The sequence below is a fragment of the Lampetra planeri genome, chromosome 17 (assembly GCF_965212315.1).
Source record: "Lampetra planeri chromosome 17, kcLamPlan1.2.h2, whole genome shotgun sequence".
NCBI lineage: Eukaryota > Metazoa > Chordata > Hyperoartia > Petromyzontiformes > Petromyzontidae > Lampetra > Lampetra planeri.
This window is the reverse complement of record NC_136123.1, coordinates 12333418-12405506: the sequence shown is the minus strand read 5'-3', so window position 1 is coordinate 12405506 and position 72089 is coordinate 12333418. Positions and strand designations below refer to the sequence as shown.

The 72089-nt window shown below is 48.9% G+C and overlaps 2 protein-coding genes across 2 annotated transcripts; both read left to right on the top strand.

The window, feature by feature from the left end:
* Positions 1 to 76: 76 nt before the first annotated feature.
* Positions 77 to 3499, top strand: LOC144723378 (chymotrypsin B-like). The gene is made up of 7 exons (XM_078602119.1): positions 77 to 237; positions 1494 to 1597; positions 1770 to 1849; positions 1969 to 2050; positions 2209 to 2389; positions 2579 to 2718; positions 3204 to 3499. Exons 1-7 carry the CDS (start codon positions 186 to 188, stop codon positions 3363 to 3365), a joined length of 801 nt encoding a protein of 266 aa, XP_078458245.1. The 5' UTR covers positions 77 to 185; the 3' UTR covers positions 3366 to 3499.
* A 25099-nt stretch (positions 3500 to 28598) lies between these two features.
* Positions 28599 to 43895, top strand: LOC144723377 (chymotrypsin B-like). The gene is made up of 7 exons (XM_078602118.1): positions 28599 to 28746; positions 41879 to 41982; positions 42155 to 42234; positions 42354 to 42435; positions 42603 to 42783; positions 42972 to 43111; positions 43600 to 43895. The coding sequence occupies exons 1-7, from the start codon at positions 28695 to 28697 to the stop codon at positions 43759 to 43761; spliced, it is 801 nt and encodes a 266-aa protein (XP_078458244.1). The 5' UTR covers positions 28599 to 28694; the 3' UTR covers positions 43762 to 43895.
* The last annotated feature ends 28194 nt before the right edge of the window (positions 43896 to 72089 follow it).

Below are 72089 nucleotides of genomic sequence, written 5' to 3'. Positions count from 1 at the left end.
TGGGAAGATATAGATTAGTGGCATGTGGCACCAGTACTCCAATGCTTATCCAAGGGCAAGGCCAACCGCTAGAATTCTAAATAAAGTTTAACAATAAAGGTTTAAACTCGCTGCCACGCGACAGATTTTCTGTATAAAAGGGGCTTCCCAACAGCAGGAGGCCAGCACCGTCTACCACAGTAGCAATGTCTCTCTTCTGGCTCGTCTCCTGCTTCGCCTTCATCGGCGCCGCCTTCGGTAAGGACTCTACTGCCATTGCACACCTGTTGAACTCAAACACTCACAACGTAAAATGGGAGTCGCACGCAGCGTGGTAGGATAGGAAATCTACGCGTTAAGGCTTAAATTGAATTCCTGTATAAGGCCTTTATAAGAAAACTAATTATAGAGGCTCTTAAAGATACGCCAGCTATTTTTTTATTCATAAATCATCATGCGAGAGAACCATTTGAACATCTACGCCATAGTGAGGGATTCACTGAACCCTGGGTCATTTTTTGTCGATAAACCAAGACATGGTGTACTCATAATTTACCACAATACTTTAACGAAATACATGAATAAATCTCCCAATTGATATGACAGCTGGGGAAGATGTACATACATTTTGCCTTGGGATGAAACTCAAAAGATCTGTACTTTTAAACTATCAAGATTGTGTAGACAAGCAGTACCAGGGTTACAGAAGGGTTAGGTTCCTGAGAAACATCCGTAACCCGAATTTGTTACGTCGGAAACTAAACAATTTCCCCCTCAAATCAACGATAAAATCCAATATCTGGAAAAGTTGTGCCTCCCCTACCGTTTTCTCTGAGTATTGTACGGTATAACGCTGTCATCCATTTTCTATCGCTACCTGTATCGTATCGCTGTACATACGCTCTACACTTCCTATGATGTTTTCATTTGATCTAATATCTACCGTAACACTGCCCATAATTAAACGAATGGAACATACACTGGACTGTGTCTAATTGTTTACGAATACCACGAAGCATTGAAAACAAACAATTACGTAATGCTACAAAGGAAAAGAGACTATGTGACGGGTAGTCTACTCAGGGTACCAATATAACAGCGTAACTCAAAACTTTACCCCTCACCCTCTGTATTCATCCGCAACCTCACCACGCTGCACCATTTGCGCTTACATAACTAATGCAAACATTTATGCATACAGTATTAAATTTTTTTTACGTAAAGTCGGATTTCGGAAGTCGGGTCTTCCATAACAAGGGGACCGCCTGCACTATAGTTTTTATACACATAGCTCAAACTGCTGTCTAACTATAATTATTTTATATTGTATGTATGTAATCATGGGCAATGATCTATCCACTGGTGGATTAATTCCCCACCAAACTGTTGACTTCTCTCATAGTCTAATGCTGCAACGATATTTACATAGCTCCATCACACTAGCTTTGTAGGTAAATCATTCAAGGAGCCTCTGTAATGTTACGATCAATGACCGTGTTCTTTATACATCACAGGGTGCGGTGTCCCGGCCATCAAGCCGGTCATCACCGGCTACTCTCGCATCGTCAACGGCGAGAATGCGGTGTCGGGCTCCTGGCCCTGGCAGGTGTCCCTGCAAGTGAGTGCTCAATGTTAGTATATCATGAGTCCACATTGACATGAACCGTATCGCGGTGTCCACGACACAAGTGAAAGTCGGCCTGTACGAACTGCTGTTTGGTATGTGAGGTGTGCTACGCGTGTCCCAGAGTGCGACACGACACCAATTCTGTCGTGTCTTGCCACTACAGGATTCCACCACATGGCACTATTGCGGTGGCTCCCTCATCGACCCCTCGTGGGTGGTGACTGCTGCCCACTGCGAGTTCAAGTAAGCGCATGCAGGAGTCACTGCACCAGCATAGCACCGCTCATTGTTGACGACTTTAAAACGAGGAAGAATATCTTTATTAATCAGTAAATGTTCGGTTTTCTTAAATGCGTCCGCAGCCCGTCCCGTGACCGCGTCGTCCTGGGCGAGCACGACAGGAACTCCAACGCCGAGAACATCCAGTCTCTTGTCGTCTCTAAGGTAAACTTGCGAGCCATGAATTGACCCCATGAACATTCCCTGCAACTTCCTAGACATTGCAATGGATGAAGTTCAACTGAGAGCAATTGTGTTGATCAGACCCTGAATTTAACAAATGTTTAAGGTATTATAATATCTCGTTCTGTTTGCACACACAGGCCATCACTCACCAGCAGTGGGACTCCTACAACATCAACAACGACATCATGTTGCTGAAGTTGGCTCAGCCCGCTCAGATCGTGGACCGTGTCTCTCCCATCTGCCTGCCCGCCGCCTCGGATGTCTTCGCTGATAATATGATGTGTGTCACCTCTGGCTGGGGCAAGGTCCGCTCTTCTGGTGAGCATCAAAGACCAATAATTAACACAATTTACTTTGTGCAGGGTATTCATTCAGACTTCCTACAGCTAGTAGGCCTATACAACGTTGACAGTAATTCGTGCCAAATAGTTATTAAGAAATATTATTAAAGAGATGATCTAATCATTATTATGTTATTTTGCCATTCTTCTATGTGTGCGTTCACAGCCTTCAACACGCCTCCCATCCTGCAGCAGACCGCTCTGCCCATTGTGCCTACCCCCACCTGCCAGCAGAAGTGGGGCACCGTGAACGTCATCACCAGTGTCATGATCTGCGCTGGTGGTGCTGGAGCCAGCTCCTGCATGGTAAACGTTAACGGCCTTCCATTACGTAGCTAAAGTGGTATCTGAAGTCAGCGTTTTAATGCCTACACCAGAAGGTAGGCGATTATCATTTGAGGGATGAGGGATGGTGGGGTTTATGGGACTATCTTGTAAAAATGTAACATGTTTGAAAGTAAACCATTGATGAAAGTAGTTGTTGACAATTTAATAGGATTGAACTTCGATATATACCTCAATACTTAATTTTAAGTGGCAATATATTTAACATTTCATCATCTAATGTAAATTGATGACAGCTCATTATTACCATGCACAATGCACATACATTATGAAAAAAAAGTGTAATGATTGCAGACCTGCACCACCATATAAGTGAAGTGTATTTCAACACAACAAAATTGTCATCAAATATGGGAAGGATGGTTTTATTTTACTTTATTCTGTCTCGAAATCGAAGTTCTTTCTAATATGCTTGTGGTTATGCACCTTGCGTGTCTTCTCTCCAGGGCGACTCTGGCGGCCCCCTGGTGTGCGAGAAGAACGGCGTGTGGAACCTCGTGGGGATCGTGTCGTGGGGCAGCAGCTCGTGCTCTACCAGCATGCCGGCCGTGTACGCGCGCGTCACCGCCCTGCGAAGCTGGATGGACCAGACCATGGCTGCCAACTAGACACACCGATGGGCAACGATTCAGTAATTGCTTTCAATTGGTCGCATTGGATTCGTGATTGTGAAGACCTTGGATATTGTACGAATCAATTTGTTGATGACATGTTGTATCATTAATAAAATTGTTGACCAATATTTTTTCCCAAAAAGTTTGATCTATTTCATCCTTGACTTGTTTTGGTTTAACACGTAGGCTTTCGCGACCAATATCTTCCATAATACAGGTTTTTTTGGGTGAGATCGCGTATTCCATTTGTAGGCAGTTTAAGGAATACGAGTTAAAAAAATAGGAAATGTAATCTAAACATATCATATAATATAAACCGCAGATTTTTTTTACAACAGTAACATAGCTAATATTCCAACAAGCTAGTCGACCTTCCCAATTGCAATTCTAAATTTATACTCATGTATATTATTCATTCATTTATACATTGCTTTACGTGCACATCTGAAGTTTTTTTTAAAAGAGGATGACGTCGTCATGATTGGACTAGAGTTTGGAAACCCATGGAGTATGTTACATGTAATAAACTCTGTCATATCACTGCAATTAAACTCTAATCGTAACGTGAACAAAACTTCAAAATTTCAACTTCAAGATTAGCTTAACACCGAGTACAATCATACAGGCAGACATCGTCGAACGCAGGGGTAAAGTTCTTGGAAAATGCCATATTTGGAAAAACCACGTTCGACAATAAAGTTCATGGAAGTTGCATTTCTGTCTGAAATGATCAACACCTTCCTCTTTAACTAAATATACATGATTTCCACCCTTGTTATTATGCTAAAGGATGCTGAGTTACTCTCCATTTCTTGTGTTTGTGTGTACACTCTTGATTTTTCAATTTCACCTCTTTTTACACCCCCATCTCCATTCATTTTTCGCATTGCGACACTCATGCCCATAACTCGCCCCCGACATGTAATTGCCAGCGCGGAGCTGGCCCCTAACAAAGTCACTTGAACGTGAATGGTTTGCCATTTAGGCGTCCATATGAACTGACACATTTCCTGCGTGTTCTGACTCGTAAGGATTTTTATAATTTCTTCATTTTTGTAAAAAAATATCCAGGACAAAGAGTGCTTGGACGTATTAGCGTTGTACGGGGTCGCGCTTAGCGAGATCTGCCTGTATGTATTACCAGGCAGATCTCGCTAAGCGCGACCCCATCGAACGCTAATTCATTACAGCACTTTGTTACTATAACATATAGCAAGGCCGGCCGGGCTGCAAGGACACAGCACCTATGGTCGCGGCAGTGAGGCTGGTACAACATAAAGGGGAGCCCTTCTGATGCCAGCAGGGTGTGCGGCAACAGGGCGAAAGCCCAGAGCAGCGGGATGATGACTGCCCGTCATCCCACAAACACCCACGCACACAGTGAAATAGTGCTCACCACCAAACCTCTCCACATGGGTTTTTAACCTGGCAACCTTGAAAGTTATTTTTCCATTAGTTTTTCACATGAGAGGCGAGTAGGGGACATTGGGGGTGATAGAAAACCAATGTGTGTATGATTGAAAAAGGGTGAACCCCAAATAACAATTATAGTTACGTTCTAAAATGAGAGGGCAGCCTGTCCTACAGATGCGTTATATTCTCCATCGGCTCAGTCGTCTTCTCTCAACTATTCTCTGCTATTGACTCCATCTCTCCTCTGTTGGGCACTCTCACCCACCGGACACTACTCACCTGATGTTCGCTGCTCACATCAGGATTTTCACTGGTCAATGATTCTATCAGCTTCGACAATTGCGCACCATCCATCGTGCATTGATTAAAGAAATAGCGAGGATGCTTCTCCATGCATTCATCATCAGTCGCATGGACGATTGCAACAGCATATTTTGCTGTTCTAGCACTGTGCATCTACGTTCACTCTGGCAAGTGTTCAATGCTACGGCTCACCAGATAGTTCGGACGCGGAAATTTTAATATGATAACGACCTCGATATGAGACGACTTAGAGTGGCTATAAAATATAGAATTTATAAACAAAAATAAACGTTGCTTACTATTTTACAAGATGCTGCACCAATCCGCTCTGTCTTATCTCACTGAGCAATGTATTCTCGCCTCAATGGACCCCAGACGATGCACTCTACAATTCACAGCTCATGGTGATCTACTGTACCCACGCACACACATTGTGCTGTTTTGGGGTCTTTGGTCCAAAGACCGGTTACTTGCATATGTTCTGGATCCATCCTTGAGTCTGAGTCAGCTTGCGACAGACTTAAAAGAGTAAAACTTAGTATGGAAGATCAGGGCGCATTTACATCGTACATAGCTAACCGTGCTAATCGGAGGTGCGGGATGCTCACCTGACATCTAACGCTCACGAAACACCCCCAATACTCCCATGACACCATTCACCAGTCATCCACTTGACCCTCACCATATACAACTGACACCTAACTACTTGGTAGACACTACACTACTCTGCTGACATTTAGACACTCTAAACTCCTGAATTCAGTAGACATCACCCACCACTCACCTGCCACCAGCCTCATCGTTAATACATACTCATCAGACCAATTGACTTGATAATTACACCACTAAACTACACCCTCAACTCAGGGGCGGTTTCTTCATTAGGGCGATTGGGCGACGCACCACCAATGTCATTCAACCACAGAGTCACGCTAGCCGTCACTGTGCCTCTGGATATAGTCCAATCAGCGTCATGCTACGTTCTGTGGAGTACCGCCTCTTTTTGGGCGATTTCCCTCCAGCTGAGAACCGCCCCGAGTGGTCCCATAGACTTACATTCAAAGATGTTTTTTTTTCGAACGGGGGCGCTGCAATGTATTCTCTATTGCTTCCGGGAGGGCTCGCCCTAACGTACTTACGTCATCATAGGTGCCTACGTCATCACACGTAAGCACGTTTCATCCAACAATATAATTTGTTGCCACCTAGTGGAATCTTTAATAAAAGAAACTTGAGTGGTTTGTTTTAATAGTGAGTATAGAAACAAACAAGATGTATTGTATTCTTAGGTTTTTTCTGTAAAGTCACGTAGGTAAAACATCAAAATTAATGAAAATAAAATAAAATAAAACAAAAAACACGACGTTTCGGAGGCAACACAAGTCTCCATCATCAGGTGGGACCGTCACAGCCAAATTAGCTGCATCAAGTGAGGCAATGATTCAAGATGTAATCCCTTATAAGCAAGTTGAGGGGGGGAGGAGAGGGGGGGGGAGCTCATCAAAATGTGGTAGCCAATGAATGGAACGTATCGGGAGGGAGGGGGGGCGGGGCTCAAAGACAGCACGGAGTGCTAAGTACAACGCATCGGGAGGGGGAGGGGGGTGGCGGGGCCAAAAAAAAAAGAACGACGGCTTAACACAAAAAATGTCACCTTCTGATTGGAACCACGTTGATAACATGACTTCTGCTTCTGCTGACTCAATGTCAGCCAAATGCAAAGCTAACCTGATTTCTAAATTCAACCTCCTATCTAAGAAGAAACCAGAGCCACACATCGCAAAGCTGGATGTTAACAAAACCGTGATTAATCACAGTAACATCCCAATTTCTGACACTCTAAAAACGGTACTGGCCAAAGGACTAAATTTCGCCGTCACCCCTAAATATATACCAGTAGAGGATATGATTTCTCAGATTGATGTAGCCCTCAGAGGCATAGGACACATCCATGCGGATGTAGCACGAGCTGAAATAGCTACTATTCTTAAGAATGCTAAGAAACCCACTAGTAACATCAGCAAAAACGAACGCTCTGAACTCGCAGACCTAAAAAAGAGAGATGATATAGTCATCCTCTCGGCAGACAAGGGCAATGCCACGGTCATCATGGATAAAGATTCATACAACAACAAAATCCTGGACCTTCTTAATGATGGGAGTTACTCCAAAATTAAAAACGATCCCACTAAAAGCCTAACGACGAAAACCAACAGTATCATCACGAGTTCGACTTCCCTAATCGAACCAAGCAAACGTCCCTCTCTAAAACCATCGGCGGCAAGACCTCCCAGACTCTATGGTCTTCCCAAAATCCATAAGGTAGGCACCCCGCTACGACCCATTGTGTCGACGATAAACTCTCCTACGTACAAACTAGCCCGTTTTCTATCAGATACTCTGCTCCCTTTCACAGGCAAGACCTCTTCAGCAGTACTCAACTCAACCCAATTAGTCTCTATGGTTAAAGACATGGTACTATCTCCTGATGACATCCTCGTCAGCTTTGATGTAGTATCTTTGTTTACCAAAGTCCCAGTACCGGACACCCTAACAATAATTGAGGACTTAGTCCAACATGGATTGAATTCTGATGCACCTGCGCTGGTTAGGCATTGCCTCACCAACACCTATTTTACCTGGAATGGCACCTTCTACAAACAGAATGAGGGTACCCCTATGGGCTCCCCTTTGTCACCAGTTATAGCCAACATGTTCATGGAAAAGTTTGAATCAGACGCCATCCAGACATCCACCCTGCGTCCTTCCCTGTGGAAGAGGTATGTGGATGACACTTTCGTCATCTGGCCACATGGCCTCCCAGCATTGAACCACTTCTTGGACCACATCAATTCTAGACACCCATCCATCAGATTCACCATGGAAGTGGAGAAAGACGGTAAACTACCATTCTTGGATATTCTGTTTGAGAGGAGGCCTGACGGATCCTTGGGACATTCTGTCTACAGGAAAGCCACCCACACAGATTCCTACTTGAAACCGGATTCCCACCACCACCCATCTCAAAAGAATTCTCTCATCAAAACGCTATACCACAGAGCCCATGGCATTTCTGACAAACACCACCTGACCGGTGAATTAAGACATGTACATCGGGCCCTCAGGATGAACGGATACTCTGACCGTACTATCCGCCAAGCTGTCTCTCCCACCACACAGAAACAGCCACATGAAACTCTGACCAAAACCATCACGTTACCATACACAGCAGGCGTGACCAAAAAGATCTCCAAAATTCTAAACAAATGTAATAACAGCTATCGTGGGTTCACGTGGGGGATTGGCTTGCCGGTCCTGCTTGTAGCCAATAAGGGTTGAGATAGGGAGTGTGGGGCCGGCGTGATCACGGCATGTCAGCAGGAGTGATTGGCCCAGCCAATTGGGGCCCCAGCCAATGGGGATCCGGGTAAGAGGCGTGGTCCCGGGATTGACAGGGAACCATCGAGAACGGTCGAGATTGTCCATGAAGGATTGGCTGGGAGGACCACGTGACGAAGGGATTAAGAGGGAGAGAGAGGAAGGATCGGGAGAGAGTCTGGGAACTGAACGGGGGCGAGAGCCACGCGCGTACGGGGCTCCGGGTGCCACGTGCGCGGTGGGAGCTGGTGGGAGTCCGCTGCCGCTACGTTGCCTGCCAGCAACGGAGCGTGTGGGAGCAAGTGTACCGTCAAGTGAAAATAAAGAGGACCGATTCCGAATCCGTCTCCGGAGAATTATTACATTGGTGTCAGAAGTACTTCTGCGACTGTTTGGACGATCGTCAAGATGTCCAAGCACCCCAGAAAAAAGAACCTGCCTGTGCCTCTATCGGAGGAGGAAGTCGAGACGGATGAAGATGAGCTGTTGGGAGCTACAGCCCCTATGCCGCCTGTTGAAGATGTACCTCTCGACGTCTCTCAGCGTCGACCGAGGGCAGATGCAACCGCTGCAGGAACAAAAGACGAGTGGCGGCTGATGGCGGAGCAGATCGAATCATTACGCGCCATTCTGCTTAGTCTGGTGACCGCCGTGGCATCCTCACCAGCCGCGGGCCGCCAGATTGCCGATCAACTGGACGCCGTGGGAAGGAGTCCGGTGAAGTAACCTGCGTCCGCCATTCCTTCTGCTACGCGGGAGGACGCCGTCATTCTGGGTGGAGCAGCTGCGCCGGAGCCGTCAGCCGCCATTTTGGGCGCGCCTACCGCCACGCGGCCACCGGCCGCCATTTTGTCTGATACGGGTGGAGAGCGGGAACGCCAGTCGGAGACGCCCGCGGCGCGCGCTTGCCACCGCAGACATCGCCTTCCACAAATCAAAGAATTCATCGCCGGAGGTGATTGGAGTGCTTTCACATGGCGCTTTGAATCAGCTTTTAGATCCGTCAATTGGACGGAGGATGAAGCACTGGAAGCGCTACCTACACTGCTCGACGATGTTTCTCTGGGGGTCTTCCGTTCCATTCCGGCGGCCAAGAAGAAGACACTGCGGGACGCGTTCGTGGAGATGGCGGAATTCTATGACCCACCGACGTCAGCCACCAGAAAATTTATGTTACGTCGCCGAGCATCGGAGGAATCGCCGTTGGCCTATCGTGGGGCATTGATGGCGCTGGCCATGGCTGCCTACCCCGACGCGACGGCCGACCATTTGGATCCTCTCATCCTCTCCCGTATGCTGGAGTTGGCTCAGGAACTCAAGATTTGGCTGCCAGTGTGCGGCCACGAACCACTTACATCGCGATGGGTGGCGCGCTGCCTGGACGCAAAATTTAATATCAGGCGTTGGGACCAGATGGCGGCGTGGACGGGGAAACCGGAGATCGACGGGCCACCTTTGGGGTGGTCTCCACGACTAGTGGTCCATTGCTCCGACGACTCGGGCGACGACGACATGCTGGCTGCTGCTGTTTCGCACGAGAGTCCGGGACGGCGGCTGCGCGACCAGCGTGGCAACTACATTGGCCGTCCGCGTGCAAGGGCCGGGTCGTCCGACCGCCGGCCGACGTCGGCGGATTGCTTCAAGTGCGGCAGACGGGGCCATTTCGCCCGTGACTGCCGCTGTCGGCCTCTGCTGTCGCCTCCTCTGACAAGGGGACCTCCATCTCCTCCACCTGCCGCGGAGCCGCAACAACCTCGGGCGAGTCGGCACACATCGGACACCCGGCAGGTCCTGTCACATCACCCATCCATTCGCACTCATTCTCACACTCCTTGAGAAAAATTTACTTCCCCCGCTACAGTTACGCGCTCTGCTACGCAGTGGAAAAAATTGGCTCGCAGGGTGGTAGCTGCGGCTTCGGGCTCGTCGACGGTACGAGGTACCATCGACGGCGTTGACGTGCGCATCTTGGTGGACACGGGCGCGTCGGCCACCATCATTTCTGATGTTATTTTCCATCTGTTGTCCATCCCTGCGTCGCAGATACGTAGGGTTAATGATGCGTGTGTCGCCGCGAATGGGGGAAGCATGGGTATCTGTGGCCAGGTGGATGTGAGCATCGCTATCGGTAATATTACCGCCGCAGGACCTGTGTTAATCTCTCGCTCGCTAGCTGTTCCATGCTTACTCGGTACTGATTTCCTGCGTCGGATGCCGCTGAAAATACGAGTCGACCAGGACTGTTTAGAAATGCCGGGGGGTCGTCGTATGGCGTTCCTGCCTTCCTTGTTGGACAGCGCGCCTACAGGTAATGCAGTCACTGCCGTTGTTGCTGCTACGGTAGAAGTACCGCCGGGAGCACAGATGTTGATACCGTTGCGTTACCGTAAACCCCTTCGAATGGGGAAGGGTGCAGAAGGCGTGCTGCTATCCCCATCTAATTCGGCATCTAAATCATTTTCTTTAGCGGCGGCGCAAACGATCGTGCGACCGGGTCAAGCACCTTTTATACAGGTGTTAAATGGGGGACCTGACCGCGTTATTGTTCCAGAGGGGTCGGTGTTGGCTCACGCCACTACCGACTTCGCCTCTTGCGACGCAGCGCCGCACACGAATGCCCGCTGGTAGGCCCCCACACGATCGCTCTCAAGAACGTTGGATCGCAGATTTGTGCGGAGAAAATTCGTCCTTGTCGAACGAACAAAGGAACGCCCTGCGTTCATTATTGATACAGTACACTGATGTTTTCAGTAAAAATGATTTGGACCTCGGCCGCACGTCGCTTTTGTCGCACCATATTGACACCGGTGCGACGCCTCCCATCTCTATGCACCCTCATCGCATGAGCCCGGCGGAAAGGGATCACGTGCGCGGAGCGGTAAATGAATTGTTGGCGGCGGACATCATTTCGCCGTCCAACAGCCCCTGGGCCGCGCCCGTCGTTCTGGTAAAGAAGAAAGATGGCGGTACAAGATTTTGTGTTGATTTCCGCCGGTTAAACAAAATTTCGGTGGCGGATGCATACCCCTTACCGAGGATGGATGATTCGTTGGACGCTTTATCGGGTGCTAAGTTTTTTTCTACCCTTGACTTGTCCTCGGGGTTCTGGCAGCTTCCCCTCGACGATGTGTCGAAAGCAAAAACGGCATTCCGCACGCCGCAAGGTCTCTTTGAATTTAATCGGTTGCCTATGGGCTTGAATGCGGCACCGGCGACGTTTCAGCGGCTCATGGAATTGGTGCTGACTGGACTGCAGTGGGAAACGTGCCTCATATATCTTGACGATATAATTGTTTTCAGCCGCACGTTCGAAGAACACCTCCAACGTCTAGAGGCGGTTTTTCAAAGAATGCGTACGGCTGACCTTAAATTTAAACCTAAAAAATGCCACCTTCTGCAACACTCTGTCCGCTACTTGGGTCATATCGTCAGTTCGGACGGCGTATCCACTGACCCTCTGAAAACGAAATGCGTACGAGAGTGGCCCACACCCACTTCGGTGGGAGATGTTCGGCGGTTTATTGGCTTCGCTTCCTATTATCGCCGCTTCGTTAAAAATTTTGCGACGTTGGCAAAGCCATTACATGTTCTGACTGGCAAAAATCAAAGGTTTCAATGGGGAGCGGAAGAGGAAAAATCTTTTATGGCACTTCGGAACCACCTCGCCACGGCGCCAACGCTGGATTACCTAGATTTCTCACAGCCGTTCATCCTCGATACGGACGCTAGTGATATCGGCATTGGGGCCGTTTTGTCGCAACGTAAGGACGGGGTAGAGCGAGTAGTGGCGTACGGCAGCCGGGTTTTGTCCCCTGCGGAAACACGCTATTGTGTGACAAGACGGGAACTTTTGGCAATTGTTCACTTTGTCCGTTTGTACCGGCCGTACCTGTATGGACGGAAATTCCTAGTTCGCTCAGATCATGCGGCTTTACAATACTCCTTGAAATTAGATCAACCGTCAGGCCAATTGGCCAGGTGGCTGGAATCGTTACAAGAATTTTCCTTTGATATTACATACAGAAAGGGGGCCCGTCATGCGAACGCTGACGCGCTCTCAAGGCTGCCGCTCCTTCCTCCGTGCGCTTGCCTGATGGGCACGCGCCGCTGTGCGGCACCGGCCGCTTCGCCTTGTCCGGTTATGGGGGCGATAGCGGATGACGATGCAGGGGCGGAAGCGAAGGAGGACGACCAGCAAGGGTCGGTGGACACGGATGATATCTTGCGGTTACCGCACGCGGTTTGGCTACGTGAGCAGGAGGCTGATGCCTCGCTGTCTCCACTACGGAAATTAATAGGGAAACAAAAATCTCGATTGGCGGGTTGGAAATGGCAGATGATCCGAGGCAAGTCGGGATTGTTAATGTGTACTGACGGGTTGTCTGATCGACCACGCTTGGTCGTGCCTACTTCACTTCGCTACGACCTGCTTCGTGCTCTGCACGCTGATAAATTGATGCACCTCGGCGTCCAAAAGACTTTGGCCGCACTGCAGAAGGATTTCTTTTGGGCCGGTATGACAACAGACGTCAATGACTTTATTCGCTCATGCCAGGACTGTGCAAAGAGGAAGCCGCCTCGTAACCCCTATGTACCACCGTTACGTTCCATTGAGGTGTCCCGCATTAACGAATTGGTCGCGCTCGATATTCTGGGCCCGTTTCCCCCGTCGGCGAGGGGCAATAAATACCTTCTCGTCGGGGTGGAATATTTTTCTCGATGGCCGATGGCCTGGCCCCTACCCGACCAGACGGCAGCATCCATTACTGACGCTTTCTTGAACGGGTATGTCATGGATAAGGGGGCACCTGAAAGGCTGCTCACAGATCAGGGGCGGAATTTCTCTTCCAAATTGCTTAAGGAAGTTTGTGACGCGTTGGGTACGAAGAAAATTCGCACTTCTCCTTACCACCCACAAACAGATGGTATGGTGGAACGATTTAACCGCACCCTCTCGGCTATGCTTTGTCACACGGTCAGTGAAAAGCAAACCGATTGGGACCTGCACATACCAGGCGTCTTAGCGGCTTACCGCATGGTTCCGCACACATCCACGGGATACTCACCATTCTTTTTGATGTATGGCCGTGAAAATGTTCCACCCATCGACGTGCAATTGGGTGAGCCAAGCAAACGGCCGTTCCGTTCCTTGCCTGACCACGTGCGTGACTCGCTTGAATGAGTGACGGAGGCGCGAGAGGCTGCCCGGTGTGCGACAGCCCGTGCTCAGGCGAGGAACGAACGTTATGCGCGTCGATCGCATACGCACATGTCTTGGTCAGTGGGGGACCGGGCGTGGCTCCACTGCCCCCAGGTACCGGCGGGCACATCCCCCAAACTGCACAGGCCGTGGCGGGGGCCTGTAACACTAATAGATGTTCGGAACTTGCAGAGTATCCGTGTTCAGTATGAAAATCGCCGGTGGTACGTCCACTCCTCACGGCTCAAACCCTATGCTGACGCGCGTGTCGGCCCTTCATCCCCATTAGTTGACCTGCCGGGTTCCGTCGAGCCGACCACGCCGCTTGCCACACCCATTGATCCCAAGGGGGACTGTGTTGTGCCTCCTACAGATGAACAGGTTCTGAGGGCTGAGGTGGCCCCAGCCGCCCCCCCTCCAAGGAGACCTGACCTGGACGTGACCAAGCATCCACAACCTACTTCTTCTTCAAGCCTACCACCTCCTGTCCATCCGGAAGCAAAGGGATCAGGCGCTGGGAGCGGAGGGGGTCCCGCATCGCGTACGCGGTCGAAATCTTTCCCGTTTCGTTAACGTTTGATCATTCGTTTAATTCCCTGTTGTTACTGCGCTGCAGGGGCGCCCTAATGTATGTCGTGATTTTGTTGTATGGGTGACTTTTTATATGTTGTAGGCGCAGGGACGCCGGTTCACCCTTATATCGTTAAACGCACCTGGGTGCCCTAATAATATGTTTCGGAATTGGTTTATCACCCTTTCCCAGCCGAGACGGCTATTTTTTTCACCGGGGGGGGGGGGGGGGGTGATGTAATAACAGCTATCGTGGGTTCACGTGGGGGATTGGCTTGCCGGTCCTGCTTGTAGCCAATAAGGGTTGAGATAGGGAATGTGGGGCCGGCGTGATCACGGCATGTCAGCAGGAGTGATTGGCCCAGCCAATTGGGGCCCCAGCCAATGGGGATCCGGGTAAGAGGCGTGGTCCCGGGATTGACAGGGAACCATCGAGAACGGTCGAGATTGTCCATGAAGGATTGGCTGGGAGGACCACGTGACGAAGGGATTAAGAGGGAGAGAGAGGAAGGATCGGGAGAGAGTCTGGGAACTGAACGGGGGCGAGAGCCACGCGCGTACGGGGCTCCGGGTGCCACGTGCGCGGTGGGAGCTGGTGGGAGTCCGCTGCCGCTACGTTGCCTGCCAGCAACGGAGCGTGTGGGAGCAAGTGTACCGTCAAGTGAAAATAAAGAGGACCGATTCCGAATCCGTCTCCGGAGAATTATTACACAAACATAAGATCCAAGTCCGATTCAGTACAGTGCATAAAATCCGTGATCTGATTCCATCTGTGAAGGATGTCGTTCCTGACTTACAGTATCCTGGAGTCTACAAATTGAGTTGCATTTGTGGTGATTGCTACATTGGAGAAACGAAACGTCATGTTTCTGATCGTGTCCGCGAGCACAAGTCAGATCTGAAACACGGCAGCACTGATTCTTCTGCCGTTGCCGATCATTGCTACAATTCGGTGGGCTCTCATGAAATTGTCTTTTCCGAGACCAAGGTTCTCTGCAAACCTCCCGGCTACCATCAAAGGTTTGTACACGAAGCCATACAAATATACAAACACAGACATAATTTCAACCGTGATGATGGGTACAAACTTAGTAATCATTGGAAATATGTTATCAACCACGCAAAAAAGACTTAATTACACTTTTTTGGACCATCTTATCTGACAGGCACTGTTTTACTTTACTTTACCGAGTGTTAACATCCCCAGTTGTTTAACAGTACTCTCTTCATTGTTCAGACAGCATTGGTATAAACATGGGCATTTTCGTTCTTTTGTCTATCATGTGTATCAGGCCTCCCCTCCCCCTCTCTGTCCATTGTGTTGGCGTGTGTAGCAGCAACCGCGTCCAAGCCGTCGTTCTTCTTTTTTGGCCCCCTCCCCCTCCCGATACGTTGTACTTAGCACTCCGTGCTGTCTTTGAGCCCCGCCCCCCCCTCCCTCCCGATAAGTTCCATTCATTGGCTACCACATTCTGATGAGCCCCCCCCCTCTCCTCCCCCCTTCAACTTGCTTATATGGGATTACATCTTGAATCATTGCCTCACTTGATGCAGCTAATTCGGCTGTGACGGTCCCACCTGATGACGGAGACTTGTGTTGCCTCCGAAACGTCGTGTTTTTTGTTTCATTTTATTTTATTTTCATTAATTTTGATGTTTTACCTACGTGACTTTACCGAAAAAACCTAAGAATATGATTCCTTGCAGTCACGAAAGCTTCAAACCAAGATGTATTGTAAGAGTCACTTTATTTTTCATTAATATTAAAGAAGTGAAGTTGCCTTTACATGCTTAAGCTGATAATTTATCCATTGCATGGGTGGACCTTATCCTTATCAATCATCCAGACATTTGCCCCCCCTGAGAGATTTTGCAGGAGCCGCCACTGCCTCAACTCCAACTACACCAAACTGTACTCCAACAAGGCACTGCACAACGTCACAATTGTAGACTACACCACATCACTCTTAGTGCGCAATTCCTCAGCACAGGTCAACCGAAATGAAGAACCGACTTTTACCAATAAAACTTGAACAAAACAAAACACAACTAAACAATCACAATAACCAACCCACTAGCAACTCTCCCAAACAGACACCCAACCGCACAATTGGGTCTTGACTCTGGAAATTCTTCCGGGCCTCACGTCGGAGCAGCTTACAGTCTCAGTCAAGACTTCTGGGCTCAGGAACAACTTGCAGTCTCAGACCGCTGAGTTAGATTTAGTGAAGACAGGTGCATCTGTTCATTGTGGGACTTTAAGAAGCATTGTCTGTAAGGTCGTAAGTATATTTATAATACTGGGAATGCTGTTATAATGTTAGGATTGCTATTATAATGCTGTAAATGCCTTTATAATGCTGTAAATTGTTATGATAAATAAGAGGCCTAGTTAACAACGAAGCCTGCCACTTGCATTATCGTAAATGTTATTTGTAGTTGGATAAGTCGTGCCAGACTTGTGCCCATGTAACTTTAATGCAATCTTGAGAGCAAGGATGAAGAAGTATCTCATCCACAGTTAAGTGTTATATGCAGCACTGTACATTTAGGCTGCAGTATGGTGATTACACAAATTTACCTTATTTAACACAGTCGCTTATTCTGTTGCTGTAGAGTTATGCAGTGCTAATGTAGGTGCCTGGTCCAACGAGGACCTATTGTTGAGATTCATGTTATCTAAGACAATGTTATGATTCTGCAGTGTTCATTCATTGTGTTGATATTGTAATTATTAACAGATGCTGTATTTTGTGCTGTGTTTTAATCCATCAGTTTTACTTCGCTCTATTCATTAAATACGTTGGAGTCGGATTTTCACCCTGGCTCTGAAAATGTATTGAATGCCAGGTAAACTACTTGGTGCAACGCAGCGCACATCGAGGCCGTGACAGTAAAAATTACATTCTTCTTGGAGCTGTCAACCAGCCAGCTCCTCAGGCTTAGAACTCTCAAGCAGCCAGCTCTGCAGTGAGTCTACATTAAGCCACAGTTCAGCAGGGAGAGATGCTGATACAAGTGATTTAACCAATCCAGGACCTCCAATCCTGCCTCAAAAGAATCAAGGGAGTTCAAGGCCCCAAAGAGAAGTCAGGCTGACACAACGGGCCTTGGAAAGCTATGATGCTGAGAAGCAAGACTTTGATGCCAGGATACAAAGGGCATGGGACCAGGTTGAAGCAGGTATAACTGAAGTTCACAACGCCTCAGACACAGTGGCCTCAATTCAGCAGGCCATACATCGAGTGAAGGTCGGCAGTTCAAGCTACAAGCTGCTGGCAAATAAATACATCTCCCACCTGAAGAAGGTGAAGACAGACGAGGGCATCGATGGAGTGCGCATTCAAGAGCACTTCTTTGAACTGCTCGATGATAATGTGAAGGCAGTGATACAAGACACAATGGACCATGTGGAGGGCTTAAGAGAGACACAATCTCAGCAGTCTGTCTCATACAAATCCATCACAAGATCTAAAGGCTCAGCGCACTCACAATTATCATCTGCCAGGATGGCAGCAGCTCAGGCACGTGCAGTAGCAGAAGCAGCAAACGGCCCGTATCTCCTACATGGCTGAAGAGGAAGCCATGATAATTGAAAAGGCCCGCATTCATGACCAAGAGTACATTGGTGGCTACTGCCACACGGAAGAAAGCAGAGCTGGATGCTAGTTAAGCACCCTTCAACTCAAAAAAGAAGCAGCTGCTGCAAAGGTCCAGGCAGAGGTGCTCAAATCAGCAGCCAATCTGGATAAGGAAGAGAATTGGAGTGAGTTTGGCACTCAGATACCTGTCAAGGACCGTGATCAACTTACCAGAAAAAATATTTTGGACTGGTCTGAACAACCCACCAATGCTCTACCACCAACCAATACTTAGCAAAAGGCGGATGTTGAGGCATCACCACCTCCATGCCGAGTGAACATGAATGATGTCCACGGGAATGGTGAAAATGCATACCCTGCCCTGGCAGTTAATCACCAAATCAGCATCTTACACGTGGGGTCAGACAAGGATGCATTAAGTCAGACCCACATTACATAGTCACATAAAGAGATAAAACCAACGTGATCAAAACCTTTTGGGCCCATAATCCAATGCCATCGCGAATGATGGCATGCAAGGCAATACAGCCAATAATAGCACCTCACAAGCGCCAGTATGGACCCATCCTGGATTAGCAGGCATAGGGGACTTTGCTAGGTACTTGGCTCACCGCGAACTAATCACCACAGGACTCGTAAAGTTTGATGACCACTCTGATAACTATCGAGCCTGGAGATCTACCTTCAGGAACGCAATCACGAATGCAGATATCTCAGCAAGTGAAGGACTCAACCTGTTGGTGAAGTGGTTAAGAAACAAATCTGCAGAGTATGCAAAATGGATCTGGTCGGTAAACATGGACGACCCTGCCTCAAGCCTGCATGCAGTGTGGGAGAGGCTTGAGGAGTGCTATGGTAGCCCAGAAATAATTGAGAAGGCTCTCTTTAAGAAGTTGCAGAACTTTTCAAAAATCTCTGGTCGAGACAATCAAAGGTTACATGAGCTTGGATATCTTCTGAGGGAACTTCAATCAGCCCAGGCTGACCCCTACTTACCAGGTCTCATGTTCCTGAATACCTACCATTGAGTGAACACCATTGTAGAGAAATTGGCATTCGACGTGCAGGAGAAAAGGAGAACAAAGGGTTCCCGATACGAGTCAGAGGTTGCATTTCCCCCATTCTCGTTTTTCTCAAGGTTAATCCACAACCTGGGTCGGACTAGAAATGACCCGAGTTTCATGTGAAGCACCACGGGGATCTCCAGTCCAGATCTCCCAAAAATTGAAAGAGCAACGGCGAAACGAGGAACAGTGAGAGTGCCAATCTCTGTACACAAGACTGAGGTCTCTCCTACAATTTTCGCAAATACCGTCCAGGCAACCATCACAAAGAAAAAGATAGAAGATCCAGAAAGGCAATGCCCATTGCATGATGAACCTAACTCTCTCCAGAAATGCCGTGAGTTCAGGAGGAAGCCATTGGAAGAGCATAAGAATATGGGGAAATCCCGTTAGGGTGTTGGTGGATACATAAGTATCAGTCACCATAATTTCTGCGCTCATGTTCTATATGTTACAACTAGATAAACGTCGCCTAGAACCCGTTTCTATTAAATTTGTCACAAACGGCGGTAGCCTGGGATTTGTTGGGAAAATTAAAACGGAAATCCACATAGGGGAAATGTGTTTATCGGGCCCCATATTGGTCTCTTTGGCCCTAGCAGTACCATGCTTGTTGGAAACTGATTATTTAAGTTGGCTACCGATTAAAATATTAATGGATCAGGGCTGTATTGACACGCTGTCAGGAAGACATATATATTTTTTGCAGCCTGACACAGAGACAGGGAAGGCCGCTAGAGTCACGTCCTGGTGGGAAAGTTGATGTCAATTCTGCTCCTAGCACAGGTTCTCTTGCAACCTCGATCGCCACTTATTACCTCGGGTGCGGAATACCAATTACAATGTCAGCATTGGGACCAAAGATCAGTCGACATTCACTAACGGCAGCGAACACCATTTTTAAATGGAACCAGTGATTATATATGCAAGTTTTGAACACATCAGAGCAAGTGCTAAGAGTAATTGCACAGATTTACCTCGCAAGTGAAATTGAAAAAAAGATGAAGTAGTTACAGGGATACAGGAAGTTATGGATGGGGTAGGGTTTCCCTGGGCAGGGGAAATCGTTCATCGGAACCCTGAGTTGACTCAAGGTCAAAGAGACCGGCTTAAAAGTCTCCTTCCCGAAATCAATTATATTTTCAGTAAGGGCCCGTATGATTTGGGCTGCACTGACTTGATTCAGCACCACATTGAAACGGGGAATGCTCAACCCGTGAGACAGAACTCATATAGAGTGGGTCCGCAGAAAAGGAGCAGATCCATCGAGCTATAGACGAGATGTTAAATGCATAAATCATTTCTCCATCGACCAGCCCTTGGGGAGCACCAGTAGGACTGGTGATAAACCAAATGGCTCCATGCGGTTTTGCATGGATTTTCGACAACTAAACAAAGAAACGATAGCCGGCAACCTTCCACTGCCACGTGAAGCTTGTACTGTCGGGCCTACAATGAGAGATATGTTTGATTTGTTTATACAACTTCATTGTTTTGAGTAGGTCGTTTGAGGAACACCTGGTGAGGTTACGTCAAGTTATCTTGAAAGTGAGAGCTGCTAGACTGAAACTGAAACGCTCAGCGGGAAGGGGATATCAACAGACCCTGAGAAAACGTTTGCCGTAAAAAATTGCCCGACACATACTTCGGTACAGGAAGTGTGATAATTCCTAGAATTTGTTTCCTACTATCGTAGATTTGTACCCCGCTTCGCTATAATAGTGAAATTCTTGCAAACCCTCACATCAAAAGGGATGTGATTCCAGTGGGAGGAGGAAGAAGAGTCGTCATTCCAAGCGCTGAGCTCGAGGTTGACTGATGCTCCCCCACTAGCATATCCAGATTTCTCAATACCATTCATTCTGGATACAGATGATAGTGATGTCGGTATAGGTGCTGTGTTACAAACATAAGGGAAAACAGAAGTGGTAATTGTGTACGGGGTCACGTGCTTTCCACCACTGAACAGTGCTATTTTGTGACTCATAGAGAACTTCTGGCAGTGGCAAACTTTGGCACGTTTTGGTTACCGTGCGGACCAATCATGTGGCATTGCAATTCTCGCTCACAATGGATCAACCTTTGGGACAATTGGCGAGGTGGATTGATGTCACACAAAGGAAGGGTACCCATTATCAAGGTTACCGTGCAAAGACACATGCATGTGTACAATGGGAGCGGCACAGTGGAAACTGACCGGCGACATCAATACATGTATAGTGGCATAACGCGCAGAGTTAGCAAAGAGAGGGTGCAACTGAGGTCGCGCAGAGGTAATAGGGGAGAAGCAATGATTTGAGCGGGTGCATTTGGGGATGAACAGGTGCACGCGTTGAGACATGACTTAGGCTCTGGAGAGGCGGCAGAAATTAGGGAGAGAAGCATTAATTAAGCAGGTGTATTTGGGGACAGGCAGGTGCAAGCGTTGGAACACGGGGTAAACGCCGGCGAGGCAGGATATGGAGGTGATAAGAGAGAGAGCGTGTGCTGGAGGCGCCGTAGAGGTGCCAGCTTAATGGGGGGTAATTGAGGACCCCTAATGAGGAGGGAAATATAAGGGAGTGTGCGGAGCAACACCGGGTGGTTGTTGGTTTGAGGTCAAGGGATGAAGAACACAAGAGTCGGGGAAAAGACGCCTGGGACCTCACCCTCCTCACCTCGTCCTTCCCAGCAGTGTTGGCTGATCCCCTGCTGGGGGCAGGGATAAGGGTGGATGTGTGAGGGAAGCAGGACAGGTTAGTGGAGTATGGAGTGAGAGGTTAGCGGAGTATAGAGTGAGAGCATAGTTGAGTACAGAGTGAGAGGTTGGCGGAGTATCGAGTGAGAGAGATATTGGAGTATAGAGCGAGAGAGATATTGGAGTATAGAGAGAGAGAGATATCGGAGTATAGAGAGAAAGATAGCGCAACAGGGAATTCGGAACAAGGGTGTGTGTATGTTAGTGTAAGTGAGGAGCATCCACACTGGAGGCAAGGTAAATAAAGTGACACAGGCGAAAAGCTAAGAGTGTCTGTCTGAGTACTTCGCTACATTTGGTGTGGAAGTGGTCAAGACCCTATGTCGACGTCATGTCAAATAAAGTGGCTAAGAAAATAAACCTAACCTAACCAAAACGTGCCAAAATTTGCCACTGCCAGAAGTTCTCTATGAGTCACAAAATAGCACTGTTCAGTGGTGGAAAGCACATGACCCCCGTACACAATTACCACTTCTGTTTTCCCTTATTTTTGTGACAACACATAACCTATACCGACATCACTAGCATCTGTATCCAAAATGAATGGTAATGAGAAATCTGGATATGCTAGTGGGGGAGCATCAGTCAACCTCGAGCGAAGCGCTTGGAATGACGACTCTTCTTCCTCCCCCTACTGGAATCACATCCCTTTTGGTGTGAGAGTTTGCAAGGGTTTCGCTACTATAGTGAACCGGGGTACAAATCTACGATAGTAGGAAAGAAATTCTAGGAATCGTCACACTTCCTGTACCGAAGTAGGTGTCGGGCAATTTTTTTACGGCAAACGTTTTCTCAGGGTCTGTTGATATCCCCTTCCCGCTGAGGGTTTTAGTTTGAGTCTAGCAGCTCTCACTTTCAAGATAACTTGACGTAACCTCACCAAGTGTTCCTCAAACGACCTACTCAAAACAATGACGTTGTAGAAACAAATCAAACATATCTCTCATTGTAGGCCCGACAGTACAAGCTTTATCTGGCATTGGAAGGTTGCAAAACCGCATGGAGCCATCTGGGTTTATCACCAGTCCTATTGGTGCTCCCCAAGGGCTGGTCGATGGAGAAATGATTTATGCTTTTAACATCTCGTCTATAGCTCGATGGATCTGCTCATTTTCTGTCGGACCCACTCTATATGAGTTCTGTCTCACGGGTTGATCATTCCCCGTTTCAATGCGGTGCTGCATCAAGTCAGAGCAGCCCAAATGATATGGGCACTTACTGAAAATATAATTGATTTCGGGAAGAAGACTTTTAAGCCGGTCTCTTTGACCTTGAGTCAACTCAGGGTTCCGATGAACGATTTCCTCTGGCAAGGGAGACCCTACCGCATCCTTCACTTCCTGTATCCCCGCCACTACTTCATCTTCTTTTATTTCACTTGTGAGGTAAATCTGTGCAATTACTGTTAGCGCTTGCTGTAATGTGTTCAAAACTTGCATATATAATCGCTGGTTATATTTAAAAATGGTGTTCGCTGCCATTAGTGAATGTCGACTGATCTTTGGTCCCAATCGTGACACTATAATTGGCATTCCGCACCCGAGGTAATCATTGGCAATCGATGTTGGAAGGGAACCAACACCTGTGCTAGGAACAGAATTGACATCAAGTTTCTCAACCAAGGCCTTCCCTGTTTCTATGTCAGGCTGCAAAAAAATATTTGTTTTCCTGACAGCGTGTCAATACAGCCCTTATCCATTGGTATTTTAATGGGTAGCCAGCTTAAATAATCAGTTTCCAACAAGCATGGTACTGCTAGGGCCAAAGAGTCCAATATGGGGCCCGATAAACACATTTCCCCTATGTGGATTTCCGTTTTTACGTTCCCAACAATTTCCAGGCTAACCGCCGTTTGTGACAAATTTAATAGAAACGGGGTCTAGCCAACGTTGATCCACTGCTAACATATCGAAGTCGAGCGCAGAAATAATGGTGATTGATGCTTCCATGTCCACCAATACCCTTACGGGATTTTCCCGTATCGCTCCTGCTCGCAACAATGTCCCCGTAGCTGCTGCTACAACCCATCTCAAGTTTTTTTTCCATTTAGTTTTGGTTGTTGGACAAATTTACCCTGCTGTGCCGCCCTGGGTCGCCGAGATTGAGTGGTATGCCGGTGATAATAGTGATGAGGCGTTTGATGGGGTGTGTATGTGGCCTGGCTGGGTGTCGCGACTAGCCTGATTCGTTCTTGGGAAATCCTGCCATGTTGTCCGGAGCTGGCTTGCTTGTCTCGGGTCGACTACCCTCAACATCCTCTAGCGATATGAGCCAGCCTCCCACATCGGTAGCAGTAGATCTCTGCGTGGTTCCGGGTTCCTCCGCAGTTCTGCCATGGTCGCTGCTGTTGTTCGTGCCTTGGGTGGTTGAATCTCCACTGCTATCTTCTCTACGGTCGCCTGAAGAGCTGCTCCCGTTGACTCCGCTGGTCCTCTCGCTCCTTTCCTCTCCGTTGCCCTTGACACCTATCGCTTCTTCATGTGCCTGGAGGCACTTTGTGAACCACATTGAAATTTGATTGCTCTCTGGTACAATTCATAATGAGGCCTCTCTGATGGATGAGGGCTTGCAGTCGAACCGCCACCAGTGCATCCTGAGCTGCCTCGTCCATCCGTGGGAACGCCAAAATTTGCGAGTGCCAACAAGGTGCTATGGTATGGCATTGGCAGCTCATTCTCTCCTCTCCGCTGGGCTGAAAATCGCTGCCTTGCGCTAGACGGAGTGCAGAAAATCTCTGCTATCCCCTCACAAGCCTGTATCTCTCTCTCTGGGTTTTTTCGTTGTCTCTCTCTGCTTGTGTATCGGTCTTCGTGTCTGTGTCTTTTTCAAATTTCACACTTAACTTCTAATTTAGCAATCTTTGGAAGAACGTAATCAACCAGATAGGGTGTAGACTGTTATGTTATCCGACTCTCTGTTGTATTACATTACATTTCTAAGTATACTAGATTTGTGTTTTACTTAATTTATACCTGATGATGATTGCTTGTGTTGCAATCGAAACGTCGTATGCTAGTATTTAATTTAATTTATTATTTTATCTTTATACGTGACTTTACCGAAAGAACGAAAGAATATTAGCATGGCGTTTTGATTTTCCAGAGTTGTGTAGAAGGCCATCAGCACTCCGTCATCCAGCACTGTGGGCAGCACTCAAATTTGACGGCGGCTTCAAATCTTCTGACAAACGCCACCCAGTCACCTCCAGAGACCGTAAACGCCTACATAGTATAGTGTAATAATTCAGAGACACGAGTTAATTCAACCAAAGTCCTGAGGGGCATCCTCTTCAAAAAAATCAGTCCCCAATAAACAAGGCACCACCAATGAACTCGAAACTAACGGCGGGCCCGTTCTTTCAATATCTCCAATCCGTATCGATGCCGCAATTTCGCCTACAATACCTAAATTCCCACCATTACTGGCCATACAAGGACTATTCACAGGACCAAGGCAACCCACCAACGATGGCAAAGTCCTATAAAAAAAACTCCGAAACAATGATGGCGGATTCCCCCGTGTCTATGAGTACCCGCACCTCAACACCCTGAACAAATCCACTCACCGTGGATGATCCTGTTCCTCCTGCCATGACACAGTGTGACAATGCAGTCCATTGCCCGGAACACCGCAGCCAACCATTACACACCGATGCATTCTCTCCGCACCCCGTATCAATATGAACGGTGAAGGCGTGTGCACCCGACACTGACTGCAATGGAGATGCATGAGGTGACTGCATCGGCCGGGTGTGTGACATATCGCGACCTGCTTTCGGCCCCAGAGGAGCGAAGGCTGGTAGGACAGAGGATGGTGAAGCCGGGAAAAGCTGTCCCAGATCAGCACGGCAGACCCTAGAGATGTGGCCCGGTAAGGCCACATCTGAAGCAGGTAACGAGGCCCTTCCATGGTGGAGGGAATGTCCCCCCCGCTGGTCCCATAGTCATCCCGCACCGACCCTCCCGCACGGGCTCCAACCACCCGACACGCAGACCCGAGAAGACTCTCCGTGCTCCTGGTGGCCCTCTTCTAGCGGGAATTCAGGCCAGACCGCCACCCCAGCACGCCGTCGCAGGTTACAGTGGGCCTGGATGCACTAGGCTACCTGAATCGAGGACAGGTCATCTTCCTCCATGGCCGGCAAAAAAACGCTCATCTCCTGATGAGTGCCAACAATTTCTCTAGGACCAGAAAATCCAGTCCCGCCTGCTCCATCTTTGGGTACGCAGCCTGGGACAGCAACATTAGTGCGCTACGGAAGGCGATGGGCATCTCGGTCTCCCTGCAAACAGCATACGGTGGGTCAAAAATCAACGCCAACTGGGAGTATGCTTGCCACAGCGTCGCCCTGTCTGCCGGGGGAATGGCAAAGAATACCTCCAAGGCATCGTCCGTCATCCAGCGCAGTGGGAAGAGCACACAGTGCCTCAACATTGGACTTCCCTGCGAGCTCGCAAGTGGTAGCGCTGGAAGGCCACCCAATCACCCCCCGCAGCAGAAAATTCCTTGATAAATGGCAGCCGTTGCACGAGAGGTGCCCCCGGATGAGCTGTCTGTGGCAGGTTAATTTCGGCCGGACCCGATTCCTGCCCTCGGTCGGCCGAAACGGCGGAGTCGCCCTCTAGCTGCACCTGAGCTGCAGCACCTACCTACAGCTCTTCTCTACGTAACTGCCCCACCAGCAACGTCACTGTGGAGAGCAGTTCCAAGATGCGCGCTCTGAGTGCCCGCCGGGATCGCCTCTTTGGAACCCCCCACTGGGGTTCCGGCTGCTGGGGCTGCCCGGGAACCCTCATCGCCGTTGCCCTCTTCGCCCATGGACATGCCAGTAAGAGCCTTCCTCTTCACAAACTTTGACATCTATTTCCCTCCACAAGGATTCGAAATAAAACAAATAAAAGAAAATTCCTAACAACCCTACACGTTAACACTCCTGACACCAAATGTAGTGTACTATTTCAGAGACACTCGTAGGAGGCACTCTCTCTCTTATTCCGGCTTTTACAGCCATACGGGATAACTACATACCGGATCAGGACAGCCAACAGACCCACAGCTCGAAGAGGCGAAGACCACGACGACGGCAGCACGACGAGTTCCACTCCAGATGGCAGCAGCCCCTTCTGTGAGTCGGAGCTCGCCTTTTATCCTCCCCAGCGTGGCCAGGCTCTGCCCTCGGCCACGCACCCTTCTGGATCCCCTAGGAGGCCACAGACTTCGACCACTGGTCCAACTGGTAGAACGGGCTGCTACCCTCACTCCTATTCTCTTACAGTCCCCAGCGCTATGCGCTCCAGTGACTCATTCTATGTCACTACAATAGGACCCAACCTTCGTCTGTGCTCCTGTTTGGACAAGGTGGTCAAGGTTTGTGATGCAGCTTATATCAGTGGCTGAAGCGGTTAATTGGTTCCTGCCTGCTGTTCTGCGAGGGGAAGCAGCGGTTGCTACCTCCCCTGATTTTCAGCTTGCCATGTGACCAATGGTGGCAGCGGCTCTAGCTCGGGCGTCCCTGTTCGCTGCGCTGTGAGGGGAAGCGGCGGTTGGTGCCTCCCAAGAGCTTCGGCTCGCCATGTCGTCAAGGGCGGTGGCTGCTCAAGCCGGGCAGCACCTGCTCCCTCTTCCTCTCTCCTATCCACAATCGCTATCAGCAGTTGATTAATTATTGAAGTGTCATTCTTCCTTCGGTTTCACAATCCAAAATGTTTTAAAGCCCTTCAGGGTTGAAATTTAGTTTGTGTGGATAATTGACTATTCTGATTTCCTTAAATGCAACACACTCTTAAATAGAATTGAATAAGATCTCAATGCAGAACCTTCCTGCAAAAAAGTGAGACTTTCCTGGTTGAATTACGTGATTTGCATTATTGTCATATATTGAAATAAATTTGGAACGTATGCACTCCTACTTCTCGATGTTCATCCCACTTACATAACCACTGCACATCCATATTTAGATTTCAAAGCTGTTGTCTTATCACTTCATCAATAGTCATAGGTGTGTATGCTTTCACAAGGTGACGTTATTGGTCGATACACGTATGTTTGACGAGTGCTGACAACACTGTGAATATTTAACGTTTACAACACCTAATTTAAACGTTTCAAATGGGATTTATGAAATATTTTAATCTAAGATTTTCAATGTGTTAGTGAATATAACACATTATAAGCCATGCGTGTAAGGCATTGTTGATGAGGTGTAATAATACATGGTTTTGATATATTGATAATTGGTGTTCTGATGGTGAATGAGAATCCAAATAATTACTTATCCTGGAGAAATCCTATGAGCCATGAGGCTCTTTTTTCCCAGATGTTCAGTAGGCGGGGGGGGGGGGGGCAGAAAGTTACAACAAACAATACAAAACACGATATGTGTTCAAAGTAGAAATCACTAAATCAAGAATATAAGTTCAAATTGCATAAGTACACCAATTCTCAATCTTGAGCAAGGCAGTGGCGTGGTGGCAAGACTGCATGGTTCAGCGGATGGACAGGGTGTATTCAGTTGTCACTCACCACATATAGCAGCAATAACTGGAAATTTAACTCAGGTCACTAGCTGCGTGTATAAAAACCCACAAATGATGATGAGCTATACGTCTTAAAAATGATTTTAATTGTACGATTCAGTTTCATTACTGGTGATAAATAAACATTTGTTATATTAAATACATTATTCCTCAAAATTTTGATTAATCTGTTCCCATTAATATAAATTCTGGACTTCACAAAACAACTGTTTTAAAATCCTGAGTTTGATCTTCATTGAACACCAATTTCCAAAATGGCATGTTTTAACCAAAGGGTGTGAAAGAAAATGTGTTGCTCCATATCCTTACGTGTGTTTTTCAGCTGGCTTTTACAATATTCTTTGTTCATGGGAAGATATGGATTAGTGGCATGTGGCACCAGTACTCCACTGCTCATCCAAGAGCAAGGCCAATCGCTATAATTCGAAATAAAGGTTTAAACTCGCTGCCAAGCGGCAGATTTTCTGTATAAAAGGGGCTTCCCAACATCAGAGGTCCAGCACCGTCTACGACAGTAGCAATGTCTCTCTTCTGGCTCGTCTCCTGCTTCGCCTTCATCGTCGCCGCCTTCGGTGAGGATTCTACTGCCGTCACACACCTGTTGAACTCAAACACTCACAAAGTTAAATGGGAGTCGCGGGCAGCGTTGTAAGAAGTGGACATATACACTTGAAAACTTCAATTGTATTTGTTAGGACTTCATAAGAACTAGCATATATTCAGGCAATTCTAATGTGAGAGAATAATCATAAAATGTATACCATGGTCAGGGATTTATTTGACAACCATGGGTAATTTCCTGTCAATATTTTAGAATGAAAAACATGTGAAGGTATAGACATGGTGTACTGACAATTGGCGACAAAACGTATCAAATGCTTTGATAAATCTCCCAATTGACATGACAGAGAGGGAATATGTACATATTTAGCTTTCCATCTTCAAACGGCTCATCATGCAGACAACCTATTGTCAGAACTGGCAGAACCTACTGCCAGTGAAATTAAATCAGATGCTTTGTGTAGATGCTTTCATAACAGGGGTAATGTAAAAAAATACAATGTAAACATAAATTGACATTTTAAAAACGAGGGGCACTCGTCTTTGGAGGTGTCTCAAACTAAATGTCTCAATGGTGGTGAGACGTTATCTCCCTTGCCTGGTATACATTCGATCGTGATTTCGATCCTGACCCTGACGCCTGCTTTATATCTGGAGTCTGGGTGTTTTCTCTTTCTCTCCCCATGGTGGTGTGGATTTTTGTCCAGGTCGCTCCACATTAGAAACATTTTGAGTATTTGGCTGATATAAATTTCCACGTGATAAGCGACTTCGTTGAGTTATCATTCGTGTCCAGCTGATTTCTGAAAAAGAACTAACAGCTCAGTGAACCTTACCTTGTAAAATATAGAGTTTATAGTTTTTATAGTTTAGCTAGCGGGAAGTACCTGGCGTTGCCCTGGCGATAAATATATTTAAAAACTTCTCTAAAACATTACATATATATACACAGATACTCAGCTATTTTGGAAGCTCGGTGGGCCGTTTGTCCATTTCTCCACCAACAAAATTATAAGAGTCTTGCAGAAGTCGATAAAGTCATAGAAAGTGGGGGGTAAATAGTTATTATTTAAGATTTACGAAAATTGTCGACTTCCCCCCTCGAAAAATATTTTTACCCTCGTGTAGGTATATATACCGATGTAGTGGTGGTATTGACGTGCGCCGACTGTGACAGTGATGGATCACGGGGCGGCGCGGGGTGCGGGGTTGGGCACGCGTTGTGGGCGTGGTGTGGACGCGCGCGCCGGGAGTGACAGATGACGAGGCGGCGCGGAGTGAGTGGTGAGGCACGATGAGATGTGGGAAAAGAGGATCGTGGCCAGCACCCGGCGATTGGTCGAATAAGTGGGTGCTCGCAGCGACGTCCGCAGGTGGGGTATAAAGGGGGACGCGCGAGAGCACTCGAGGGGAGTTACCCAGTTGAAGACCCGAAGACGGAGCTGAAGACCTAGTGAAGCCGAGTAGCTCAGTGGCGTTAGTCGCCGAGTAGCTAAGTGGATGTTGGTCATCCGAGTAGCTCAGTGGCGTTAGTCGCCGAGTAGCTAAGTGGATGTGGGTCATCCGAGTAGCTCAGTGGGCGTTAGTCGCCAAGTAGCTAAGTGGGTGTTTGTCACCCGAGTACTAAGTGGATGTTGGTCATCCGAGTAGCTCAGTGGCGTTAGTCGCCAAGTAGCTAAGAGGATGTTGGTCATCCGAGTAGCTCAGTGGGCGTTAGTCGCCAAGTAGCTAAGTGGGTGTTTGTCACCCGAGTACTAAGTGGATGTTGGTCATCCGAGTAACTCAGTGGGCGTTAGTCGCCAAGTAGCTAAGTGGGTGTTTGTCACCCGAGTACTAAGTGGATGTGGGTCATCCGAGTAACTCAGTGGGCGTTAGTCGCCAAGTAGCGAAGTGGGTGTCTGTCACCCGAGATACAAAGTAGGTGTTAGTCACCTGTAACCAAGTTTGATAAAATAAAGAGTGTGTTACCCGTGAAGTCGTCTCCCGTGGAGTTACTACATTACAACTGGCGTCAGAAGTAAACCTGTCTTCAAGAAGTATGGACACAAGGAAGACTACCCGTACCCACGAGCGAGGTCGGGATGACGACTGCGTACCGGGGACACCGACCTCGGGAGTAGAGGACGAGGAGTTGCCGCCGATGCAGCACTTCGCGGTGATGGCCGACGCTCCGCTTGCCTCCGACACCGGCCTCCAGGACGCGCACGCCCGCTTGGCGGAGTTGCTACTCGCCGCCGCCGCTGTCTTGGCCGACATCTCCGTTCCGGCGAGCGGAAAAAACGGCTGCGGGGGTCGTGGAGGAAGCGACGGTGGAGGATTCCCGCCAAAGGGCGCTTCGCGCCAAAAGCCTGGAAGTTGCCGCCGTTTTTGGGGGGCCGCCACCGATTGGCGGGAAAGACGGACGCCACGTGGCCGGACACCTCCGCGCAGCGCAGCCCACGTCATCGGCGCGCGCCGGAGCCCTCCATTTTGCGCCTGACAACCGAGCCGACATTTTACACAACTCCAGCGGAGCGCGGGAAAATCTCTCCGACGTCGACGACGATCGGGTCCTCCAGCAAAGATTGCCCGCGCTGTCGGCGTTCAAGGCGGATGGGGGCGACTGGGGAGCCTTCCAACGAAGGTTCCTCGCTCATCAGGAGATGTCGGGGTGGTCCGACACCACTGCCCTGCGTGCGTTGCCAGCGATGCTTGACGACGACGCGCTTGCAGCCTTCACATCTGCTGCAAGGTCGTCCCGCTCTACGCTCCAGGCCGCACTACACCTGATGGCGAAGGTGTTCGGGCCGCCCTCCACGTGCCGCCACCAGTTCTACGATCGGCGGAAGGTGGCTGGGGAAACGACGCTAGCCTACCGCACGGCACTGCTCGCCTTGGCGGACGCGGCTTTTCCCCGCATGGATAAGGAGGGGAAGGACGCCATGGTGACGGAGCAGCTGCTGGTGTTGGCCCACGAGTTGGGGGTCCCCATCAACGTGGCAGACGAGATGGAGATCTGCTCCCTGGCGATCGCCACGAGCATTCACGCGTACGAGGTCCTCAAACGCAAGCCGGGGGTCGTCTGCAAATGGCCGGGGAATGCGGCACTGGCCGCCACGATCGCCGAACCTCAGCCAGCTGCGGTGCAGGAGCGGGCCTTCGCTGCACCGTGTCCGGGGGAGTGGAGAACGGGAGGTCGTTCGCCCACACGTTCGCCCCGCAAGCTGGAGCAACCGAAACCTACGACGTCCGTCGTCTGCTACAACTGCGGCCTTCGGGGTCACGTCGCAGCCGGGTGCCGGGCCCCGCGTCCGCGCATCGCAGGTCCACGTCGGGACGACGACCAGGCCCACAAGTCGTCCCAACAAAACCCGGCAAGTCGCGGCACCTCACACGTTCGGTCCACAAACACGGCACATTCGGGTCGCCGCTTCGCGGTGGGGGGTTCGCGGCTGGGTGCCGGGGGTTCAATTCGGCGGGGGGGGGTCCGTACGCGGCCCGCAAGCAGTCGAGTGGTCCGAATTGGCCCACAGGATCGTGGCTGCGTCAGCCGGGTCGTCCGTGGTAACGGGGTTCATTGACGGGGTTGAGGTCCGGGTGCTTGTTGACACGGGTGCGTCGGCCACCATCATCTCGGACCTTATTTATAACATCCTTCCCGTCCAAAGTAGACCCCTTCTGCCGGTAGATGTGCCATTTTATGCGGCGAATGGGGGATCCCTGGGGATCATCGGCCAGATTCGGGCGACTATTTGCATTGGGGACATTAAATTAGCGGGCCCTATTTTTGTATCATCATCGCTGGCCGTTCCCTGTTTGCTAGGTACGGACTTTTTGTCAAAAATGCCCATCAAAATTCTTATTGATCAGGCCTGCATAGAGCTTCCGTCAGGTCGGCGGGTTGCCTTCTTGTCAAGCCCTATCAAAGTGCGCACGGTTTGTGCGACGGTGCAGGCGCTGGCGACTCACACTGTACGGGTACCCCCGGGATCGCAAATGTTAGTACCCCTTCGGTTCAGGAAGCCACTCGAGGTGGGTGCGGAGGCACAGGGGGTGCTGTTGGGGCCGTCAAACAGAGCCAGTAAGGGCCTCGACTTAGCGGTTGCTCAAACCATGGTGAGAGGGGACAGTGAGCCGTTCGTAATGGTCCTGAATACGGGGTCGCGGCCGGCCGTAATTGCGCAGGGAACGGTGCTGGCTCACGCCGCGCCGCTGCCCGTTGAGGAACGGCTCGTGGCTCAAGCAGATTTTACTGTCGAGTCGCATCCTCAAAGTGATGAGGGGACTGAGTGGTTGGACTCGCTGTGTGCGGGTTCTGCTAACTTGTCCGGGGTGCAATTGGGAGCATTGAGGGGTTTGCTCATCGAGTTTGCTGACGTGTTCAGCAAACATAAGTACGATATCGGCTGCACTGACCTGTTGCGCCACCACATAGCTACAGGGGACGCGGCCCCTATTCGTCAGAATCCTTTCCGGCTCAGCCCGGCCGAGAAGGAACATGTGCAATCGGCGGTTAATGATATGTTGGCGGCCGATATCATTTCGCCCTCTTCTAGTCCGTGGGGTGCTCCTATTGTCCTAGTAAAGAAACAGGACGGGTCCTTGCGGTTTTGTGTCGATTTCCGCCGCTTAAACAAAATCTCGATGGCGGATGCGTATCCGCTCCCCAGGATGGATGAGTCGCTGGATGCCTTGGCGGGAGCGCAGTTTTTTTCCACACTCGATCTGCTTTCTGGATTTTGGCAATTGCCACTCGATAACGAGTCTAAACCTAAAACTGCTTTCCGCACACCTGGGGGCCTTTTTGAATTCAACCGTTTGCCCATGGGCTTACATTCCGCCCCCGCCACGTTCCAGAGACTCATGGAATTGGTTTTGTCAGGCCTCCAATGGGATACCTGTTTGATTTATCTTGACGATATTATCGTCTTTAGTCGGACTTTCGAGGAGCACCTCCAGCGACTGAGAGCGGTGTTCCTCAGGATGCGTTCCGCTAAGCTAAAATTTAAACCGGCTAAATGTTTTCTGCTTCGGGAATCTGTCAGGTATTTGGGCCATATCGTGAGTCGTTCAGGGATCTCGACGGACCCTGCTAAGACGCATTGCGTCAGCTCATGGCCAACGCCAACCTCGGTCACGGAGGTTCGTAGTTTCATTGGTTTTGCCTCCTATTACCGTCGTTTTGTCAAGCAATTTGCCACCATAGCCAAGCCCCTGCACGCTTTGACGGCTAAGGGTGTGAGGTTTCACTGGGGGGCAGAGGAGGAGGATGCGTTCTGCTCCCTCCGTGACGCTTTGGTGCAGGCTCCCCCCTTGTGTTACCCCGATTTCACACAACCGTTTTTGCTTGACACGGACGCCAGCAATACGGGTATCGGGGGGGTGCTCTCACAGTTGGTCGGGGGGGTTGAACGGGTGGTCGCCTACGGTAGTAGGGTTCTCTCCCCCGCAGAACAACGCTATTGCGTAACTCGTCGTGAATTGTTAGCCATTGTGTTTTTTACACAGCAATTCAGGCCGTATCTTTACGGCCGTCATTTTACGGTCCGGACGGACCATGCGGCTCTACAATACGCTATGCGCGTGGCGCAGCCATCGGGCCAATTGTCCCGATGGTTGGAGGTCCTTCAAGACTACCAATTCACGACGATTTACCGAAAAGGGTTGCGGCACTCAAACGCGGACGCCTTGTCGCGGTTGCCGCCGTGCACGGACTGCACATGTTTGTTGGGATCAGCGCGGTGCAAACCCCCGGTCGCCGGCGCCCCGGGAGTTGCGCTCGCCGCCACTGACACCCCGGGAGAGGACGCCCCCACGGGGAGGGATTCGCTGTTGTCGTTGCCCCTCATTGAGTGGGGCCGCCTCCAGATGTCCGACAGCTCCCTACTTACGCTGCGTCGGAAAGTTGGCGCTCCCGAACAAGGGGAGGCGCGGGTCGGTTCCTGGGTGTGCAGACAGGGCCTGTTGATGAGGTGGGACAACATGTCCCGGCGTCACGTGCTCGTGGTGCCTGTTGCTATGCGGGGTAGGATTGTTCTGGCAGCTCATGAACGGCTCATGCATCTGGGTTTTCACAAAACGCTCGCCCTAATCCAGCGAGACTATTATTGGCCGGGGATGGGTAACGACGTGGCGAATATTCTTAAGGGATGCGTAGAGTGCGCGAAAAGGAAACCGCCACCATTGGCGGCTAATCCACCGCTGCAATCCATTCAGGTTTCGCGTATAAACGAATTGGTAGCGTTGGACATCTTGGGGCCCTTTCCGGTTACACCAAGGGGAAATAGGTTCCTGCTGGTTGGCGTGGAATACTTCACCCGATGGCCTATGGCATGGCCGCTCGCCAACCAGTCGGCTGCGGCGGTGGCGGACGCCTTTGTCCAGGGTTATGTGTTGGACAAGGGCGCCCCCGAACGCTTGCTGACGGATCAAGGGAAGAATTTTTCGAGCGTTTTGTTGCGCGAGGTATGCGACCTGTTGGGTACAAAGAAAGTGCGTACTTCCCCCTACCACCCGCAGACTGACGGGATGGTTGAGCGTCTGAACAGAACGATTACGTCTATGTTGTGCCAACAGGTCTGCGACGATCAGGTTGATTGGGACTTACAGGTGCCGGGGGTACTCGCGGCCTATCGAATGGCCCCTCATGCGGCGACAGGGTTTTCCCCATTTTTTCTTATGTATGGGCGGGAGGCCGATCCGGCCATGGACGTCCAACTGGGGATTTCCCAGCCACGTGCAAAATCTAAATTGGCAGACCACATCAAATTTAATATCGCCAAATTGACTGAAGCGCGGGAGGGGGCAAGGTTGAATTCGCGGTCGCGGCAAATTGCAAACGAGAAATTGCATGAGCGGAGGGTGCATACGCATGATTGGAAACCAGGCGATAAGGCCTGGCTGCATTGTCCACATGCACCGTTGGCTACGTCCCCCAAGTTGTTGAGACCTTGGAGAGGACCGGTGGAAATTGTGCGGGTTGCACGGCCCCAGAGTATACAGATTAAATGGGGGAAACGCCGTTGGTATGTGCACCCCTCCCGACTGAAGCCCTATGCGGCACCGTGTGACCCCGTTCTGTGCCGTGACGACCGGGCGTGTGATGTGACCGTCGACTCGGGGAGGGAGGTGTCGCAGGCTGATCCTCACGTGTCTCCACCTGACCCACCCCCAGGTGCCTCGGGCTTGACGGCTGCTGACCATCGAGAGCCTGAACCCCGGGGCACGCACGAGTCCTCGATGCCTGGCCGATGTCTTCCTGAACTGCCGGCACCACCGGACGTTCAACCGCGTCTGGTGCCGTACGACGGACCGGCAAGGCGGACTCGGGCTAGGTCTCAACAATTTTCATGAGGACGGGTTTTGTTTGTGCTCTACACCGAGCTCGCCCGGTGTTCCCCTCTGCCGGGATAATGTCCCGTTGTAGGGACGCTCGGAAGAAAAGGGGACACTGCACGAGTCGAAAGAAAGAAAAAAAAAAAAAAAAAAATTTCCATTTATTTTTTTTGTATACACATTGCTATTGTCACTCGCCGGTTTGTATATATTGTTCTGTTGTCGCGGTGGCATTGGTTGAGGGTTGCGGATGGTGGTGTTCGCGTCGTGTTGTGTTGTTAGCTTAGTTGTTGTTCTTGTGTTGTGTTGTGTTACGGGGCACACAGGGAGGGTTTGTAATTTTTGTAGCAGCCGGGGCGGCTGCGAGCTATGTGGTAGGGGGTGATGTAGTGGTGGTATTGACGTGCGCCGACTGTGACAGTGATGGATCACGGGGCGGCGCGGGGTGCGGGGTTGGGCACGCGTTGTGGGCGTGGTGTGGACGCGCGCGCCGGGAGTGACAGATGACGAGGCGGCGCGGAGTGAGTGGTGAGGCACGATGAGATGTGGGAAAAGAGGATCGTAGCCGGCACCCGGTGATTGGTCGAATAAGTGGGTGCTCGCAGCGACGTCCGCAGGTGGGGTATAAAGGGGGACGCGCGAGAGCACTCGGGGAGAGTTACCCAGTTGAAGACCCGAAGACGGAGCTGAAGACCTAGTGAAGCCGAGTAGCTAAGTGGCGTTAGTCGCCGAGTAGCTAAGTGGATGTTGGTCATCCGAGTAGCTCAGTGGCGTTAGTCGCCGAGTAGCTAAGTGGATGTTGGTCATCCGAGTAGCTCAGTGGGCGTTAGTCGCCAAGTAGCTAAGTGGGTGTTTGTCACCCGAGTACTAAGTGGATGTTGGTCATCCGAGTAGCTCAGTGGCGTTAGTCGCCAAGTAGCTAAGAGGATGTGGGTCATCCGAGTAGCTCAGTGGGCGTTAGTCGCCAAGTAGCTAAGTGGGTGTTTGTCACCCGAGTACTAAGTGGATGTTGGTCATCCGAGTAACTCAGTGGGCGTTAGTCGCCAAGTAGCTAAGTGGGTGTTTGTCACCCGAGTACTAAGTGGATGTGGGTCATCCGAGTAACTCAGTGGGCGTTAGTCGCCAAGTAGCGAAGTGGGTGTTTGTCACCCGAGATACAAAGTAGGTGTTAGTCACCTGTAACCAAGTTTGATAAAATAAAGAGTGTGTTACCCGTGAAGTCGTCTCCCGTGGAGTTACTACATTACACCTACACACCCTACATACAACAGAGTAAGTAGTATCTATTGACTGTAGTTGTATCTACTGACTGTACAGTAGTATCTACTGACTGTTTAGTAGTATTTACTGACTGTTGTAACTACTGACCGAAGTAGTATCTACTGGCCCTACAGTAGTATCTACCGACTCTCTAATAGTAACTACTAACTCTACAGTAGTATCTGCTGACACTATAGTAGTATCCACTGACTATAGTAGTAACTACTAACTCTATAGCAGTATCTACTGATTCTAAAGTAGTATCTACTGACTCTATAGCAGTAGCCACTGACTGTAGTAGTATCTACTGACTCGATAGCAGTATCTACTGATTCTAAAGTAGTATCTACTGACTCTATAGCAGTAGCTACTGACTGTAGTAGTATCTACTGACTCGATAGCAGTATCTACTATCACTACAGCAGTGCATACCGACTGTGTTGGTACCTGCTATCACTGCAGCTGTGCATATTGACTGTGGTGAAACCTGCTATGACTACAGCAGTGCATACTGACGTTGGTGGTTCCTGCTTTCAACTAAAGTGGTGCATACTGATTGTGGTGGTACCTGCTATGATTACAGCAGCGCATACTGACTGTGGTAGTACATGCTGACTTTATAGCAGTATCTATCGACTCGATAGTACAAACTACTAACTTGGCAGAGTGACGTCGTGAGGCCTAGTCCCGTTCAAAGCCCCTGGCCTCGCCTAGATTGCCCAGCCGGCCGAGGTGGCACCTTGGCAGGCTGGGGCTGGGCCGCTACCCTCGCCCTCCCCCACCATCCCCCGGACCGCTCTACAAAAATACTATCTAAACGCTATAATATTAGTATCTACCGACCCTATAGTAGTAAGTGCACACATTGAGGTGAAGGGGCGGGAGAAGAGGACATGACACTTTGAAGAATTTATCTCAGCGTTGTGTGTATTTTTTTGCATTTTTAACGCAAAATAAAGATTTTCCCCCCTATCCCAACGAAGGCGTGTGCTTTTCTAGGAACAATCCCTGGTCAGATTTGTTGCGCATGCGAAAATGTGTGCTTTGGTGAGCGCTCATCGGCGTAAGGAAATAAATAATAATAAATAGTACTACATGGTTAAGTAAACTACTTTAAAGTTGACAGATGCAACATCAGAATAGCGCTGGTACCTGGTTACTTTTTAAAAACATAAACCCCATGGTTCACGAGCCAAATCCTTCGCAAATTGTGTCCACACATAGACAGACACAGACAGACAGAAAAAAAATTACGTTTATAGGTAAGATTTTAGATATTACAAATAAGGAATACCTATTGTATTCTTAGGTTTTTTCGGTAAAGTCACGTAGGTAAAAACATTAAGAAGTAAAATAAAATAAAAATAAAAATCACGACGTTTCGGAGGCAACACAAGCTTCCGTCTTCAGGTGGTACCGTCACAGCCACGACAGCTGTATCAAGTAAATGAGAGATTGCAGGAGTTACCACTGCGTTTATATAATGGTTGGAGAAGGTGGTGGGGCAAGGGCCGCATACTTATTATTAATATGGTAAGGTGAGGTTTGAGACTAAGAATAGACTGCATAACAAAGGCTGAGCCTTTGTTATGGAGAGGTGCGGTTTGTTACTCAACCTGTAACAAGAAGACCACCACTAAACATGGTTAAACAGTAATGGTTGTCTGTCAAATAAGATTGGCAAATAAGTGTAGTTAAATCTTTTTTGCATGGTTAATCACATCTTTCCAATGATTACTCAGTTTGTAACCGTCATCACGTTTGAAATTATGTCTGTGTTTGTATATTTGTATGGCTTCGTGTACAAACCTTTGATGGTAGCCAGGAGGTTTGCAGAGAACCTTGGTCTCGGAAAATACAATTTCATGAGAGCCCACCGAGTTGTAGCAATGATCGGCAACGGCCGAAGGATCAGTTCTGCCGTGTTTCAGATCTGGCTTGTGCTCGCGGACACGATCAAAAACATGACGTTTCGTTTCTCCAATGTAGCAATCACCACAAATGCAACTCAATTTGTAGACTCCAGGATACTGTAAGTCAGGAACGACATCCTTCACAGATGAAATCAAATCACGGATTTTATGCACTGTACTGAATCGGACTTGGATCTTATGTTTGTTTAGAATTTTGGAGATCTTTTTGGTCACGCCTGCTATGTATGGCAACGTGATAGTTTTGGTCGGAGTTTCATGTGGCTGTTTCTGTATGGTGGGAGAGACAGCTTGGCGGATAGTGCGGTCAGAGTATCCGTTCATCCTGAGGGCCCGATGTACATGTCTTAATTCACCGGCCAGGTGGTGTTGGTCAGCAATGCCATGGGCTCTGTGGTATAGCGTTTTGATGAGAGAATTCTTTTGAGATGGGTGGTGGTGGGAATCCGGTTTCAAGTTAGAATCTGTGTGGGTGGCTTTCCTGTAGACAGAATGTCCCAAGGATCCGTCAGGCCTTCTCTCAAACAGAATATCCAAGAATGGTAGTTTACCGTCTTTCTCCACTTCCATGGTGAATCTGATGGATGGGTGTCTAGAATTGATGTGGTCCAAGAAGTGGTTCAATGCTGGGAGGCCATGTGGCCAGATGACGAAAGTGTCGTCCACATACCTCTTCCACAAGGAAGGACGCAGGGTGGATGTCTGGATGGCGTCTGATTCAAACTTTTCCATGAACATGTTGGCTATAACTGGTGACAAGGAGGAGCCCATAGGGGTACCCTCAATCTGTTTGTAGAAGGTGCCATTCCAGGTAAAATAAGTGTTGGTGAGGCAATGCCTAACCAGCGCAGGTACATCAGAATTCAATCCATGTTGGACTAAGTCCTCAATTATTGTTAGGGTGTCCGGTACTGGGACTTTGGTGAACAAAGATACTACATCAAAGCTGACGAGGATGTCATCAGGAGATAGTACCATGTCCTTAACCATAGAGACTAATTGGGTTGAGTTGAGTACTGCTGAAGAGGTCTTGCCTGTGAAGGGGAGCAGAGTATCTGATAGAAAACGGGCTAGTTTGTACGTAGGAGAGTTTATCGTCGACACGATGGGTCGTAGTGGGGTGCCACATGAAACTCCGACCAAAACTATCACGTTGCCATACATAGCAGGCGTGACCAAAAAGATCTCCAAAATTCTAAACAAACATAAGATCCAAGTCCTATTCAGTACAGTGCATAAAATCCGTGATTTGATTCCATCTGTGAAGGATGTCGTTCCTGACTTACAGTATCCTGGAGTCTACAAAGTGAGTTGCATTTGTGGTGATTGCTACATTGGAGAAACGAAACGTCATGTTTCTGATCGTGTCCGCGAGCACAAGTCAGATCTGAAACACGGCAGAACTGATTCTTCGGCCGTTGCCGATCATTGCTACAACTCGGTGGGCTCTCGTGAAATTGTATTTTCCGAGACCAAGGTTCTCTGCAAACCTCCTGGCTACCATCAAAGGTTTGTACACGAAGCCATACAAATATACAAACACAGACATAATTTCAACCGTGATGACGGTTACAAACTGAATAATCATTGGAAAGATGTGATTAACCATGCAAAAAAGATTTAACTACACTTATTTGCCAATCTTATTTGACAGACAACCATTACTGTTTAACCATGTTTAGTGGTGGTCTTCTTGTTAAGCTTGAGTCACAAACCGCACCTCTCCATAACAAAGGCTCAACCTTTGTTATGCAGTCTATTCTTAGTCTCAAACCTCACCTTACCATATTAATAATAAGTATGCGGCCCTTGCCCCACCACCTTCTCCAACCATTATATAAACGCAGTGGTAACTCCTGCAATCTCTCATTTACTTGATACAGCTGTCGTGGCTGTGACGGTACCACCTGAAGACGGAAGCTTGTGTTGCCTCCGAAACGTCGTGATTTTTATTTTTATTTTATTTTACTTTTTAATGTTTTTACCTACGTGACTTTACCGAAAAAACCTAAGAATATGAATCATTGCAGTCACGAAAGCTTCAAATCTAGAATTAATACCTATTGTGTATAGCATTGCAGTCCTCAATATTAGTAGTTTAACATAATGCAGTTATCTTAATACTTAGAAGGCCCACATACAGCATGCAGTTGCAAAAGTATAACTAGTACATGCTAAAAAGGCATGCATACTATGTTTATCATTTGTAACATTTAACGCTCATGACAATTAATTTTAATTAAAGCTTCCTTCGTGCGCTTGGAAAAACCATCCTGTCTTTAGTTTCCCAACTTTTAGTAAATAACACTGCGCACTTGATGCATTCATTTAAAGAGGAGGAGGAATCTTAAAAGTTACATTTTTTAACCATCAAGTCTGTGTACACTGTAGTTTTTATCCACCTTGCTAACAGTACTATGTATAATTATGTAATTTTGTATACATGGACACCCTGTAATCATCATCTGCCATAATCTATCCACTGCCGGATGAAATGCCCCACCAAGCCATTGCTTTACCGATCCTCCACACTCTGTCTATTACCTTCACTATTTAAAGTACTAACTTTGTAGGAAATTCATGCAAGGAGCATTCTCTAATGTTAACCACCAATCACCGTGTTCTTTACACATCACAGGGTGCGGTGTCCCGGCCATCAAGCCGGTCATCACCGGCTACTCTCGCATCGTCAATGGCGAGGATGCGGTGTCGGGCTCCTGGCCCTGGCAGGTGTCCGTGCAGGTGAGTGCTCAATGTTGGTATATCACGAGTCCACATTGACATGAACCATATCGCGGTGTCCACGACACAAGTGAAAGTCGGCCTGTACGCACTGCTGTTTGGTATGTGAGGTGTGCTACGCGTGTCCCAGAGTGCGACACGACACCAATTCTGTCGCGTCTTGCCACTACAGGATTCCACCACATGGCACTATTGCGGTGGCTCCCTCATTGACCCCTCGTGGGTGGTGACCGCTGCCCACTGCGAGTTCAAGTAAGCGCATGCAGGAGTCACTGTACCAGCATAGCACCGCTCATTGTTAACGACTTTAAAACGAGGAAGAATATCTTTATCAATCAGTAAATGTTCGGTTTTCTTAAATGCGTCCGCAGCCCATCCCGTGACCGCGTCGTCCTGGGCGAGCACGACAGGAACTCCAACGCCGAGAACATCCAGTCTCTTGTCGTCTCTAAGGTAAACTTTCGAGCCATGAATTGACCTCATGAACATTCCCTGCAACTTCCTAGACATTGAAATGGAAGAAGTTCAACTGATACCAATTGTGTTGATCAAGTACCCTGAATTTAACAACTGTAGCGAGTTTAAGATATTATAACATCTCGTTCTGTTTGCACACACAGGCCATCACTCACCAGCAGTGGGACTCCTACAACATCAACAACGACATCATGTTGCTGAAGCTGGCTCAGCCCGCTCAGATCGTGGACCGTGTCTCTCCCGTCTGCCTACCCGCCGCCTCGGATGTCTTCGCTGATAACATGATGTGTGTCAACTCCGGCTGGGGCAAGGTCCACTCTTCCGGTGAGCATCAAAGACCAATAATTAACACAATTTACTTGGTGCAGGGTATTCATTCAGACTTCCTACAGCTCGTAGGCCTATACAACTTTGACAGTAATTCGTGCCAAATAGTTATTAAGAAATATTATTAAAGAGATGATTTAACCCTTATTATGTTATTTGGCATTCTTCTATGTGTGCGTTCACAGCCTTCAACACGCCTCCCATCCTGCAGCAGACCGCTCTGCCCATTGTACCTACCCCCACCTGCCAGCAGAAGTGGGGCACCGTGAACGTCATCACCAGTGTCATGATCTGCGCTGGTGGTGCTGGAGCCAGCTCCTGCATGGTAAACGTTAATGGCCTTCCATTACGTAGCTAAAGTGGTATCTGAAGTCAGCGTTTTAATGCTTACACCAGAAGGTAGGCGATCATCATTGGAGGTATGAGGGATGGTGGGGTTTATGGGACTATCTTGCAAAAGTGTAACATGTTTGAAAGTAAACCATTGATGAAAGTAGTTGTTGACAATTTAATAGGATTGAACTTTGATATATACCTCAATACTTAATTTTAAGTGGCAATATATTTTTTTTATTTCATCATCTAATGTAAATTGGTGACAGCTCATTATTACCATGCACAATGCACATACATTATTTAAAAAAATGTGTAATTATTGCAGACCTGCACAACCATATAAGTGAAGTGTATCTCAAAACAACTCAATTGTCATCAAAGATGGGTCGGACGGTTTTATTTTACTTTATTCTGTCTCGATATCGAAGCTCATTCTGATATGCTTGTGGCTATGCACCTTGCGTGTCTTCTCTCCAGGGCGACTCTGGCGGCCCCCTGGTGTGCGAGAAGAACGGCGTGTGGAACCTCGTGGGGATCGTGTCGTGGGGCAGCAGCTCGTGCTTCACCAGCATGCCGGCCGTGTACGCGCGCGTCACCGCCCTGCGAAGCTGGATGGACCAGACCATGGCTGCCAACTAGACACACCGATGGGCAACGATTCAGTAATTGCTTTCAATTGGTCGCATCGAATTCGTGATTGTGAAGACCTTGGATATTGTACGAATCAATTTGTTGATGACATGTTGTATCATTAATAAAATTGTTGACCAATATTTTTTCCCAAAAAGTTTGATTTATTTCATCCTTGACTTGTTTTAGTTTAACACGTAGGCTTTCGCGACCAATATTATCCATAATACAGGTTTTTTTGGGTTAGATCGCGTATTCCATTTGTAGGCAGTTAAAGGAATACGAGTTAAAAAAATAGTAAATTTAATCTAAACATATCATACAATATAAACCACAGATTTCTTTACAACAGTAACATAGCCAATATTCCAACAAACTAGTCGACCTTCCCAATTGCAATTCTAAATGTATACTCACGAATATTCTTAATTCATTTATAAATTGCTTTGCATGCACATCTGAAGTTTCTTTTTATTTTTTAAAGAGGATGACGTCGTCATGATTGGACTAGAGTTTGGAAACCCGTCGAGTATGTTATATGTAATGAACTCTGTCATATCACTGCAATTAAACTCTAATCGTAACGTGAACAAAACTTCAAAATTTCAACTTCAAGATTAGCTTAACACCGAGTATAATCATACAGGCAGACATCGTCGAACGCAGGGATAAAGTTCTTGGAAAATGCCATATTGGGAAAAACCACGTTCGACAATAAAGTTAATGGAAGTTGCATTTCTATGTCTGAAATGATCAAGCGCTCCCTATTTAACTAAATATACATGATTTCCACCCTTGATATTATGCTAAAGGATTCTGAGTCACTCTCCATTTCTTGTGTTTGTGTGTACACTCTTGATTTTTCGATTTCACCTCAATTTAAACCTCCATCTCCATTCCCCTTTCCGCACCGCGAAGACTGTTGCCCATAACTCGCCCCCGACATTTAATTGCCAGCCCGGTACTGGCCCCTAACAAAGTCACTTGAATTTCGATTTAAAGCTTTCGTGACTGCAGGGATTCATCTTCTTGGTTCTTTCGGTAAAGTCACGTAGAAGGGAAGTAATAAAATAATAAAAATAAAACATAATAAAACAATTCTCACGACGTTTCGGCCACAACGCAAGCAGCCATCCTCAGGCGAAGAATGAAACACCCCAAGCTTGGAGCGTATATTTAAGCTGGGTTAGAGGGGGGGGAGGTGGGAAGAAGAGCGCCTAAACAAAATAATTTGCATATCAAGAGGAATTCAGCATATGGAAAATGCGTAGGAGGTGGGCGGGGGGGGTTCCAAATCAATACTATGCCCGTGCATTATGCAGGATTAGCAGCATCAAAGGGGGGGGGGGAAGGGGGGGAGCATTAACAAAGGAAAGGAATGTTAATAGTATGTAGCTGTAGTTACTAAACAACCACGTAAAAAACTACAGTATAAACTGCATGACAAACTAAAGTATAAACTACATAGCATCATCAGTAAACTTACTATACTCTACAATAAGCTGAGTTACTAACAGTAAGTAATACATGAACAATTCTACGTTGTAAAAAATTATATAATATGCTTCCATCTAAACTTTATTCTCTTACATCACACGCGTCTATACCGTACTATATACTTCCATAGGCAAAACCAACATTAAATTACATACTGTATTGCTATAAACCACCCTATACCTTATACATTTTTAATATAACACTATGTATTATTCTACCCACCCTAATGTGTATCAAAATGGTTTATTACGTCCTTCCAGTGATTGCTAAGCCAGAATCCATCTTCTCGGTTAAAATTGTCTCTGTGTTTGTAAATGTGGATCGCCTCATGTACGAATCTCTCATGATAGCCAGATGGCTTGCAGAGAACCTCTGTCTTGGAGAAGTCAATGTCATGTGAGCCCACTGAGTTGTAACAGTGATCTGCCACGGCTGAGGTGTTTGTCCTACAGTGTTTCAGGTCAGCTTTATGTTCACGGATGCGGTCCGAGACATGTCGTTTGGTTTCCCCAATGTAACTGCTACCACAGAGGCAACTTAGTTTGTAGACACCAGGGTACTGTATGTCTGGAACCACATCTTTTACAGACGGTACCAGATCACGGATTTTATGTACTGTGTTGAATCGGACCTGGATCTTGTGTTTAATCAGGATTTTGGAGATCTTTTTTGTGACCCCAGCAATGTAGGGTAAGGTGATGGTCTTGAAAGGCTCCTCAACAGGATCCTTCTTGGTGGTTGGAGTGATGGCTTTGCGGATTGTGTAGTCGGAGTAACCATTAGCCTTAAGAGCTTGACGTACGTGTTTGAGTTCACTGGAAATGTGTTCATGGTCGGAGATGCATTGGGCTCTATGAAGTCGAAAATGATGGCAAGCTACCTTTTTGGATGTCCTAATCAAAAGGAGACCTGATGGTTCAATGAGCCACTCTGTCTACAGGAAAGCCACCCACACGGATGCTTATCTAAAACCGGATTCCCACCACCATCCATCCCAGAAGAATTCCCTCATCAAGACTCTATATCATAGAGCCCAATGCATCTCCGACCATGAACACATTTCCAGTGAACTCAAACACGTACGTCAAGCTCTTAAGGCTAATGGTTACTCCGACTACACAATCCGCAAAGCCATCACTCCAACCACCAAGAAGGATCCTGTTGAGGAGCCTTTCAAGACCATCACCTTACCCTACATTGCTGGGGTCACAAAAAAGATCTCCAAAATCCTGATTAAACACAAGATCCAGGTCCGATTCAACACAGTACATAAAATCCGTGATCTGGTACCGTCTGTAAAAGATGTGGTTCCAGACATACAGTACCCTGGTGTCTACAAACTAAGTTGCCTCTGTGGTAGCAGTTACATTGGGGAAACCAAACGACATGTCTCGGACCGCATCCGTGAACATAAAGCTGACCTGAAACACTGTAGGACAAACACCTCAGCCGTGGCAGATCACTGTTACAACTCAGTGGGCTCACATGACATTGACTTCTCCAAGACAGAGGTTCTCTGCAAGCCATCTGGCTATCATGAGAGATTCGTACATGAGGCGATCCACATTTACAAACACAGAGACAATTTTAACCGAGAAGATGGATTCTGGCTTAGCAATCACTGGAAGGACGTAATAAACCATTTTGATACACATTAGGGTGGGTAGAATAATACATAGTGTTATATTAAAAATGTATAAGGTATAGGGTGGTTTATAGCAATACAGTATGTAATTTAATGTTGGTTTTGCCTATGGAAGTATATAGTACGGTATAGACGCGTGTGATGTAAGAGAATAAAGTTTAGATGGAAGCATATTATATAATTTTTTACAACGTAGAATTTTTCATGTATTACTTACTGTTAGTAACTCAGCTTATTGTAGAGTATAGTAAGTTTACTGATGATGCTATGTAGTTTATACTTTAGTTTGTCATGCAGTTTATACTGTAGTTTTTTACGTGGTTGTTTAGTAACTACAGCTACATACTATTAACATTCCTTTCCTTTGTTAATGCTCCCCCCCTTCCCCCCCCCCCTTTGATGCTGCTAATCCTGCATAATGCACGGGCATAGTATTGATTTGGAACCCCCCCCGCCCACCTCCTACGCATTTTCCATATGCTGAATTCCTCTTGATATGCAAATTATTTTGTTTAGGCGCTCTTCTTCCCACCTCCCCCCCCTCTAACCCAGCTTAAATATACGCTCCAAGCTTGGGGTGTTTCATTCTTCGCCTGAGGATGGCTGCTTGCGTTGTGGCCGAAACGTCGTGAGAATTGTTTTATTATGTTTTATTTTTATTATTTTATTACTTCCCTTCTACGTGACTTTACCGAAAGAACCAAGAAGATGAAAGTCACTTGAACGTGAATGATTTGCCATTTAGGCGTCCATATGAACTGACACATTTACTGCGCGTTTTGACTCGTAAGGATTTTTAGAATTTCTTCATTTTTGTAAAAAAATCTCCAAGACAAAGAGCGCTTTGACAAATTAACGTTGTACCGTTTTGCGCTTAGCGAGATCTGCCTGCATGTTATACCAGGCAGATCTCGCTAAGCGCGACCCCATCGAACGCTAATTCGTTACAGCACTCTTTGTTACTATAACATAAAGCACGGCCGGGCGGGCTGAAAGGACACAGCACCTATCGTGGCGGCAGTGAGGCTGGTACAACAGAATGGGGAGCCCTTCTGATGCCAGCAAGGTGTGCGGCAACAGGGCGAAAAGCCCAGAGCAGCGGGATGATGGCTGCCCGTCATCCCACAAACACCCACGCACACAGTGAAATAGTACTCACCACCAAACCTCTCCACATGAGTTTTTATCCTCGCAACCTTGAAGAACCAAGAAGATGAATCCCTGCAGTCACGAAAGGCTTAAATCGAAATAATAGTTATGCTTTAAATTAGAGGGCAGCCTGTCTTACAGATGCGTTATATTCTCCATCGCCTCAGTCTTCTTCTCTCAACTATTCTCTGCTATTGACTCCATCTCTCCTCCGGTGGTCACTCTCACCCACTGGACACTACTCACCTGATGTTCGCTTCTCACATCAGGCTTTTCACTGGACAATGATTCTATCAGCTTCGACAATTGTGCACCATCCATCGTGCATTGATTAAAGAGATAGCGAGGATGCTTCTCCATGCATTCATCATCAGTCGCATGGACGATTGCAACAGCATCTTTTGCTGTTCTAGCACTGCGCATCTATGTCCACTCCGGCCAGTGTTCAATGCTACGTCTCACCTGATAGTTCGGACGCGGAAAAATGATAATGACCTCGATATGAGACGACTTAGATTGGCTATTAAATATAGGATTGATAAACAAAAATAAACTTTGCTTACTATTTTACAAGATGCTGCACCAATCCGCTCTGTCTTATCTCACTGAGCAATGTATACTCGCCTCAATGGACCCTAGACGATGCACTCTACAATTCACAGCTCATGGTGATCTACTGTACCCACGCACACACATTGTGCTGTTTTGGGGTCTTTGGTCCAAAGACCGGTAACTTGCATATGTTCTGGATCCATCCTTGAGTCTGAGTCAGCTTGCAACAAACTTTAAAGAGTAAAACTTAGTATGCAAGATCAGGGCGCATTTACATCGTACATAGCTAACCGCGCTAATTGGAGGTGCGGGATGCTCACCTGACATCTAACGCTCACGAAACACCCCCAATACTCCCATGACTCCATTCACCAGTCATCCACTTGACCCTCACCATATACAACTGACACCTAACTACTTGGTAGACACCACACTACTCTGCTGACATTTAGACACTCTAAACTTCTGAATTCAGTAGACATCACCCACCACTCACCTGCCACCAGCCTCATCGTTAATACATACTCACCAGACCAATTGACTTGATAATTACACCACTAAACTCCACCCTCAACTCCAACTACACCAAATTGTACTCCAACAAGGCACTGCACAACGTCACAATTGTAGACTACACCACATCACTCTTCGTGCGCCATTCCTCAGCACAGGTCAACCGAAATGAAGAACCGACTTTTACCAATAAAACGTGAACAAAACAAAACACAACTTAACAATCACAATAACCAACCCACTCGCAACTCCCCCAAAAAGTCACCCAACCGCACAATTGGGTCTTGACTCTGGAAATTCTTCCGGGCCTCACGTCGGAGCAGCTTACAGTCTCAGTCAAGACTTCTGGGCTCAGGAACAACTTGCAGTCTCAGACCGCTGAGTTAGATTCAGTGAAGACAGGTGCATCTGTTCATTGTGGGACTTTAAGAAGCATTGTCTGTAAGGTCGTTTGTATATTTATAATACTGGGAATGCTGTTATAATGTTAGGATTGCGATTATAATGCTGTAAATGCCTTTATAATGCTGTAATTGTTATGATAAATATGAGGCATAGTTAACAACGAAGCTTGCCACTTGCATTATCGTGAATGCTATTTTTAGTTGGATAAGTCGTGCCAGACTTGTGCCCATGCAACTTTAATGCAATCTTGAGAGCAAGGATGAAGAAGTATCTCATCCACAGTTCAGTGTTACATGCAGCACTGTACATTTAGGCTGCAGTATGGTGATTACACAAAGTGACCTTATTTAACACAGTCGCTTATTCTCTTGCTGTATAGTTATGCAGTGCTAATGTAGGTGCCTGGTCCATCCAGGACCTATTGTTGAGATTTATGTTATCTAAGACAATGTTATGATGCTGCAGTGTTCATTCATTGTATTGATATTGTAAGTATTAACAGATGCTGTATTTTGTGCTGTGTTTTTCCATCAGTTTTACTTCGCTCTATTCATTAAATACGTTGGAGTCGGATGTTCACCCTGGCACTGAAAATTTATTGAATGCAGGTAAACTACTTGGTGCAACGCAGCGCACAGCGAGGCCGTGACAGTAAAAATACATTCTTCTTGGAGCTCTCAACCAGCCAGCTTCTCAGGCTTAGAACTCTCAAGCAGCCAGCTCCTCAGGCTTGGAGCTCTCAAGCATCCAGCTCTGCAGTGAGTCTACATTAAACGTGTGTTCTAAGCATCGCAGCATGGAAAGCCACAGTTCAGCAGGGAGAGATGCTGAAACAAGTGATTTAACCAATCCAGGACCTCCAATCCTGCCTCAAGAGAACCAAGGGAGTTCAAGGCCCCAAAGAGAAGTCAGGCTGACACAACGGGCCTTGGAAAGCTATGATGCTGAGAAGGGGCATGGTGTTGGATCTATACCCCCTTTTTTAATATTAAGAATTATTCTGCCAACATATATAATACATTTTTTTAATAGACACGGGGCAACTTGGGAGCAAACAGGAACGCGCGGAAAACCAGTTTCCCCACTTACACAGATGCGCGCATTAACCTCACTTCAAATGCCAGAAGGCAGGAAAGAGATAGCAATAAATGTCATAAAAACTCCCCTAATTTCACACAAGAGGAAAAAGGGAAGGGGGAATTGCAAGCGGGAGTTAGGATAACACCCATCCTTTAAAAAGCCCTTTACAATACAAAAAAACCAGGCGCCACGAAGGAATATATAATTATATTCTTACCAAAAAAATAGCATTGACAACAAGAAAGCACAGACGGGTTTTGAACCAAGTTAGATAAACAAAGTTACCAACTTAGCCATGAAGATTAAGCAAACATTATCTATCCTCGCTCCAATTGGAAACCAGACACAGTCTGCACCAGGGTCGCGATTCATCATTTGCTAATTAAATACTGACATTATTTACCTTTAAATAATTTCTACGCGGCCGGGCCGAAGCATCAAAGAATAATTATGGCAGTCAGGGTCGCTCCAATAAAAAAAACATAAAAACATATTCCCTAGTCCGGGATATCAGATTAAATAATAACAAGAAGTCAAATAATAAGTACGAAATTAAAGTGGATCTCCTAGGAGAGTTAAGGGCGGAGAAGTCTATCATAATTAACCAACACGCAACACTCCAGGGGAAGCGAGCAGCTCACAGCCATCTTTGTCTTCCCGAGAGGAACGACCACGGAGCACACGCACAAAGCCAGGAAATGACCCTCATAAAGTTTGGGGCGAGCGACGGCTCGAGAAAGGAAATTAACAAATAAAACACACGCGCAGTGTGCTCACACGACGGAGCACAGCCGTCTTTGTCTCCCCGCAGCACGGACAGCAAGATTTGCGCACGTGAGCAAATAACATTTCCCCATAGGGAGATCAAACCACGATGAAATACCGTGAACACGGCTACGGCATACCTGGAGTCGCTTGCAATCAAATCACAATGATACTAAGCAGCCAAATGAGTCATTTTAACTTCCAAACCAAAAACAACTTAAGCTGTGTGAGACAAAGGATATAACGCCCAGAGCGAGGGAGGGGATCATTAAGCTCGCTTAACGCGTAGGTTTTCGCGACAAATATTATTCATAATCAAAAACGTGGATTATGATTTTTGTAACCTCGGTACGAACGCGAATCGTCGGTCGGGTTTAATGAATGACTCGTGTGGCGCCGCTCGCGAGGAAGCCCCCACCCCTCCTTCCAGAATGATTACACAGCTGTGTCTTTAAAGCTAATAAACACACACGCGACACACACGGACGAAACGCACACGAACAAAGGAACAAGTTATATGACCCGGCCTTTGAACAACTCGGGAAAACCGAGTGGATTTTCTCAATATAAGCCGAGGCAAAATCCATTTAAATCATCTCGTCTCCGGGGCTGCGGCCCCCACCAGAGATCTCCAGGGTTTCGGCCCCACCACAGATCTCCAAGGGGCTTCAGCCTCCATCTCCTCTCGTCGCCGCCAACGAAGAAGCTCTTTCGTCATCCAGAAGGACAATGTTCGCGGGGTAGCGACGTGCATCGACAAGCCAAGGTGCTCGCCTGCCGCGCACAAGTGAACGAGCTTCAACCCCTTTGTCGTGCCGCCAAGCCGAGGTGCTCGCCGGCCGCACACGAGTGAACGAGCTTCAACCCCTTTGTCGTGCCGCCACGCCGAGGTGCTCGCCTGCCGCGCACGAGTGAACGAGCTTCAACCCTTTTGTCGTGCCGCCAAGTCGAGGTGCTCGCCTGCCGCGCACGAGTGAACAAGCCTCACCCCCTTCATCTTGCCGCCAAGCCGAGGTGCCCGCCTGGCCGCGCCGTCAGTCACCGTACGGGGTCAGCCGACAGAGGAGTCGGAAAGCGAGCCGCTCACCGCAGCCCGCTCAAGCAAGAGGGTCCTTCTCCGAAAGTCGTTCGTACCCACAACTTCCCCCACTCACAGACCCACACACGCACGCATCGACGTCCCGAACTTACCTATGAGACTATCTATCTCACCCATACCATCGTATCAACCCTAGTCAATTATCAGAAGACTAATTATCAAATTACATGAACCATCAGCTGGCCATGAGGAATCGTGGCCCATCGAGTGATTAAGAGTCCGTCGGTTATATGAGTGAGGTTATTTTCCTTGCCTTTTTCGTTTGTTCCGCTCATCGCATAGGCGACCAAGAGATTCGTCGAGGCAAACTCAAACTCTCGAAATCCTCATTACGAATCGACACGTTTACAGAGAGAAAATATCTTGTCAAACCGGTTTCTTTGTCATAGAATTTCGCCGAAGAATTAATCAAAGCAGAGCCGATACTCTCTCTCACAACACACATCCACCCACCCTTGTCTCAAACATTTCGTTAAAAGGATTTTATACTTGCCGATGAATCTATTGACGTATACTTTCGCCTCTGGGGTATAATAAGTTGCTTGTATTGCCTTCATATGAATATCGTCGCATGCCTGTTTTAAAACTCCGCCAGTCGCCGGTTGTGCTCGATACATGGGGGAACTACTGAGATGTCTGGTGGGAAAGTAGAATTACGGTTGTTAGAAGAGTGTTAGCCTTCAGTTTCGTTAATTGCATAATCTCGCCAGTGAATAAGAGTTTAGTCATTCATTTTTGTTAATTGCATAATCTCGCCAATGAATAAGAGTTTTAGTCATTCATTTTCGTTAATTGCATAATCTCGCCAATGAATAAGAGTTTTAGTCATTCATTTTCGTTAATTGCATAATCTCGCCAATGAATAAGAGTTTAGTCATTCATTTTTGTTAATTGCATAATCTCGCCAATGAATAAGAGTTTTAGTCATTCATTTTCGTTAATTGCATAATCTCGCCGATGAATAAGAGTTTTAGTCATTCATTTTCGTTAATTGCATAATCTCGCCAATGAATAAAAGTTTAGTCATTCATTTTTGTTAATTGCATAATCTCGCCAATGAATAAGAGTTTTAGTCATTCATTTTCGTTAATTGCATAATCTCGCCGATGAATAAGAGTTTTAGTCATTCATTTTCGTAAATTGCATAATCTCGCCAATGAATAAGAGTTTTAGTTATTCATTGTTGTATATTGAATAATCTCGCCAATGAATAAGAGTTTTAGTTATTCATTTTCGTTAATTGCATAATCTCGCCAGTGAATAAGAGTTTTAGTCATTCAATTTCGTTAATTGCACATAATCGCAAGCATTTACATAAATTACTACGATTATCTCCGTGATTATCATAATTTAAGCATATAATTACATACATTAACATAAATTATGCGATTGCATAATATCGCCAATGAATAAGAGGTTAGTCATTCATTTTTGTTAATTGCATAATCTCGCCAATGAATAAGAGTTTTAGTCATTCAATTTCGTTAAAGGCATAATCTTGCTCATGAATTTATTGACGTATGTTGTTGCCTTAGCATGTTAGAATGTCACATGTTTGTTAGAATTAAATTGGTAACACAGAAGTATCTCGAGTGTTTCTTTCCAAATCCATGCAAAACTGTCTTATTCCTAAGAACTGTATCCTGTGATGAGATATGAAAGTGGAGACCTAATATAACATAACACACACTAAGATAATCAGTAAATGTTTAATCAATGATAATCGTGTTATCTTGATTGATACAACTCTGGATAAACGAAACTAAACCTAATTATCATAACGGCTCACATTAACATAATCGCAAGCATTTGCATAAATTACTACGATTATCTCCGTGATTATCATAATTTAAGCATATAATTACATACATTAACATAAATTATGCGATTGGCGCATTTTTCGGAATTTCATTATTTTTTATTATTTTTTATCAAAATTTAATAATTACAACATATACAACAATGGGACCAGGTTGAAGCAGGTATAACTGAAGTTCACAACGCCTCAGACACAGTGGCCTCAATTCAGCAGGCCATACATCGAATGAAGGTCGGCAGTTCAAGCTACAAGCTGCTGGCAAATAAATACATCTCCCACCTGAAGAAGGTGAAGACAGACGAGGGCATCGAGGGAGTGCGCATTCAAGAGCACTTCTTTGAACTGCTCGATGATAATGTGAAGGCAGTGATACAAGACACAATGGACCGTGTGGAGGGCTTAAGAGAGACACGATCTCAGCACTCCGTCTTATTCAAATCCATCACAAGATCTAAAGGCTCAGCGCACTCACAGTTATCATCTGCCAGGATGGCAGCAGCTCAGGCATGTGCAGCAGCAGAAGCAGCAAACGGACCGTATCTCCTACATGGCTGAAGAGGAAGCCATGATAATTGAAAAGGCCCGCATTCATGAAAAAGCAAGCGTAACTAAGAGTACATTGGTGGCTACTGCCACACGGAAGAAAGCAGAGCTGGATGCTAGTTAAGCACCCTACAACTCAAAAAAATTAACCCGTAAAAACAAAGTTTTTCACTATAAAGCCTTTATATGCGTGTTCAATGGGCCACAACCCAGCCCACATTGGTCTTTGAAACGGGCGGCTAGAGTCCTCTCGTCCTCTGGCTTGAGATGGCTGCCACCTATGGGTCAGATGATTGCCTGCCACCATTAAGCAAATGGTAATTTAATATAAAGCTAATTTACCTAATAAGTGTAAAATTTTGGAAAAAAAATTTCACGAAAAGAAATTGTCATGCACAACGAGTCTGTGTGCAAAATTTCAGCTCGATTGGATCACGGGAAGTGGGTTAAAAAACGACCGAAAGATTTGCACGGTCGTAAGCGCGCAAGCAAGCAAGTGAACTTAATATAAAGGATTAAAAAAAGAACAGCTGCTGCAAAGGCCCAGGCAGACGTGCTCGAATCAGCAGCCAATCTGGATAAGGAAGAGAATTGGAGGGAGTTTGGCACTCAGATAGCTGTCAAGGACCGTGATCAACTTACCAGAAAAAATATTTTGGAATGGTCTGAACAACCCACCAATGCTCTACCACCAACCAATACTTAGCAAAAGGCGGATGTTGAGGCATCACCACCTCCATGCCGAGTGAACATGAATGATGTCCACGGGAATGGTGAAAATGCATACCCTGCCCTGGCAGTTAATCACCAACTCAGCATCTTACACGTGGGGTCAGACAAGGATGCATTAAGTCAGACCCACATTACATACAGTCACATAAAGAGATCAAACCAACGTGATCAAAACCTTTTGGACCCATAATCCAATGCCATCGCGAATGATGGCATGCAAGGCAATACAGCCAATAATAGCACCTCACAAGCGCCAGTATGGACACACCCTGGATTAGCAGGCATAGGGGACTTTGCTAGGTACTTGGCTCACCGCGAACTAATCAACACAGGACTCGTAAAGTTCGATGACCACTCTGATAACTATCGAGCCTGGAGATCTACCTTCAGGAACGCAATCAGGAATGCAGATATCTCAGCAAGTGAAGGACTCAACCTGTTGGTGAAATGGTGAAGAAACAAATCTGCAGAGTATGAAAAAAGGATCTGGTCGGCAAACATGGACGACCCTGCCTCAAGCCTGCATGCCGTGTGGGAGAGGCTTGAGGAGTGCTATGGTAGCCCAGAAACCATTAAGAAGGCTCTCTTCAGGAAGTTGCAGAACTTTTCAAAAATCTCTGGTCGAGACAATAAAAGGTTACATTAGCTTAAATATCTTCTGATGGAACTTCAATCAGTCTAGGCTGACACCTACTTACCAGGTCTCATGTTCCTGAATACCTACCATTGAGTGAACCCCATCGTAGAAAAATTGGCATTCGACGTGCAGGAGAAATGGAGAACAAAGGGTTCCAGATACAAGTCAGAGCATCAGGTTGCATTCCCCCCATTCTCGTTTTTCTCAAGGTTTATCCACAACCTGGGTCGGACCAGAAATGAGCCGAGTTTCATGTGAAGCACCACGGGGATCTCCAGTCCAGATCTCCCAAAAATTGAAAGAGCAACGGCGAAACGAGGAACAGCGAGAGTGCCAATCTCTGTACACAAGACTGAGGTCTCTCCTACAATGTTCGCAAATACCGTCCAGGCAACCATCACAAAGAAAAAGATAGAAGATCCAGAAAGGCAATGCCCATTGCATGATGAACCTCACTCTCTCCAGAAATGCCGTGAGTTCAGGAGGAAGCCATTGGAAGAGCATAAGAATATGGGGGAAATCCCGTTAGGGTGTTGGTGGATACAGAAGCATCAGTCACCATAATTTCTGCGCTCATGTTCTATATGTTACAAGTGGATAAACGTCGCCTAGAACCCGTTTCTATAAAATTTGTCACAAACGGCGGTAGCCTGGGATTTGTTGGGAAAGTAAAGATGTAAATCCACATAGGGGAAATGTGTTTATCGGGCCCCATATTTGTCTCTTTGGCCCTAGCAGTACCATGCTGGTTGGAAACTGATTATTTAAGTTGGCTACCCATTAAAATACTAATGGATCAGGGCTGTATTGACACGCTGTCAGGAAGACATATATATATTTTTGCAGCCTGACACAGAGACAGGGAAGGCCGCTAGAGGCACGCCCTGGTGGGAAAGTTGATGTCAATTCTGCTCCTAGTACAGGTGTTGGTTCCCTTGCAACATCGATCGCCACTAATTACCTCGGGTACGGAATACCAATTACAATGTCACCATTGGGACCAAAGATCAGTCGACATTCACTAACGGCAGCGAACACCATTTTTAAATGAAACCAGTGATTATATATGCAAGTTTTGAACACATCAGAGCAAGTGCTAACAGTAATTGCACAGATTTACCTCGCAAGTGAAAAAAAAAAAGATGAAGTAGTGACAGGGATACAGGAAGTTATGGATGGGGTAGGGTTTCCCTGGGCAGGGGAAATCGTTAATCGGAACCCTGAGTTGACTCAAGGTCAAAGAGACCGGCTTAAAAGTCTCCTTCCCGAAATCAATAATATTTTCAGTAAGGGCCCGTATGATTTGGGCTGCACTGACTTGATGCAGCACCACATTGAAACGGGAAATGCTCAACCCGTGAGACAGAACTCATATAGAGTGGGTCCGGCAGAAGAGGAGCAGATCCATCGGGCTATAGACGAGATGTTAAAAGCATGAATCATTTCTCCATCGACCAGCCCTTGGGGAGCACCAGTAGGACTGGTGATAAAAACAGATGGCTCCATGCGGGTTTGCATGGATTTTCGACAACTAAATAAAGAAACGATAGCCGGCAACCTTCCACTGCCACGTGAAGCTTGTACTGTCGGGCCTCCAATGAGAGATATGTTTGATTTGTTTATACAACATCATTGTTTGAGTAGGTCGTTTGAGGAACACCTGGTGAGGTTACGTCAAGTTAACTTGAAAGTGAGAGGTGTTAGACCCTGAGAAAACGTTTGCTGTAAAAAAATGCCCGACACCTACTTCGGTACAGGAAGTGTGACAATTCCTAGAATTTGTTTCCTAATATTGTAGATTTGTACCCCGGTTCACTAACATACACACACCCTTGTTCCGAACTCCATGTTCCGCTATCTTTCTCACTCTATACTCCGATATCTTTCTCACTCTATACTCCAATATCTCTCTCACTCTATACTCCGCCAACCTCCACTCTGTACTCCACTATGCTCTCACTCTATACTCCGCTAACCTCTCACTCCATACTCTACTAACCTGTCCTGCTTCCCTCACACCTCCATCCTTATCTCTTCCCCCAGCAGGGGATCAGCCAACACTGCTGGGAAGGCCGAGGTGAGGAGGGCGAGGTCCCAGGCGTCTTTTCCCCGACTCTTGTGTTCTTCATCCCTTGACATCAAGCCAACAACCACTCGGTGTTGCTCCGCACACTCCCTTATATATCCTTCCTCATTAGGGGTCCTCAATTACCCCACATTAAGCTGGCACCTCTACAGCGCCTCCAGCACACACTTTCTCTCTTATCACCTCCATATCCCGCCTCGCCGGCATCTACCCCGTGTTCCAACGCTTGCACCTGCCTGTCCCCAAATGCACCCGCTTAATTAATGCTTCTCTCCCTAATTGCTGCCGCCTCTCCAGCGCCTAAGCCATGTCTCGATGCTTGCACCTGTTCATCCCCAAATGCACCTGCTCAAATCATTGCTTCTACCCGCTTAGCGCTGCGCGACCTCAGTTGCACCCGCTCCTTGCTATCTCCGCGTGTTATGCCACTACAAATTGATTGATGTCGCCGGTCAGTTTCCACTGTGCCGCTCCCATTGTACACACGCATGTGTCTTTGCACGGTAACCTTGATAATGGGTACTCTTCCTGTGTGTGACATCAATCCACCTCGCCAACTGTCCCAAAGGTTGATCCATTTTGAGCGAGAATTGCAATGCCACATGATTGGTCCGCACGGTAACCAAAACGTGCCAAAATTTTCCACTGCCAGAAGTTATCTATGAGTCACAAAATAGCGCTGTTCAGTGGTGGAAAGCACGTGACTCCCGTACACAATTATCACTTCTGTTTTCCCTTATTTTTGTAACAACACAGAACCTATACCGACATCACTAGCATCTGTATCCAGAATGAATCGTATTGAGAAATCTGGATATGCTAGTGGGGGAGCATCAGTCAACCTCGAGTGAAGCGCTTGGAATGACACCTCTTCTTCCTCCCCCTACTGGAATCACGTCCCTTTTGGTGTGAGAGTTTGCAAGGGTTTCGCTACTATAGTGAACCGGGGTATAAATCTACGATAGTAGGAAACAAATTCTAGGAATCGTCACACTTCCTGTACTGAAGTAGGTGTCGGGCAATTTTTTACGGCAAACGTTTTCTCAGGGTCTGTTGATATCCCCTTCCCGCTGAGGGTTTCAGTTTGAGTCTAGCAGCACTCACTTTCAAGATAACTTGACGTAACCTCACCAAGTGTTCCTCAAACGACCTACTCAAAACAATGACGTTGTAGAAACAAATCAAACATATCTCTCATTGTAGGCCCGACAGTACAAGCTTTATGTGGCATTGGAAGGTTGCAAAACCGCATGGAGCCATCTGGGTTTGTCACCAGTCCTATTGGTTCTCCCGAAGGGCTGGTCGATGGAGAAATGATTCATGCTTTTAACATCTCGTCTATAGCTCGATGGATCTGCTACTTCTCTGTCGGACCCACTCTATATGAGTTCTGTCTCACGGGTTGATCATTCTCCGTTTCAATGTGCTGCTGCATCAAGTCAGTGCAGCCCAAATCATATGGGCACTTACTGAAAATATAATTGATTTCGGGAAGAAGACTTTCAAGCCGGTCTCTTTGACCTTGAGTCAACACAGGGTTCCGATGAACGATTTCTCCTGGCCAGGGAGACCCTACCGCATCCATCACTTCCGGTATCCCCGCCACTACTTCATCTTCTTTTATTTCACTTGTGAGGTAAATCTGTGCAATTACTGTTAGCGCTTGCTGTAATGTGTTCAAAACTTGCATATATAATCGCTGGTTCCATTTAAAAATGGTGTTCGCTGCCATTAGTGAATGTCGACTGATCTTTGGTCCCAATGGTAACACTATAATTGGCATTCCGCACCCGAGGTAATAATTGACGATCGATGTTGCAAGGGAACCAACACCTGTGCTAGGAGTTGAATTGACATCAACTTTCTCACCAGGGCGTGACTCTAGCGGCCTTCCCTATCTCTGTGTCATGCTGCAAAAATATATATCTGTTTTCCTGACAGCGTGTCAATACAGCCCTTATCCATTAGTATTTTAATGGGTAGCCAACTTAAATAATCAGTTTCCAACAAGCATGGTACTGCTAGGGCCAAAGAGACCAATATGGGGCCCGATAAACACATTTCCCATATGTGGATTTCCGTTTTTACTTTCCCAACAATTTTCAAGCTACCGCCGTTTGTGACAAATTGAATAGAAACGGGTTCTAGCCAACGTTGATCCACTGCTAACATATCGAAGTCGAGCGCAGAAATGATGGTGATTGATGCTTCCATGTCCACCAACATACTAACGGGATTTCCCCCTATCGCTCCTGCTCGCATCAATGTCCCCGTAGTTGCTGCTACAACCCATCTCACAAGTTGTTTTCCATTTAGTTTTGGTTGTTGGACAAATTTACCCTGCTGTGCCGCCCTGGGTCGCCGCGATTGAGTGGTATGCCGGTGATAATGGTGACGAGGCGTTTGATAATGGGGTGTGTGTGTGGCCTGGCTGGGTGTCGCGACTAGCCTGTTTCGTTCTTGGGAAATCCTGCCATGTTGTCCAGAGCTGGCTTGCTTGTCTCGGGTCGATTTCCCTCAACATCCTCTTGCGATATGAGCCAGCCTCCCACATCGGTAGCAGTAGATCTCTACATGGTTCCGGGTTCCTCTGCAGTTCTGCCATGGTCGCTGCTGTTGTTGTTCGTGCCTTGGGTGGTTGAATTACTACTGCTATCTTCTCTACAGTCGCCTGAAGAGCACCCTCAATGCTAGGCCCAGTGGCGGCCGCCGTTTTCGCTGCTCCCATTGGCTTCGCTTCTTCTCTCGCTCCTCTCCTCTCCGTTGCCCTTGACACCTATTGCTTCTTCAGGTGCATGGAGGCACTTTGCGAACCACATTGAAATTTGATTGCTCTATGATACAATTGATAATGAGGCCTCTCTGATGGATGAGGGCTTGCAGTCGAACCGCCACCAGCGCATCCTGAGCTGCCTCGTCCATCCGTGGTAACTCCACAATTGCGAGCGCCAACAAGGTGCTATGGTATGGCATTGGCAGCTCATTCTCTCCTCTCTGCTGGGCTGAAAATCGCTGCCTTGCGCTAGACGGAGCGCAGAAAAGCTCTGCTATTCCCTCACAAGCCTGTCTTAGCATGGCGTGTTGATTTTCCAGAATTGTGTAGAAGGCCATCAGCACTCCGTCATCCAGCACTGTGGGCAGCACTCAAATCTTCTGACAAACGCCACCCAGCCACCTCCAGAGACCGTAAACGCTTACATAGTATAGTGTAATAATTCAAAGAAACGAGTAGGGGGCACTTTCTCTTTTATTATAACCTTCATAGCCATAGGGAATAACTAAATACCGGGTCAGGACAGCCAACATGCTTCCAGACCCACAGCGTCGAGGAGAAGAAGACCACGATGACGGCAGCATGACGAGTTCCACTCCAGATGGCAGCAGTCCCGACTGTGAGTTGAAGTTCGCCTTTTATCCTTCCCAGCGTTTCCAGGCTCCGCCCTTGACCAAGCACCCTTCTGGATCCCCCAGAAGGCCCTGGGCTTTGCCCACGTGTACAACTGGTAGAACGGGCGCTACCCCCACTCCCATTCTCTACCAGTCCCCAGCTCTACGTGCTCCAGTGACTCATTCTATATCACTACACCACCGACCCCCTGTGAAAAAAGAAACAGCCGTCCCAGCTGACCTTCATAGGTCGTGTTGCGGGATGATTAACGCCACAATACCAACGTAACATTTGAAACACAGGCAACAATCCAGCCCCAAAATATATAGAAACCGACCGACGAGTAGGTGCGGTCAATCGAACCGAACCGTCTTGGAATGAGTCCTTGTCGCCGGCCCCTCATATGGGCCCGGAACGAGTCGTTCGTGGACCCCGGGGGTTACTCGATGATGGCCCCGGGACGAAGATGGAGAAAAGGAAGAAGCAGGTGGCAGTCATACCATCCAGCCCCATCCGGCTGTGGGTGGTGCTGCCGGCGGTTCCATGGCCGTCAGGCCTTCGGATCCTGTAGATGGAGGAACAGAGCCTCGCTGAGGCGCAACCAGGATAATGGGAGATCCCCAAGGACTAGTTGACGGGGAGATTATATTGGCGGCCAACATCTCATCGACCGCCTGACGAACATGGTCCTTCTCCTTCGGACTTAACCGAAATGAGTTCTGACAAATGGGAGCGGCGCTGGCTGTATCAATATGGTGATACATCAGGGACGTACGGCCAACATCGAATTTACCTTTACTAAATACGTCGAAAAATTCCCGAAGCAATTCCTGCAACTCGCCCCTCTGCTCCCACGACAAATCTGGATTACCTGCACACGGATCCATCCATGAATCATCCAACACCGCTTCCCGTTCCACCGTGGCCACGACCCGAGCGGTTACATAATCAGTCTCTCCACAACATGCAGCCGTCGCGTGGGCCAACACAGTACACACCTGTATGACCGCGGTACCTGGCCCAGCATTTAACACTTGCAGGAAGGGCTCCTGATCCCCCCTCACTATCGTCTGGGCCCCAATCAAGGCGAGACCACAAACTGCCCTATTTGAAGGGGTCAAAAGAACCCCTCCCCCAGTAATTTTCCAGTCGATCCACTTCCGCAAGCTCAAGGGTACGAGCGTCTTTGCACCCGGGGGAACACTAACAGTTTCACGCACCAGGGCCCGAACCACAGCGTTAGCCATACACAACCCATAGGGTACTCCAAAAATCTCAACCGATGCCCCAACGTTAATTCAACCAAAGTCCTGAGGGGCATCCTCTTCAAAAAATCAGTCCCCAATAAACAAGGCACCACCAATGAACTCGAAAATAACACCGGGCCCGTTCTTTCAATATCTCCAATCTGTATCGATACCACAATTTCGCCTACAATACCTAAACTCCCACCATTGCTGGCCATACAAGTGTAATGCGAGTGTAAATGGGGTTGTTGCTGGCCTCTGGTCCAATCACGCGGCCCGAGGCAGTGGGGGGCGGAGCCTGGTCTGCGGGGCGTGCGGGAGGGGCCACCGTTCACCTCGGCTCCAATGGGAGGCGAGGTGAATGGGGGCGGAGCCAGCGGGGTAGTATTGGAAGGCCGGATCTGATGATCTGGGAGGCGGGAGTCAGGGTCATGTGGGGAATGAATATAAGTGGGAGCCCAGAAGAGATTGGGGCAATCGGGGAAGTTAAGAGGCTGAGCCACGTTGGGTGGTAAGGAAAGATCCGCGCCATCGGCCACGTGGCCGAAGGACCTCAGCACGCCGACGGCCAGTGGTGTGCGGAGTGCGGGAATAGAGGAGCTAACGGAGGAGCGTGCGTAGCACGCGAGAGAGAGAGCGTGCGTGGCACGCAAGAGGGAGCGTGCGCGGGGCACGCGCGAGACGACACTGGTCCGAGAGGATGCTAGTGGGGGTGCGGAGAAGAACCTGAATAAAAGACAAACGGAGACCAGCATCGCCTGACGGAGTCTTTTATTACACTGGTTTCAGAAGTGGAACGAGATGTCAAAACATCTCAAGAAAAAGAATATACCTGCACCATCTTCAGAAGACGAAGAAGACCTTCCTCTGGCGGTGGCGGTCCCGACCATGGAAGGCGTGGGCGAAGTGGCGGCGAGCGACACGACAGGAGTACAATATGTCGTCGGGGCGGCCGGGCCATCTGCGTCGACGGGCGCCGAGGACGGCTGGCGTCACGTGGCAGTCCAGCTTGATTCGGTGCGGGCCATTCTGCTGGATTTAGTCACCCTGGTCGCGCCAGCGATGATGCCAGATCGGCCACGCGGCGGGCTTTCAAGCGGGGAGCCTTCGGGTGGGGCCGAGCCGTCCGCCATTGGGGCCTCTGCGACGCTTCCCGCCCTCTCCGACACGCGGCAGGACGCCGTCATCTTGGGTGTGGTCGCGGACGAACGGCGGGAAGTCGCCATCTTGTCGCCGCCGAGGCGGGAAGCCACCATCTTATCGCTGCCCCGGCGGGAAGACGCCATCTTGTCGCCGCCGCAGGGGACGCCTGCATCGGAAGACAGCAGCTCGGGGACTCGCAGCCATCGCCTGACGACGATTAAAGAATTCTCAATTGGAGGAGATTGGAGCGCATCTGCGTTGCGTTTGAGTCGGCCGTCCAATCCGCCAAGTGGACGGATGCGGAGGCCTTAGAAGTTCTGCCGACGCTCCTGGACGACAAGTCTTTGAAATTCTTCCGCTCCATCAAGGCCACAAAGAAGGCGACGCTGAAAGGGGCGTTCGACGAAATGGCGGAAGCGTACGAGCCTCCGGACGACGCACACCGCAGATTCTTCCAGAGGCAACGGGCACCCGAGGAATCGCCTGTGGCTTTCCGGGACGCTGTGCTTGAGCTGGCCATGGCTGCGTATCCAGAGACGGAGCCCGACTTGTTGGAGCCCTTGATACTGGGTAAGATGTTGGAGCTGTCCAAGGACTTGGGCATTCAGATGCCGATATGCGGCCATGAGCAGCTGACCTCCCGGATGGCAGCCAAGTGCCTCGATGCGCAGTTCAACTTGCGCCGTTGGGCACAGGTGACTGCCTGCATGGGGAGCCCGACTGTGGAGGGAGGCGCTGCCGGGTGGACTCCGTCAAAGGCCGTCTTCGTGCCGAACGAGAGGGCGCTTGCCGATCTCTCTGCAGTGGCGGCCCAGTGGGTTCCTCGAGGGGGAGCAGAGTCGCGCTCCGGCCCACCTCTGAGGGATCGTCGAGACGGGGGCGGGGGGGAGCCGGGTGGCGGGCCGACTCGTCGTGTTACCGCTTCGGGCGTCTTGGACACTTCGCGCGGGACTGTCAGAGTCGCCCTCGCCCGCCTCTTCAGCCGGAGTCCCCGGCCAAGGACGCGACGTCAACGCCGGAGATTCAACCGTTTTCAGGCAAGTCGGTACGCATCAGACACCCGGCAAGGCCTGTCATCTCATGCATCACCGTCGGTATGCGTTCCGGGGGCCTGTTCTAACGGAGGGACTTTAAGGGATCTCCGTCGCTCGCTGACACCGTGGCGGAAATTAGCGTGGAGGGTGGTCGCAGCCGCTACTGGGTCGTCGACCGTACCGGGTTCGATACAGGGGGTCGACGTGCGGATTTTGGTAGATTCGGGCACGTCCGCAACTATCATCTCGGACGTGATATTCCATCTCCTGTCCATTCCGCCGTCACGGGTACGACCGGTTTACGATTCATGTGTTGCGGCGAACGGAGGGAGTATGGGCATAGTTGGTCAGGTGGAGGCGCGTATTTCAGTTGGGGGTGTGTCGGCTTCGGGGACAGTGTTAATCTCTAGGTCCCTCGCTGTGCCGTGTTTGTTGGGGACGAATTTCCTGGCAAAGATGTCCATTCAGATAAGGGTTGATCAGAATTGTATTGAGTTACCGGCGGGCCAGAAGATTTTCTTTTTGCCGTCGCCATGGGGACATTCCGCTCCGGACCGTCAGATGCAGGCGCTATCCGATGTTTCGGTCGACATTCCACCTGGCTCGCAGATGCTTATCCCACTGCGTTATTGGAAGCACATGCCTGGGGTCGAGGGGGCAGCGGGGGTGTTGTTCTCGCCGTCCAACGCGGTTACGGATGGCCTAGCGCTGGTCGCGGCACGAATGATTGCTCGACCGGGTCAGCCTCCGTTTTTGCAAGTGTTGAATGGAGGCGCGGACAATGTCGTCGTGCCGACCGGAACGGTTTTGGCACATGCTACGACCGCCTTTATGGCCCATGACGATCCAACCCACCGGGGCCTCGTAGGGGGGGTTTCGGCCTCGACGGCGCAGGACGATCGATGGATCGCCGGGTTGTGCCAAGAAAATGCATCCTTGACTACGGACCAGCGGTCTGCGCTTCGCGCGCTGTTGGAGAAATATTCTGATGTCTTTAGTGAAGACGATTTCGATCTCGGACGCACCTCGTTGCTCTCCCACCATATTGATACCGGGGATGCTGCTCCCATTCGGATGAATCCACATCGGTTGAGCCCGGCGGAGAGGGATCATGTATGCGGTGCGGTGGATGATATGCTAGCTGCTGACATCATCTCTCCGTCTAACAGCCCGTGGGGCGCTCCGGTGGTCCTGATAAAGAAAAAGGATGGTAATTTACGGTTTTGTGTCGATTTTCAGAAGTTAAACAAGGTGTCGGTTGCGGACGCTTACCCCCTGCCGCGTATGGATGATTCCCTCGACGTCTTGTCTGGGGCGAATTTTTTTTCACTCTTGACCTCTTTTCGGGGTTCTGGCAGCTCCCCCTGGACGAGTCCTCGAGGTAAAAGACGGCTTTCCATACGCCACAGGGCCTGTTTCAGTTTAATTGTCTTCCCATGGGGTTGAACGCCGCCCCTGCTACGTTCCAGAGGTTGATGGAACTCGTGTTGACCGGTCTGCAAGTGGGACACGTGCTTGATATATTTGGATGAAGTTATTCTGTTCAGCCGTATGTTTGAAGAGCATCTTCAGAGATTGGATGCTGTTTTTGCTAGGGTGTGTTCTGCCAATTTGAAATTTAAGCCCAAGAAGTGTCACCTTTTGCAATGATCCGTGCGCTATTTGGGCCACATAGTCAGTTCTGACGGTGTGGCCACGGACCCAGAGAAAACGGCGTGCGTCCAGGACTGGCCGATTCCGGCCACGGTGGGTGACGTGGATCATTTTGTCGGGTTCGCTTCCTATTATCGCAGGTTCGTTCCAAATTTTGCCACGATCGCTAGGCCGTTGCACCTCCTTATGGCAAAGAACTGGAGGTTCAGCTGGGGGCAGCGTTTCATGGCCTACGCGATCGCTTGGCGTCAGCGCCGACGCTGGACTACCTTGATTTCACTCTGCCTTTTATTCTGGATACCGACGCTAGTGACACGGAGATTGGGGCCGTCCTATCGCAGTTTAAGGGTGGCGTCGAGCACGTGGTGGCTTACGGGAGCCGCGTTTTATCTCCGGCGGTGACCCACTACTGCGTTACCCACCGGGAACTGTTGGCTATAGTGCATTTTGTCCGTCAATACCGGCCGTATTTGTATGGCCGCAAATTTATTGTGCGCACGGACCACGCGGCTCTACAATATTCCCTGAAAGTTGACCAACCGTCTGGGCAATTGGCGCGATGGTTGGAAACTTTGCAGGAATTTTCGTTTGAGATTCAATATTGTAAGGGGTCGCGTCATGCAAACGCGGACGCGCTCTCCCGATATTCCCGCAGGGATCACCCTGCACCTGTGCCTCTGGCACGAATAGGTGCACGCGGGTTCCACAGTCCCCACGTCCTGTCGTGTCCGCTGTGGAGATGCCCGGGGCTTCCACGTGTCCGGAACCGGCCGACGGGGTTTTGAATTTGCCGCGTTCCATGTGGATTCAAGAGCAATTGCTCGATGATTCGTTGGGGGCTTTACGGAGTCGGGCGCCGGGAGCTTGCACGATTGCTGGCATCTTGTTGTGCCGTCGTCGTTGCGATATGAGTTGATTCGGATTCTGCACGCTGAGAAGTTGTTACATCTTGGGGTGCAGAAAACCTTGTTGACGTTACAGCAGGATTATTTTTGGCACGGAATGACGACTGATATCGTCGGGCATATTCGGGCGTGCTCCGACTGTGCCCGGCGGAAGCCGCCTAAGCAACCATATGTTCCCCAGTGCAGTCAATACAAGTGTCGCGGGTTAACGAGTTGGTGGCGTTGGATATTGTGGGGCCCTTTCCCCCGTCCGCTCGGGAACAAATTTTGTTGGTCGGGGTTGAATATCTTTCCCGCTGGCCGATGGCCTGGCCCTTGCCCGACAAGTCGGCGGCGTCTATCATGGTGGCATTTCTGTTCAGATATGTGATGGACAAGGAGGCGCCGGAAAGGTTGCTTTCAGACCAAGGGCGAAATTTTTCTTCCAACCTATTGCGGGATGTGAGCTACCATCCACAAACTGATGGGATGGTTGAACGGTTGAACCGGACCCTGTCGGCCATGCTCTGTCATACGGTTAGTGAGAAGCAGGCCGATTGGGATTTGCATATCCCTGGGGTGCTCTCCGCTTACCGGATGGCGCCGCATGCGTCAACAGGGTACTCGCCCTTCTTTTTGATGTACGGCCGCAAGAATGTGCCGCCGGCGGAAGTGCAACTTGGCACGTGGGTGAGGGGTCCTGTTAAGCCCCCCCCCGAGTATATTCGTGATGCCGCTCGACGCGTGGCGGAAGCGCGGGAGGCGGCCCGATTGGCTACGGCCAGGACCCAGGCCCGGAACGAACGTTGTGCCCGGCGCTCTCATTGTGGGTCCCCCTAGCAAGTGGGGGACATGGCCTGGCTCCACTGCCAAAAGGTACCGGTGGGGACCTCCCCTAAGTTGCACAAACCCTGGCAGGGGCCGGTTGTGCTTATTGAGGTTCCTAGCCCGCAGTCCGCGCGCGTTCAGGTCAGATCGCGGCGTCTGTACGTTCACATGTCCCGATTGAAACCCTACGTGGCCCCGCGAGTGGATGCGTCATCTCCTAACGTTGCCTTGCCGGTGTCTGTCACGTCCGATGTGCCACTGACTTTGCCTGTTCAACCTGCAAGCGCGCCTGTCGTGCCTCCTGTAGACGGGCTGGCTGTGATCCTGCCAGACACAGGGATTCCTGCACCAGGTGGGCCTACCACGGCGACGGGGACATTTGGCCCCGCTGCCTCTCCAACCCCGCCGCGGTTGCAGTTGCAGGGGGCCCCGACTACGGACCTCTCTGGGGAACGGGGTGCTGGGACGGACAGGCCTCCACCAGCGGCGGGTGGTTCCGGTTCCGCCGCTCCTAAAACCCTGTCGGGACTGCGACCTTTGAGGGCGCCGCCTCTCGTGAAGGACGGGCCGGCGACCCGCACTCGTTCCAAATCCCTTCTCTTTCGTTAAGTGTTTTGTTGTTATACTCTCCGTGGTGTCTGGTGATTCCTGATTGTGATGCTGTCGCTCGCATTATTTTATCCTATTTAAGCCGGGACGGCTGGATTTTCATCGGGGGGGGGGTGGTCATGTAATGCGAGCATAAATGGGGTTGTTGCTAGCCTCTGGTCCAATCACGCGGCCCGGGGCAGTGGGGGGCGGAGCCTGGTCTGCGGGGCGTGTGGGAGGGGCCACCGTTCACCTCGGCTCCAATGGGAGGCGAGGTGAATGGGGGTGGAGCCAGTGGGGTAGTATGGGAAGGCCGGATCTGACGATCCGGGAGGCGGGAGTCAGGTTCACGTGGGGGGAATGGATATAAGTGGGAGCCCGGAAGAGATTGGGGCAGTCGAGGAAGTTAAGAGGCTGAGCCACGTTGGGTGGTGAGGAAAGATCCGCGCCATCGGCCACGTGGCCGAAGGACCTCGGCACACCATTGGCCAGCGGTGTGCGGAGTGCGGGAATAGAGGAGCTAACGGAGGAATGTGTGGGGCACGCGAGAGAGAGAGCGTGCATAGCACGTGAGAGAGAGAGCGTGCTTGGCACGCGAAAGGAAGCGAGACGACACTGGTCCGAGAGGAGGCCAGTGGGGGTGCGGAGAAGAACCTGAATAAAAGACAAATGGAGACCAGCATCGCCTGATGGAGTCTTTTATTACACAAGGACTATCCACAGGACCAAGGCAACCCACCATCGATGGCAAAGTCATGTAAATAAACTCCGAAACAATGATGGCGGATGCCCCCGTGTCTATGAGCACCCGCACCTCAACACCCTGAACAAATCCACTCACCGTGGATGATCTTGTTCCTCCTGCCATGACACACCGATGTACTCTCTCCATTGACTGCAATGGAGATGCATGAGGTGACTGCATCGGCCGGGTATGTGACGTGTCGCGACCTGCTTTCGGCCCCAGAGGAGCGAAGGCTGGTAGGACAGAGGATGGTGAAGCCAGGAAACGCTGCCCAAAATCAGCACGGCAGACCCTGGAGATGTGGCCCGGTAGGCCACATCTGAAGCATGTAACGGGGCCCTTGCATGGTTTAGGTGAAGGTCCCCCCACCCCCCCCCCCCCCCCCCCCCCCCCCCCCCCCGCTTGTCCCATCGTCATCCCGCACCAACCCTCCTGCACGGGCTCCAACCACCCGACACGCAGACCCGAGAAGACTCTCCGTGCTCCTGGTTGCCCTCTTCTAGCGGGAATCCAGGCCAGGCCGCCACCCCGGCATGCCATCGCAGGTTACAGTGGGCCTGGCTGTACCAGGCTACCTAAATCGAGGACAGGTCGTCTTCCTCCGTGGCCGGCAAAAAAACACTCATCTCCTGATGAGTGCCAACAATTTATCCAGCACCAGAGAATCCAGTCCCGCCTGCTCCATCTTTGGGTACGCAACCTGGGCCAGCAACATTAGTGCGCTGCGGAAGGCGATGGGCATCTCGGTCTCCCTGCAAACAGCATACGGTGGGTCAAAAATCGCCGCCAACTGGGAGTATGCTTGCTGCAGCGTCACCCTGTCTGCCGGGAGAATGGCAAAGAACACCTCCAAGGCATCGTCATCCAGCGCAGTGGGAAGAGCACACAGTACCTCAACATTGGACCACCCTGCGAGCTCGCAAGTGGTAGCGCTGGAAGGCCACCCAATCACCCCCCACAGCCGAAAATTCCTTCATAAATGGCAGCCGCTGCACGAGGGAAGGTGCCCCCGGATGAGCTGTCTGTGGCAGGTTAATTTCGGTCAGACCCGATTCCTGCACTACCGTCGGCCGAAACGGCAGAGTCGCCTTCTAGCTGCACCTGAGCTGCATCCCCTTCCTCCAGCTCTTGCCTACGCAACTGCCCCACCAGCAACGTCACCGTGGAGAACAGCTCCAAGATGCACGCCCTGAGCGCCTACCGGGATCACCTCTTCGGAACCCCCCACTGGGGTCCTGGCTGCTGGGGCTGCCCGGGAACCCTCATCACCGTTGCCCTTTTCGCCCATGGACATGCCGGTGAGAGCCTTCCTCTTTGCAAACTTTGACATAGTCTATTTCCCCCCACAAGGATTCGAAATAAACAAATAAAAGAAAATTCCTAACAACCCTACACATTAACACTCCTGACACCAAATGTAGTGTACTATGTCAGCGACACTCGTAGGAGGCACTCTCTCTCTCTTATTCCGGGCCTTTACAGCCATAGGGGATAACTACATACTGGATCAGGACAGCCAACAGACCCACAGCTTCGAAGAGGCAAAGACCACGACGACGGCAGCACGACGAGTTCCACTCCAGATGGCAGCAGCCCCTACTGTGAGTCGGAGCTCGCCTTTTATCCTCCCCAGCGTGGCCAGGCACTGCCCTCGGCCATGCACCCTTCTGGATCCCCTAGGAGGCCACAGGCTTCGACCATTGGTCCAACTGGTAGAACGGGCTGCTACCCTCACTCTTATTCTCTTCCAGTCCCCAGCGCTACGGGCTCCAGTGACTCATTCTATGTCACTACAATAGGACCCAACCTTCGTGTGTGCTCCTGTTTGGACAAGGTGGTCAAGGTTTGTGATGCAGCTTATATCAGTGGCTGAAGCGGTTAATTGGTTCCTGCCTGCTGTTCTGCGAGGGGAAGCAGCGGTTGCTACCTCCCCTGATTTTCAGCTTTCCATGTGACCAATGGTGGCAGCGGCTCTGGCTCGGGCGTCCCTGTTCGCTGCGCTGTGAGGGGAAGCGGCGGTTGGTGCCTCCCCAGTGCTTCGGCTCGCCATGTGGTCAAGGGCGGTGGCTGCTCAAGCCGGGCAGCACCTGCTCCCTCTTCCTCTCTCCTATCCACAATCGCTATCAGCAGTCGATTAATCGCAGAGGTAAGGTGGTCCATTCTTTTAGAAATTAGCCTCTAAATCTCTTGGTATGGCGATTCTTGTTCCTAGGTCTGGGGTGAGGCCTCCACTTCCCTTGGAAATGTGGCTGCCAACGGATTCCAGGTCTCGGTGCTTAGGGTCGATGGTTCTTCTTATAAAGAT

Bases quoted from the DNA above. Each gene is read 5' to 3' on its own strand.
- LOC144723378 (XM_078602119.1), top strand. From the start codon at position 186: ATGTCTCTCTTCTGGCTCGTCTCCTGCTTCGCCTTCATCGGCGCCGCC. The intron at 1,850-1,968 runs GTAAGCGCATGC...ATGCGTCCGCAG, and splicing joins GCTGCCCACTGCGAGTTCAA to CCCGTCCCGTGACCGCGTCG. The intron at 2,051-2,208 runs GTAAACTTGCGA...TTGCACACACAG, and splicing joins AGTCTCTTGTCGTCTCTAAG to GCCATCACTCACCAGCAGTG.
- LOC144723377 (XM_078602118.1), top strand. From the start codon at position 28,695: ATGTCTCTCTTCTGGCTCGTCTCCTGCTTCGCCTTCATCGTCGCCGCC. The intron at 28,747-41,878 runs GTGAGGATTCTA...TACACATCACAG, and splicing joins CTTCATCGTCGCCGCCTTCG to GGTGCGGTGTCCCGGCCATC. The intron at 42,235-42,353 runs GTAAGCGCATGC...ATGCGTCCGCAG, and splicing joins GCTGCCCACTGCGAGTTCAA to CCCATCCCGTGACCGCGTCG.